The 64,763-nt window shown below is 42.4% G+C and overlaps 1 protein-coding gene across 2 annotated transcripts; it reads right to left on the minus strand.

Annotated features, from left to right (window-relative positions):
- Nucleotides 1–17,158: 17,158 nt before the first annotated feature.
- On the minus strand, nucleotides 17,159–49,738 carry LOC115153782 (homeobox protein Mohawk-like). Of its 2 annotated transcripts, XM_029699360.1 has the most exons (8): nucleotides 49,262–49,738; nucleotides 48,091–48,392; nucleotides 45,000–45,050; nucleotides 44,651–44,810; nucleotides 41,923–42,076; nucleotides 39,756–40,097; nucleotides 20,002–20,035; nucleotides 17,159–19,757 (listed from the first exon to the last, which is right to left on the minus strand). In XM_029699360.1, the coding sequence occupies exons 2-8, from the start codon at nucleotides 48,273–48,275 to the stop codon at nucleotides 19,562–19,564; spliced, it is 1,122 nt and encodes a 373-aa protein (XP_029555220.1). In that variant the 5' UTR covers nucleotides 48,276–48,392; nucleotides 49,262–49,738; the 3' UTR covers nucleotides 17,159–19,561. The 2 variants fall into 2 exon arrangements, with proteins under 2 accessions (XP_029555220.1, XP_029555228.1); XM_029699368.1 differs by lacking the exon at nucleotides 45,000–45,050.
- Between the last annotated feature and the right edge of the window lie 15,025 nt (nucleotides 49,739–64,763).

The raw sequence follows: 64,763 nt of genomic DNA on the forward strand, positions 1-64,763 counted from the left end.
CACTCCAAAGTTTCTGAAACTGTTTGAATGGTGTCTGTGAGTATAACAGAACTCCTATGGCAGGCAAAAACCTGAGATGCTTCTGTTCAGGAAGTACCCTGTCTGAACATTTCTTGCCCTTCTTGATTATCTCTGTCGTTTACAAAGGATCTCTGCTCTTACGTGACACTTCTCACGTCAACAATGGAGTCTCACAGCCCGGGAAAAACAGGAATGACGTAATTCAAAGCCCTGGCTGAAGCACACGAGAGCAAAAGCTAAGTGGTCACTTGATGGACTAAGCCTTAGGCGCGTGACACGCCCCGCCCCCGGCTTTCGGTTTTTTCCTCAGTTTACAGACAGGCAGATTCCCGGTCGGAATATTATCGCTTCTCTACGAGATAAATTGCATAAATATTGGTTTTAAACAGCGGTTGACATGCTTCGAAGTACGGTAATGGAATATTTCGAAATTTTTTGTCATATTTTGCGTCATGCTCGTGGCCGAGATTTAGCGTTGGGATAGTGTCTAGAACGCACGAACAAAACGTCGCTGTTTGGATATAACGATGGATTATTTGGGACCAAACCTACATTTGTTATTGAAGTAGAAGTCCTGGCAGTGTATTCTGATGAAGAACAAGCAAGGTAAGAACATTTTTCTTATAGGAAATGTGATTTTGGTGAAGGCTAAACTTGCAGGGTGTCTAAATAGCTAGCCCTGTAACGCCGGGCTATGTACTTACATTATTGCAAAATGTGCTTCATCCGAAAAGCTATTTTAAAATCGGACATATCGAGTGCATAGAGGAGTTCTGTATCTATAATTCTTAAAATAATTGTTATGCTTTTTGTGAACGTTTATCGTGAGTAATTTAGTAAAATCACCGGAAGTGTTCGGTGGGAATGCTAGTTCTGAACGTCACATGCTAATGTAAAAAGCTGGTTTTTGATATAAATATGAACTTGATTGAACAGACATGCATGTATTGTATAACACAATGTCCTAGGTGTGTCATCTGATGAAGATCATCAAAGGTTAGTGCTGCATTTAGATATGGTTTGGGTTTATGTGACATGATATGCTAGCTTGAAAAATGGCTGTGTGATTATTCCTGGCTGGGTACTCTGCTGACATAATCTAATGTTTTGCTTTCGCTGTAAAGCCTTTTTGAAATCGGACAGTTTGGTTAGATAAAGGAGAGTCTTGTCTTTAAATAGCTGTAACATAGTCATATGTTTGAAAAGTGTAAGTTTTCGGATTTAGAGGAGTTTGAATTTCGCGCCCCGCCCATCATTGGATATTGGAGCAGACGTTCCGCTAGCGGAACGTGTAGATGTAAGATTAACATCTGCTAACCATGTGTATGTGACAAATAAGATTTGATTTGAGTTGAAAAGTTGATATTTAGCTGAAATGCTAAAGTTGTCCATGATGAGATTCAAACTTGTGTTGGTAGACGTTTGCGTTATACGCCCACCCAACCACCTCCATTTTGCCTTAAGTAACCATCTGTGTTATGTAACCATGCCAAACGTAACATATACTAATTTGAGTGTCCCAGATTTACATTTACTATGTTACCTCTAGTCTATGAAACCAGGCTATTTGTTTAGGTTATATTTATGACTGGTATTTTTGTATTCTGTCTAAGAATTTTATATAGGCGAATGGAAAAATAATAATTTCATGAATTCCTTGTCATCACATATTTAATATTTTGAAAAATATCACCATATCTGAAAGACCTCAAAGATTTATGACTAAAAAATACAAAAATGGTTGGAAAATGTTTTCATTGCACAGATGTTTATCACTTTTTAGACTAATATTGAATACAAGACGATAGATTTGGGTCCAAAAAGTACATTTTATAGATGTTGTTATACTTTTATAATATTTTGGAAATCAATATATTTTGGATGTGGAATACTTTATTGATACAGTGGTATAATTTACAATAGCGGGACAGTTTACTGTGGTACTGGAGAAAAGAGACCCTGTACTTTATAGATTTGTTCCAAATGGCACCCTATTCCATTTATAGTTCACTACTTTTGACCAGGACAAAATGGAATAATAGGGTGCTATTTGGAATGCAGACTGTTAGTTAGTGGCAGATGTAGAAGCTGGAAAACTGTGTGTGTGTGTGCATGTGTGTGTGTATGCATGTGTGTGTGTGTATGCATGTGTGCGTGTGTTGTTTGTGTGGGAGTGTGTGTGTGTTGTAATGGTAGCAGCCCCGCCCGGGCTGGGGGCCTTTAGGCTTGGCTGTTTTGTCTACTCCTCACCCACCTCAAGGTCGTAATGTGGAGGACGTTAGTAACCTGCTGGGCCTGAGCCTGGCTTAACATAGACTGGCACCGGCTCTAAAAACTCTCCACGTCTAATTTTACATCAGCTTTCACAAACAATATGTTCAGACACACACACACACACTCCTGCCCCTCCTAGGTAAGCAGATACAGTAACAATGGTGTAGGTTCCCCACAGTGCCGGGTTGGGGCTTGGGGCCCGCCTTGGCTCCTGGCTACCAACGTCAAGGTGTCTGTGTGTGTGTGTGTGTCTGTGCATTGGCTCCTGGCTCCTCACCGTACAGACCCTGAGTGGCTTCGAACTCATTTATGGTGTTGGATAGCAGCAGGCACATTTCCAAGAGTTCAAATATTTACATTCGTCCAATCAAGCGGCAGACAGTAGTGCATATATTTCAGTGAGGTCATCAGTGTGCCCACTCCCACCGCACAGCTTAGGGGATCCAGGGTACTGTAGCTCATAGTATTCTCCCGGATACAGCCGAATCACAGAGTATAACACACACACACAGTTATTGATGTTGTCCCCTCCTCCTCTGTCTGTCTCCTTCCGAGCTTCAAATATTTTGAGGTAGTTTATCTTCATCTAGGTTTTAGAACTTGATCTTATCTTTTTTGGAACATTTCAGTGGTCTCTCTGTTTTCTCCTTGATTTATTTTCTCTGTCTCTCTGTGTAAAGAACTGCAACTGAAATGACAGCCATTCAGGGGTCAGAACCAGGATACGATCATATATTTATCTGAGAACATATGACCGGATGAGGTGCTAAAACGTTCTCTGAAACCTCATTTCCCCCACAATGTTAGTTTTATTAGGTCCTTTCTAATAACAAATACCAGGCATGTATTATAACAGTATAACATATGGACTATATTCTCAAAAGGTACATAAAAGACTGTTAGAGATCATTGGTTAGATTGGTTAGATTAGGTTTGTGGGATTCTGTGTATGGGTGTCATATATAATAAACCTACCTACAGTAGAACTTTATATCTATAACTGAGGACTTCTCTGAAGGAGATGAGCCGTATATGATGATTAAATAGCAGTCATTTAAATAGGACCCAGTGACGCAAAACTCAACACTGACAAACGCCAGAGCATCTGGGTCTGGGATGACATGCAGTACATGCGATGTGATGTCCCAAATGGCACCCTATTCCCAATGTAGAGCCATACTTTTGACCAGAGCCCTACAGGCCGTGGACTAAAGTGCACTTTACAGGAAATAGAGTGACACTTGGGACGCAACCATGGCCGTCCAACCGTCTGGGCATAAGTCCTAAGTAGATCACTCTCAGGCCTTTTATAGATTTGGCCTGCAGACAGACACACAGACAGACACACAGACAGACAAAGCAGTAGCCACTGGAATACGACGAAAACTTGTAAAGAGATCAATTCAATGTTGATTCAATGAAGCGGATTAATCAATCACACTCTGTAATACAATTGAAGCCCTCGAGACTCTTATAAACTCAGCAAAAAAAGAAGCGTCCCTTTTTCAGGACCCTGTCTTTCAAAGATCATTCGTAAAAATCGAAATATCTTCACAGATCTTCATTGTAAAGGGTTTAAACACTGTTTCCCATGCTTGTTCAATGAACCATAAACAATTAATGAACATGCACCTGTGTAACGGTCGTTAAGACACTAACAGCTTACAGACGGTCGGCAATTAAGGTCACAGTTCTGAAAACTTAGGACACTAAAAAGGCCTTTCTACTGACTCTGAAAAACACCAAAAGAAAGATTCCCAGGGTCCCTGCTCATCTGCGTGAATGTGCCTTAGGCATGCTGCAAGGAAGCATGAGGACTGCAGATGTGGCCAGGGCAATAAATTGCAATGTCCGTACTGTGAGACGCCTAAGACAGCGCTACAGGGAGACAGGACGGACAGCTGATCGTCCTCGCCGTGGCAGACCACGTGTAACAACACCTGCACAGGATCGGTACATCCGAACATCACACCTGCGGGACAGGTCAACAGGATGGCAACAACAATAACCGCGGCCTGCTAGCTATCTCACCAATTTGTAAGTCGCTCTGGATAAGAGCATCTGCTAAATGACTTAAATGTAAATGTTAAATGTAGAACTACTTGGAACCCTACTAATCCATGACTGCTCTATCGACGTCACTGCACGAAGAGGCAAAAACAGACTTGCCTCCATCGCGATGTCCACCAAAGGCCCTTCTGCTAACTTGCTAGCCCCGGTCTGCTAACTGCTAGCTTGCTTGCCCCGGTCTGCTAACTGCTAGCTTGCTTGCCCCGGTCTGCTAACTGCTAGCTTGCTTGCCCCGGTCTGCTAACTGCTAGCTTGCTTGCCCCGGTCTGCTAACTGCTTGCTTGCTAACCCGGTCTGCTAACTGCTAGCTTGTTTAGCCCCGGCCTACTAACTGTTAGCTTGTTATCACCGGCCTGCTAACTGTCTGAATCGCCATGTCCCCAGCAAGCCCAACCACTCACTGGACCCATATGTTCACTTGGCTACGCATGCCTCTCTCTAATATCAATATGCCTCGTCCATTACTGTCGTGGTTAGTGATTACTAACTTATTTCACTGTAGTGCCTCTAGCCCTGCTCAATATGCCTTAACCAACCATGTTGTTCCACCTCCTACATATGCCATGACATCACCTGGTTTAAATGTCTCTAGAGACATTCAATCGAAATGGCTAATTAATTAGGGCCGATTTCAAGTTTTCATAACAATCGGTAATCGGTATTTTTGGCCACCGATTTGCCGATTTTTTTATTTTTTTATTTTTAAATGTATTATTATTTCATTTTTATATTTTTTATTTTTTTACACCTTTATTTAACTCGGCAAGTCAGATTAAGAACACATTCTTATTTTCAATGACGGCCTAGGAACGGGGGTTAACTGCCTTGTTCAGGGGGGATTCGTTTTTGCAACCTTCCGGTTACTAGTCCAACGCTCTAACCACCTGCCTTACTTTGCACTCCACGAGGAGCCTGCATGGCAGGCTGACTACCTGTTACGCGAGGGCAGCAAGAAGCCAAGGTAAGTTGCTAGCTAGCATTAAACTTATCTTATGAAAAACTATCAATCTTAACATAATCACTAGTTAACTACACATGGTTGATGATATTACTAGTTTATCTAATGTGTCCTGCGTTGCATATAATCGATGCGGTGCCTGTTAATTTTTCATCGAATCACAGCCTACTTCGACAAACGGGTGATGATTTAGCAAGCGCATTTGCGAAAAAAGCACTGTCGTTACACCAATGTACCTAACCATAAACATCAATGCCTTTCTTTAAAATCAATACACAAGTATATATTTTTAAACCTGCATATTTAGTTAATATTGCCTGCTAACATGAATTTGTGTCACTTCTCTTGCGTTCCGTGCAAGCAGTCAGGGTATATACAGCAGTTTGGGCCACCTGGCTCATTGCGAACTGTGTGAAGTCATTTATTCCTAACAAAGGCTGTAATTAATTTGCCAGAATTGTACATAATTATGACATAACATTGAAGTTTGTGCAATGTAACAGGAATATTTAAACTTAGGGATGCCACCCGTTAGATAAAATACAGAACGGTTCCGTATTTCACTGAAATAATAAACGTTTAGTTTTCGAAATGATAGTTTCCGGATTCGACCATATTAATGACCAAAGGCTCATATTTCTCTTTGTTATTATGTTATAATTAAGTCTATGATTTGATATTTGATAGTGCAGTCTGACTGAGCGATGGTAGGCAGCAGTAGGCTCGTAAGCATTCATTCAAACAGCACCTTCGTGCGTTTTGCCAGCAGCTCTTCGCAATTCTTCAAGCATTGCACTGTTTATGATTTCAAGCACAGGATCGGTACATCCGATTGTAAGGCAGGTCCTCACCAGACAACACCGGCAACATGGTGGCCTACGGGCACAAACCCACCGTGCTCTTCACTGACGCGTCACGGTTTTGCCTAACCAGGGGTGATGGTCGGATTCGCGTTTATCGTCGAAAGAATGAGCGTTACACTGAGGCCTGTACTCTGGAGCGGGATCAATTTGGAGGTGGAGGGTCCGTCATGGTCTGGGGCGGTGTGTCACAGCATCATCGGACTGAGCTTGTTGTCATTGCAGGCAAACTCATCTCTGTGCGTTACAGGGAAGAAATCCTCCTCCCTCATGTGGAACCCTTCCTGCAGGCTCATCCTGACATGACCCTCCAGCATGACAATGCCACCAGCCATACTGCTCGTTCTGTGCGTGATTTCCTGCAAGACAGGAATGTCAGTGTTCTGCCATGGCCAGCGAAGAGCCCGGATCTCAACCCCATACAAAACATCTCGGGCCTGTTGGATCAGAGGATGAGGGCTAGGGCCATTCCCCCCGGAAATGTCCAGGAACTTGCAGGTTCCTTGGTGGAAGAGTGGGGTAACATCTCACAGCAAGAACTGGCAAATCTGGCAAATCTGGTGCAGTCCATGAGGAAGAGACGCACTGCAGTACTTAATGCAGCTGGTGACCTTTGATTTTGACCCTCCCTTTGTTCAGGGACACATTATTCCATTTCTGTTAGTCACATGTCTGTGGAACTTGTTCCGTTTATGTCTCAGTTGTTGAATCTTGTTATGTTAATACAAATATTTACACATGTTAAGTTTGCTGAAAATTAACGCAGTTGACAGTGAGAGAACATTTCTTTTTTTGCTGAGTTTATATGTCCAGCTGCTCTATACAGTACTTGCTTTATTGGTTCATTTGCACATATATCCTTTATTTTCTGCTGACCCAACCTGACCTGGGTTTTCATTCAATGTCTCCATTATCAAATGAGCTTATAAAGTGGTTGATGAGCTATGAGTCTTGATAGGTAAGCTCTCTGTGAACACACTCCTAAGTTGGGTAATATTGAATATATCGTCGGCTGGATGATACATTTCAGGGCAGTAAATAAGAATGGCCGTGCAGAGTGCATCGTAACTTCCGCTTTATTAACCCGAATCTCCAGCAGTGAGACCATGAATCCAGACATCAGAATCCAGACATAATCGCGTGTGTGTGCGTACGTGCGTGCTTGTGTTTGTGTGTGTCCAGTGCCATAATAGTAGATCTACTCACTCTCAATATTGCTAATAGTATTTCATAGAAAACTACCCTGGGCGTATGGTCTGGACACATGGAAGCCTTTGTGTATAATTTGTTCATGCGCCAGTCAATGAGATGTGATACCCTGTACATGCAGATATGTGATTCAAGCAGGGAGAGTCAAACTCCGTCCATCAACAATGTATCTTTGTGTTTCCAAACACAAAGTGTTAACGTGAGAGGACCTTACATGTCCCGTCCCAAATAGCACCCTATTCCCTATATAGTGCACTACTTTGACCAGGGCTCTGGTCAAACGTAGTGCATTGTAGTGAACAGGGTGTTGTTTGGGACGGGGCCATAGTCTCCCCGGGCCATCCTCGTCCCTGCCAAGCCACATTCCTACGGCAGCTGCGATTTTTTTTTTTTACATCTGCTGCATTGACGTGGTTTCACTTGACTGTAGTCAGGAATTTATGAAACTTTTCTCTCAAGAAATATTACAGACAGAACAGAAACATAGGCCCAACCTTTCTCTTCTTTTCCTTATTTGTGATCCCACAGCTGTCATTATATTATGAGGGGTTATGCTACTGCTACTGCTGGACTGGTGTATGAGGGACATGGACAATGTTTCTGACCTAACCCGACTTTCACTGTTTGTGGACATGGAATGGAACATATTATTTGAAACTGTAGCAGAGAAGCATTATAGTGACTTCCTCTATACCATGGATACAAGGCGGAATACCTAATCCAGAATAACAGACAGAGAATATTTAATCCTGAAGAATAGACAGAACCGGGAATTCCTAATAGCACCCTATTCCCTATATAGTGCACTACTTTGACCAGGTCAGTTAAGAACAAATTCTTATTTACAATGACAGCCTAGGAACAGTGGGTTAACGGCCTTGTTCAGGAGCAGAACGACAGGTTTTTACATTGTCAGCTCAGGGATTCAATCTTGCAACCTTTTGGTTACTAGTCCAATGCTCTAACCACTAGGTTCTAACCACTAGGTTCTAACCACTAGGCTCTAACCACTAGGCTCTAACCACTAGACTCTAACCACTAGGCTCTAACCACTAGACTCTAACCACTAGGCTCTAACCACTAGGCTCTAACCACTAGACTCTAACCACTAGACTCTAACCACTAGGCTCTAACCACTAGGTTCTAACCACTAGGTTCTAACCATTAGGCTCTAACCACTAGGCTCTAACCACTAGACTCTAACCACTAGGCTCTAACCACTAGACTCTAACCACTAGGCTCTAACCACTAGGCTCTAACCACTAGGCTCTAACCACTAGACTCTAACCACTAGGTTCTAACCACTAGACTCTAACCACTAGGCTCTAACCACTAGGCTACCTGCCGCCCCATCAGCATGACGCAACAGGAACTGGGATTCATCGGACCACACAATGTTTTTCCACTCCTCAGTTGTCCAGTGTTGGTGATCGTATTCCCACTGGAGCGGCTACTTCTTGTTTTTAGCTGATAGGAGTTGAACCCGGTGTGGTCGTCTGCTATAATAGCCCATCCATGACAAGGATCGATGAGTTGTGTGTTTCTGAGATGTCGTTCTGCACCCCACTGTTGTACTGCGCTGTTATTTGTCTGTTTGTGGCCCTCCTGTTAGCTTGCATGATTCTTGCCATTCTCCTTCGACCTCTGTCATCAACGAGCTGTTTTCACCCACAGGACTGACGCTGACTTGAGGTTTTTAGTTTGTCTCACCATTCCCGGGAAACCTTATAGACACTGCCGTCCGTGAAAAGCCCAGGAGGGCAGCCATTTCTGAGATACTGCATCCGGCGTGCCTGGTACCAACAATTACACAAGGCTCAAAGTTGCTTACATCACTCATTTGCCTATTCTAACGTTCAGTTGAACAGTAACTGAATGCCTCGATGCCTGTCTACCTGCTTTATATAGCAAGTCACGTGACTCACTGTCTGTAGGAGCGATCCATTTTTGTGAAGGGGGTAGTGTACCTAATAAACTGGCCGCTTAGTATACAAAGTCTTAGGACCTTGGGCCAGCTTGGTGAGGTGAAGACAATAATTGGGCCAAAGTGATCATCTTTTATGAAAGGAGATACTGTAAGAGCAGCCAAACCATGTTGGTAAGAGTCTTAGGAAGTCAAATTATCAATAATGTGGGTTTGGCCATCTGCTGTTTGTTGGCAAGATGTGTATGTGTGTGTGTTCCTGTTTGCGTGCCTATGTGTGTGTGTGTTCATGCGTGTGTGCTTGCGTGGATAATCCCATTAGAAGTTGGGTTTGTTTGTAGCAGCTGTTTCGCCAGGTCCGTCTCAGGAGAACAACAGCAGGTTAGTTATAAAGAGGGGATTATGGAGGTTAGGAAACAGCTGAGGCGAGACAAAGCTAATCCTGCCCTTTTCTTGCAATGTTACAGACCAGTGTGTGTGTGTGTGTGTGTGTGTGTGTGTGTGTGTGTGTGTGTGTGTGTGTGTGTGTGTGACTGTGGACATGTTTATCTATACTTGTGGCGACCAGAAGTCCAGAATAGTAAACTAACAAAGGTTTGACCAACTGGGGACATATTCTTAGTCCCCACAAGACTAAATGCTATTTCTAGAGGGTTTAGGGTTAAGGTTAGAATTAGTTTTAGGGTTAGGAGCTAGGGTTAGTTTTAGGATTAGTGTTAAAACGGCTAGCTTCAGTCAGCTGATTCTAGCCATCCTTTATGGTTAGTTCTGGTCATGAGGCGTCTGTTATATAATGATCCTCTCAAAGAGTTCAGTGGGGCATTGAGGGCAAATAAAGGCCATTTGCATTACAACGCTTTATAGTCTTTATAGTGGAAAATAAACTGTCAGAGATATTATGTATTATATCTACAGTAGATGCTGATATTTAGTCATGAATGGTTTGAGGTAAAGTATGCCGTGTATGCTGGGTATGCCTGGGTGTCAAGAATGGGTAAATATGGTCCCTGTATTTAGGAATAAGGATATGAGAAACCTGTTGAGGTACAGGAGTAGAATATTGCCCGCTTCAGTTGTCCAGGTTGACAATGGTGACTATCAACAGCAATGGTTCCACCAGCTCTTGTTCCATCTCATGTGAAGGTTCTCTCTCTCGCTCTCTGTCTCTCTCTCTTATCTCTCTTCTTTCTTTCTCGTGTGACTGGTGTGTTGCTCGTTCTTGATCTCCTCACTTGTGACCATTTCCCAATTCTCATGTCGAAACAACACGCAACTCTCCACAGCATGTACTTACAAGTGCAGTCAACCTTTTTGTTTTAACTTGACATGATGTATCATTTTTACTCCTTTGTTTAAGACCAAGGCGTTCAAAAGACTCAGACATTCTAACAAAACAAAACAGTGAACAAGTCCACCTGAAAAAACATCTGAAACGCCGCTGTTTGGCCGAAAATAGCATTTTCGTGTTGTTTCTTATAAATCAAACTTTTTTTCTCAATGTTTCTCGTGGTTTTTTGAAGTTTATTATGAAAAATAAAGACAGGAAATGTTGTTACTGCCTTAGGTTAGCTTACTGAGCAGCAGATTTAGAAACTAGTTACCGCCTCACATCAGCGTTGGAACCAGGAGAAGAGTGGAACATCTGTGGCTTTAAAACAATAATAAAATGATGGAGACAAACCAATTCCAGTATTCATCCCTCATACTCAGACCAATAGAAAATACCTTAGGGAAATAATCCATTAAGCAATATAATATAACAAAATAAACCTTTTTAGTGTTTTACTCTTAACAGTCATCCCGTCCCATTAGTTTAAGAAATGATAAAAATCAATGTAACTTTTCTCATTCCTATAGATAAGTCAGGAAGTGAAGTATCACACTGAGATAACAATTCATATATTACATAATTCCTTTATGATTCTAAATTAACTCTTCATTTATTATAGAAAGGAGTGGTTCTGTGTGATTCACTTGATGTGATTCGGTAATTCTGTGATTCGGTGCGATGTGGCTCGCATACATCGCACCAAATGTGGATCTGCTGATCGTTCAGCACGCTGTGTTTTAGGGACCACCCGCTGTACGAAGCAGATATGCGAGTGTTAAAATCTCTGTGTTGAGGTTGAAAGTGATTCTAGTGGGGTTAACACCAGTGGTATTGAAATTGACGCCACCAGCGGTGAATAAATGTGTTATCCAGGTGGTGGTGTTGTTACACAACTGTGTCGAGTTCATTTCCGTTAACTCTCTCAGAGTGAAAAAGATATGGAAGGGGCTTCATTATCATATTTCCCAGCGTGCTTTGTTGCAGGTTGCTTTTTAGATTAGTTTGTTTTAATATCTATGTTTCTGCATGCGCATTGATTGATTAATTGATCTTATACTACACAAAGATAAATACATTTTTCTAAACAAATCAACTTTTTTCACCCTTTAGTGAAATGGTCGTGCCAGTTTAGATGGCTAAGGTAGTCTCTTATCTCTCTTCCCTACCGTGGCATGTCATTCTAACATCAGATTGCAGGTGATTAAAAGTTCTAATTGTTGGCCTCCAGGGTGGCGCAGTGGTCTAAGGCACTGCATCGCAGTGCTAGCTGTGCCACCAGAGATTCTGTTGCAGCCGGCCGCGACCGGGAGGCCCATGGGACGGCGCACAGTTGGCCCAGCGTCGTCTGGGTTAGGGAGGGTTTGGCCGGCAGGGATGTCCTTGTCTCATCGCGCACTAGCGCTACTCCTGTGGCGGGCCGGGCGCAGTGCATGCTGACCAGATCGCCAGGTGTACGGTGTTTCCTACAACACATTGGTGCGGCTGGCTTCCGGGTTGGATGTGCATTGTGTCAAGAAGCAGTGAGGCTTGGTTGGGTTGTGTTTTTGAGGACTCATGGCTCTCGACCTTCGCCTCTCCCGAGTCCGTACGGCAGTTGCAGCGATGAGACAAGACTGAAATTACCAATTGGATACCACAACATTGGGGAGAAAAAAGGGGTTAAAAAAAAAGTTCCAATTGTTGGATATCCTAACTCTGGCTGGATTCCAATATGAATTATGTCACACTTTGCAAGCTAGCATAATATGATTTGCCAATGTGGCCTGCAAACCAGGAGTGTCAGACTATTGTGTTAGGGTAAAACTAGCTGTCGAAGTATGGTATTGTCAAAAACAATTACATTTTTAGGATAAAATCTTCACTTCTGCACTCACTTGGTGAGCTACAGGACTGAAAGCCTTCGAATGTGAACACAGTCATGCGTGGTATTGGTACATCTAAAATTCACTTGAAAGGCACCCTGGGAAATAAATATGCAAATAAGACTTTACAGCAGATAGAAAACAACACCCTACAATGAGTTACTGTAACACCGCAGGTGTTAATTCCCTAACAGTGAGAAAGTGTAACAACAGCTTTAATAGTGTTAATTTAAGTTGGAATTTGCAACACTCTTGGGGTGTTAGTTTATCAATACTTTGAAAAGTGTTAGTTTAACACTTATAATTATATAATTGCAAATAAAGTATTACATTTAGCACTTTGGGTGTTAAAATTCCGATCGTAAATTTGTTGTGTAAACATCTGACTGCCGACGGTACACAACTCGGTATGCAAATTATGCTTGGAGGTGCAAGTACTCTCGGCTAGCAAACGCTTTGGTGTGTCTGAGCCCTTATCATTAGTCTTTAGGTAAGTGCATATCAGTCTGTTTCAACAGTTTAAAGACTTTGCTATGTCCCAATTTGACTCCCTATTCCCTATTTAGTGCACTACTTTTGATCAGGGCCATAGGACTCTGGTAAAAAGCAGTGCTCTATATAGAAAATAGAATCATTTGGGACACATCCTTGAAATGTCATCACCCTTTTTGACCCATTGACTCCTGTGTGTCTTGTTGACACTCCTTATCAGGAGAGCTGAGACTCCTACAACAGTATCTGTGTGACCTTACATGGCTTTGTTAGCTTCCTCATCTTTATATGATGTAAAAATGCTTAAAAAGGCACATAAAAAAATGGCAAAACACACATGCAGCAGAGGAGGCTGCTGAGGGGAGGACGGCTCATAATAATGGCTGGAACGGCGCAAATGGAACGGCATCAAACACCTACATCATTTGTTTGATGTATTTGATACCATTCCACTAATTCCGCTCCAGCCATTACCATGAGCCCATCCTCCCCAGTTAAGGTGCCACCAACCTCCTGTGATATGCACCTGCAGTTGATCAGTACCGGTCCCATTGCTGAGAAGATTGCAAAGCCGGACAGTTTTAATCAATAAATTAGTTGAGGAATTTCTGAATAACAAGCTGAATGCTTTTTTTCTTCAGATTTGTCTCCAAGCGTACTGTGTATGGGTGGAAACACAACAAGGTTTGCGTCCCAAATGGCACTCTATTTCCTTTATAGTGAATTTCTTTTGACCAGAGCCCTATATAGGCAATACAGTGCCATTTGGGATGCAGAGAAGGACTGACTCTATTGAACGTACTGTTGGAGCATCCTCTCCTCTGAAAGGCAACTAATTACTTCAGTGTGGTGAAGGTTAGAGTCCCTCATCAAATAAGACATACTTTACAATTTGTTTTGTTCATTTAAATGATTTTCAGGAATAAAGTATTTGGTTCTTGGATTCCATCCCGTGTGGTTTTCCTCTGAGTTCCATTCCTTTGCTGGCTGGGTAAAAACAAGGTGATCTGGAGTCTGTCAAGTAAAGTTGTCCGCCAAGCGCCTAACATCTCTCCACTTGTCCGTCTCTCGATCGTGCGCTCCGAGATAACAGCTTTTAGTTCCGCAACGCTTTTCAAATCTTTCAGCAAATGCGAGTCTTCAACTTCAAATCCTCCAGACAAACACCAAATTTGAGTCCCAAATGGCACCCGATTCCCCACATAGTGCACTACTTTTGACCAGAGCCCTATGGACCCTGGTCAAAAGTAGTGCACTATATAGGGAATAGGGTGCCATTTGGGACATAACATAAAAAAGAAAACATGATGGAATATCGCTTAATATTTTAGATGGAAACTATTGCTCAGATGTGGATGTTTGCCAGGCCACTTAATGAGAGATGAGAACAGAGAGACGGGTCAAAACACCTGATAGAATTATTTTGGGACGTGTCCGGGATAGCTGCCTGAGAGACAAGAGAGAAAGGGATGGCGGGAGGGAGGGAGGGGGAGAGAGAGAGAGAGAGAGCTGCGCTCCAGTTGGCTCAGGGATCCAGTACATCCCCAGTGGTCCCTTGCTGAGCCGCTGGCCCCTCAAAGAGCCCTCGCCTGATTGGTCCTGACTGATAGATGGACCGTGCGGCGAAGGGCTTTCCAGGGCCAGGCAGCGTCGTGCAGTTTGTGGTGTTGTGTTCACTGCCATTGGCTTGGGAAGGACTACTTTGGACTCTCTGTTTCTGTATACTCTCTCTCTCTGCCTCTGTATGTTTCTCTGTGTCTCTCTCTCTCTCTGCCTCTGTATGTTTCTCTGTGTCTCTCTCTCTCTCTGCCTCTGTATGTTTCTCTGTGTCTCTCTCTCTCTCTGCCTCTGTATGTTTCTCTGTGTCTCTCTCTCTCTCTGCCTCTGTATGTTTCTCTGTGTCTCTCTCTCTCTCTGCCTCTGTATGTTTCTCTGTGTCTCTCTCTCTCTGCCTCTGTATGTTTCTCTGTGTCTCTCTCTCTCTCTGCCTCTGTATGTTTCTCTGTGTCTCTCTCTCTGCCTCTGTATGTTTCTCTGTGTCTCTCTCTCTGCCTCTGTATGTTTCTCTGTCTCTCTCTCTCTCTGCCTCTGTATGTTTCTCTGTGTCTCTCTCTCTCTGCCTCTGTATGTTTCTCTTTGTCTCTCTCTCTCTGCCTCTGTATGTTTCTCTGTGTCTCTCTCTCTCTGCCTCTGTATGTTTCTCTGTGTCTCTCTCTCTCTCTGCCTCTGTATGTTTCTGTGTCTCTCTCTCTCTGCCTCTGTATGTTTCTCTGTGTCTCTCTCTCTCTGCCTCTGTATGTTTCTCTGTGTCTCTCTCTCTGCCTCTGTATGTTTCTCTGTGTCTCTCTCTCTCTCTGCCTCTGTATGTTTCTCTGTGTCTCTCTCTCTGCCTCTGTATGTTTCTCTGTGTCTCTCTCTCTCTGCCTCTGTATGTTTCTCTGTGTCTCTCTCTCTCTCTGCCTCTGTATGTTTCTCTGTGTCTCTCTCTCTCTCTGCCTCTGTATGTTTCTCTGTGTCTCTCTCTCTCTCTGCCTCTGTATGTTTCTCTGTGTCTCTCTCTCTCTCTGCCTCTGTATGTTTCTCTGTGTCTCTCTCTCTGCCTCTGTATGTTTCTCTGTGTCTCTCTCCCTACCTCCCCTCTCTTCCCCTCTCTCTCGCGCGCCGTCCCTGGAGTGAAAGGGCCTTGGCCCCGCGGCAGTGCTCAGGAAAGGGTGGCAAGCAGAGCGATGGCATGGTAGAGCCATTAATAGAAGCTAAAGAGGAGAGGCGAGGAGAGGGTGTAGGCCCCGCCGCCAACACCAAACCCCGAGGACAAGGACACACCTAGCGTCTCTTGCCACGAATTCACGCTTCCTCCAACTTCACTGTGGAGGGGAGACAAACTTTACTGCATGATCCCTGCACAAATGCTTGGTTGTGCACACTGTATCAAACGCATTGTACAAATACAACGCCACAGTTAGTCACTGTGATCTGTATAGAGAAACCATATCTCCATTAGTCCATATTGTAATAAGTCGATTTGCAGAATGCACAAAGAACACACAACTGTTTTAAGGCACTGTTTGAGAATCCCAATGAAGTCAAAAAAATACCAGTGATACCAAACACAGGGGCCCAGTTTAACTGCGAATCTGCGGCGACAGAGACATCCCACTGATGTATACAGTGAGCTGTAAAAGAGGGGTTGTCTGATTTGTTGGTTTAGCTCTGAAAATGCTCTTTAGAAAACCACACCCCTCCTGTATTGTAAATAAACATGTCTCACATTGGGAGCTGTTTGTGTTTCTTCTGTTGAATCATGGTTTGCATCCCAAATGGCACTCTATTCCTTATATACTGCACTACTTCTGGGGCCCTGGTCAAAAGTAGTGCACTATATAGGGAAAAGCATGCCATTTGTGACATAATCATCAGAATTAAGACCTTTAGAACAGCGGGCGGGTGACGTGTTTTCACTAAGGAAATTACATTACATTATTCCTGCTCTAGTCCCTTAAATCTATTTCTATTTCGGGGCTTGTATGCCTTTTGGGTTTCAGTATGTACTAAACAGAAACCAAAGACAATTGCATTTAGCTTAATTAATGGGGTGGCCTATTCAGAATAATTCTGAGAAGAAAGCAAAAGACGTCAACATTCTGTTTTAACAGAGGCCCAATCAGAGATGAATTGCTACTTTATATTTTTGCGAGGCTTTATGTTGTGGGAATTATCCAATCAAACAAACATGGCTGGGAAGGACCTCTTTAACCCAGAATGCCAAAAGTGCAGGTTTAATTGTGTTTTTAGCAGATAACGGTGAGGAGTTAATGTTGTAAAACCAAACTGTGGTGAATTCAGATTTATTTTCAAGTGCAGTTTAAAAAATATATATTTTAATGTAAAGTTTTGGTAGAGTGATGCAAGAGTTTCATATTTTTGATCAGAGTAAAAGCGAAATGAATTTTTTTCTCATGTGTAAAAGTTGATTAAAAAAAAAGTTGATTAAAAAAAAATAACTCAATGGTTCAAAAGAAATTCATAAAAGTTTATATAATTCCCATGAATATATATATATATATATATATATATATATATATATATATATATATATATATATATATATATATATACTGTATGTTTTATAGTCCCAAATTGAGCAAAAAGTCAATATCATACAATTTCTTCAAAGGTTTATTCATTGTTTTGTGGAAGTAACCATAGACTAACAAAATAAATGTTTACATAAAAGCAAAATCAGACAATACAATGAGATATTATGCATTTGGTCATTGGATAACAATCCAGTCTCTATCAAAATGTTTTAACTCATAACTTAACAATAAAAAAAGACTATTCTCACCAACTTATTTTTTTACAATCCTTAATAATTTATAGATTTTCTAAAATATGACAAAAGTGAATTGCTTTCCGTTTGTCAGCATCTGTTTGAAAGCATGAGTTTTTGCACAGAAAAAAAAGTACAGTACCGGACCGAAGCCATGGGGTACATTTAGTTTGCTGACTGATTCTGTGTCCCTACAGGGTATACAGGTAAAACAATGGCTGTTCTGTGCCTCTGAAGCCTCAACACATTGTTTTCCCCTTCAAATCAATCCCATAAATTCTCAATGACGCCTTTTCTTCTGTTTCTTTCTATTGGAGAACAGAGAGTTTAAAGTGCAGCTTTTAACGGTTTGCACATTCAAGAATAAGAGTCATTGCTAAAAGTAACTTTGTGCAGCTTTTCTAAATCACCCCTTGACCACAAGCACAGTCTAGGTTGTCAAACAATGGGCCCAAACAGCACAGAGAATTTAAAAAAGTGTAGATTCTGACACATAAACAGTACCTTGAAGATATACATACAATTAGTGAGTCGGCAGAAAATGGCTGACTAGTTACTATAACAGTCCAACTTGATTTCTCTCAGTTGTGTACTTGGCATTGGGTTGCTACAATGTAAATAACATACTTTCTAAGTATTTAAGGAGGATTCTTTCCATTCGGTCAAAAAAGGAACACGACGCGTTAAGTAAAACTTTGATACAGCAGAACAACCACTGCGATAAACAAACTCACAATAACAAATACTTGAACAATTGCTTTGCTGGCTGACAAAGAGATAATACTGAAAAGGCTATTTATTTGTCATTTTTTGAGCAAGTCTCTCTTGCTCTCTCTCTCTCTGGCTTCTTGTAAACAGACATTTGAATGTGATTCTGAACAGCTAAGCAGGAGTGTAGGATTAAACGGCATGGTGAGCTAGGCTGGGATTCAATCAAACCCGCCTTAGCAATGTTTACTCAGTGTCTTTATGTACAATATTCATCACATGCCCACGCACTTCTAATTCTGAAAAGCAGACCTGTGTGTGTGGGGGGGGGGGCTGGTAGTAGTTTTAGGTTTTTATACAGTACCCAAGACCAGTCTGTGAATTCATTTGACCATTGGAAAAATAACAACTGCGTAAATACTGCAATCCGGGTTGGATTAAATTGACCTCCTAGTCTTTTTTCTTTTTTCCACTGTTGACGTACCTTGTTCTAAACGAAAACATATAAGGGAGCAACACTGTACTTCATATAATACTACACTGATAACAGAAAGAAAAACATCCCTTTAGTTCATGGCCCTCTTTGATTAAACAGATACAGCACAGTGCCGACTAAACCTCCGACCCGAGTGTGTGTGTGTGTGTGTGTGCACGTGAGCATGCCTGTATGCTGGTGCTAGTTCAACATTTGCTTGCGCTTTCCAGTTTAAAAGCCTCGATAAGGATCCATCCCCTCTCAGAAATAAAACCCCAAGGCCGAGCTGTGGAAAACATGATGGTGGTTGTGACTAACAGCAGCACAATGGATCTGCTGGTATCCTATCCATTCTGACCCTCAAGTGCTAGGTGTTAGTGTGTTTGGCTGGAGTGAAGTTTATCTATGTATTCACAGTTATTGTCTGTTTAGTTTAATTTCATTTAGCCACACACTGCTTTGTCTGTGTGTGTGTGTGTGTGTGTGTGTGTGTGTCTTTTGATAAATTAGAACAGTACACATGTTATTTAAGGTCAGCTAAATTCATTCACGTTGTAAGGCACATATCATGGAGGGAGGGAGTCCTTCAGAAGAAGCTTATAAGACCATATTATTTTGCCTCTTCAGATAGTCCTTTATGTTCCCAGAGGCACTCTGTACATTATTAACCACAAAGGGTGTGTTGCTTTGCTTCCAAAAAGGCACTTTGGCAAAAGTACAATACAAATTTCGGAGTATAAAAAAAAAAATGAAATTCAGATACATCAAATAAGTTAACATAACAAAAGTGTCTCGTTCAGAACTGAACAATGCAGTTAACGATGATCATGTCAACACCTGTCTAAATCATGTGATGCAGGTCAAAACACAACCCACACACCAAAATAGGATGTCTTCAGTTCTGCTGCATTTTTACAGACAGAAAAAAGAGAGTACTTGTTTCTTGTTTTTGACTGTCTCTTCCGAGTGAGTTTTCAGAGGGAAGGTTGGTGTTGCATAGAGAGTAGAAGGGAAGATAAGTTGGAGACAGATGACTCCGTGATAGGTGCTAGTACTTCTGCACCAGAGGCACTTTGACAGTCTTTACTTCTGATATATGAGAGGACTTCTGGATGATGCAGCTGGTCGTCCCTGATCCGCTGCTGTCCTTTCCCTGCGCCAGGTTAGTCAAGGCCATGGCTGCGTTGATCTCTTTCCAGTACGTCTCATCTTTGCCCCGTACCTTCTCCTTCTGAACACCACCGCTGAACATAACACACAGAGAGACAACGAACGCAGAGTTAGAGAGAGATGAACGAACGCAGAGAAGAGAGAGATGAACGAACAGAGAGAAGAGAGAGAGATGAACGAACAGAGAGGAGAGAGAGAGAACAAACGCAGAGTTGGAGGAGAGGGAGCTCTACAAGTAGTTAATAATCATAAAAAGAGAAAAATCGATGTCCGAGAGAGCATGAAAACATACAGAAGGAATCTGTAAAATACACTCACTTGTCACATTTACTGGATCCATGGTCCATGGTTTCTGAAAGCACAACAGAAAAAGAGGTTAATTTAACGACGTACACCTTGGGGTCAATGAGGATTAATTAAGGACCGAGTTTGAGGGCTGGTGAGGAGTGCATGTGCGTGTGGGGTCAAATCTGTGCTGCAGTAACATGTGTTTTTGTTTCCACTTTTGATTCAGATGCAAAACAAATAGTAGCCATGTAATAATGGCCAAATCTTAACTAAAAAGGCACCGTTAACACTCGTATTTTGACATGAATAACAACTGTACTTTCTTAAATATTTTTGATCCCAAACTGCATATACTTGTATTTTCATTTGGAAACAAATTAGACAGAAAATATGATAGAAATGAGAAAATAGGAATAAAAACGAGACAGAAAGGGGGAATAGAGAAAAAGCAAAGTAACTAAGAAAGAGATTTAACTTCCCATGCTGTTGGGACACATTCAGACACAGGAGCTGTTTATATCTCATAGAAAAAGCATTGGTCAGGAATTAAACAGTGAAGTCAGTAAACAATGAAAGCTATCAGTTCAACCAGTGTTTAAAACCAGGTCCATCTAATGTTCTGTGTTCTCACCAGCCAGACCCTTAGGTAGAAGGGCAGTTATGGTGGTGTGTGTATGTGCGTTGAGGTAATGGTGGCACAGCCGCAGAAGGCCTCCTGTACTCTTACTACCTGCCAAGCTGCAGAGAGCTTCGAGAGGGGGTGGTGATGGAAGGGGGGCAGGTTTGGGCCCAGGGCTCCAGCAGCCTCTGCCTAGCGGTGAATTCTACCCAGTGATGATGATGACTGGCTTGGCACCCTCCAATAAAAGAGATCTGGATTTCCTGCTCATAAAGCCTCCAGGCACACCCTTCGAAAAACATACAGCCAGGGCCAATTAACTGCTTTTAAGGAGGGAGCGTGCAAGAAGACAAAACTAAGAGGCAACCTGTGAGTGTCTGTCTGTCATTGTAAAAAAGAATTTGTTCTTAACTGACTTGCCTAGTTAAATAAAGGTACAAAAAAAATAATATATATATATATATATATATAATTGAGCTTAGCATTAGGCAAGACCAGGCGACTGATTGGAGGTGAGATAAGGCTCTCTCTCTCAATTTCAATTTAAGGGGCTTTATTGGCATGTGAAACAAATGTTTACATAGCCAAAGCAAGTGAAATAGATAATAAACAAAAGTGAAATAAACAATTTAAAAAATGTACAGTAAATATTACACTCACAAAAGGTCCAAAAGATTACAGACATTTAAAATGTAATATTCTCTCTCTCTCTGTGTGTGTCTCGCTCTCTGACGCCAGCTGCTTTCATTTAGGATGATTGCCCTCCCAGATCGCCCTATAGACACAGAGGCAGGGAGGAGAGACAGACGCTTGCCTCGCACCACATTCCCGCAAAGAAAATGTTCGTAACATGTACGAGTCCCTTTAACAAGCAGCCACTTGTACCGCCACCACTGCAAATCATCGCCGACTGGGTGTTTTGACCATTTTTTACACTAATGAAAATTCAGTCGCACATTTACGCTGGAATTTGTTCCCACGCTTCTTATAGGTGGTGAGGGAAGGAGGGTCGGGTGGGGACAGAGTTATTAGGTTACTTAGAGAAAGTCAATTCTCCTACACAGCTGAGGAGCTGGAAAACCATGTCCTTGCTTCTTCCTGCAAGGGTCTCAGAACCTCATTGACCGACACCGGAGAAAGGGCAGGCGGTGCGCTCTGCGGTCTTTCACCTCACCCATTCAGTTTTCCAAAGACCTTAATCCGGAGTCTAGACCGGGAATACAGTGCAGGGCCACAGTATTCCTCCCCACACGAAAAAAAACTGTAGTAAATACTACAGTAATGTCCACAAAAACACTACAGTCCACAAAAAAACATTCTTTAACTATAGTAATACTACAGTATTTAATGTGCATATACCCTGCCCATTCCCCTCCCACATATCCCAATTTGTGCCACCCATAAGTGAGAAACCGACATACCAAGTATAGACTACATTGTGCTAGTTCAGACCCCAGGCCTATCTACCTTCCTATAAGTCATGGAACATTTGCTCTTTCGGTATTTGTCTGTCAGGTAGGTTTCCTCAAGGAGAAAGCCCCCACTTCATGTCAAAGATAATAAAACAGAAATACTATAGTAAATACTTCCATAATGTCCACAAAACCACTACAGTAAATGCTACAGTTTTCTTGCTGAAGGAACCCCCTCCCAGGCAAACCGGCAACCCAGGAACCCCCATCATACTTTGGCAAAAAAGTTACATTTTCACATCTTTTCTTGCCATCAAGTGAATGATAATGGCAAGGAGAAGTGATCAATATTTTTTAAATGCATAGATTTGGTAGATAGTTTTTCATTATTTTGACCTGCCCACATTATAGTTGGAAGAGGAAGTGTAAACTCTAACATAGCCTATTAGCTAGAAAGGTAACTCTAAACACATTTTCGCTAAGAGCAGCTGTTTAGCAGGTTAAACAAAGGTTAGCCATGTGTTGGCAAAAATGTACGTCCAAGTCAATAAAACTTATCAGCAGCCAGCGGCACTTGCCACACGAGTAGCCTATTCATGGCTGCTTTTTCAAAGCCTGTCAGATACTACAGTGAGTGTAATTGGCTCCAGTGACTGTAATTTACTCAATGTTAGGAGTTGAGAAATAAAGTTGACATTATTATTAGAAAGAAGATATTCTCCTCTTTTCTACTGAAGGTATGTAATAAAAAAAAAATTATGTTGTTGCTAGCGATATTCATACATTTTTTGGAGGGGGGAATCAATTTTAAATACAGTATATATACTTATTTTTCTTTGCAGTTTTGGCTGGACTACCTGAGAACGGCGCCAGAGGGGATGGCTCCTAACCAATTGTGTGTTTTTTGACGTTGTTTGTAACTTATTTTGTACGCAATGTTTCTGCCACCGTCTCTTATGACCGAAAATAACTTCTGGATATCAGAACAGTGATTACTCACCTCGTACTGGACGAAGATTTTTTCTTTAACGTGTCGGACGCAAAGGATTTACTGCTGATACCGGACCGGGCCCAAATCCCCGTCATTCACATGAAGAGATGCCTATACAGGGGACGCAGGTCATGGGTGCCTTGTGAGAATTCCTTCGGCGAGTGGGTAACCCGCCTCTAACCTACGTCCTATTCGCCAATGTGCAATCACTGGAGAAAAAACTGGATGATCTCCGTTCGAGACTATCCTACCAACGGGACATTAAAAACTGTAATATCTTAAGTTTCACCGAGTCGTGGCTAAATGACGACATGGATAATATACAGATGACTGGGTTTTCCGTGCATCGGCAAGACAGAACAGCTACCTCCGGTAAGACAAGGGATGGTGGTCTGTGTCTATTTGTCAATAACAGCTGGTGCGCGAAATCTAATATTAAAGAAGTCCCAAGGTTTTGCTCACCTGAGGTAGAGTATCTCATGATAAGCTGTAGACCACACTATTTAACAAGAGAGTTTTCATCTATATTTTTCGGAGCTGTCTATTTACCACCACAAAGTGATGCTGGCACTAAGACCGCACTCAACAACAAGTATCAGGCCATATGCAAATAAGAAAATGCTAATCCAGAGGTGGCGCTCCTTGTGGCTGGGGACTTTAATGCAGGAAAACCTAAATCCGTTTTAACAAATTTCTATCAGCATGTCACGTGCAATCAGAGGGGAACAAAACTAGACCACCAGTTCTCAACACACACAGAGACGCTTACAAAGCTCTCCCTCGCCCTCCATTTGGCAAATCTGACCATAATTCTATCCTCCTGATTCCTGCTTACAAGCAAAAACTAAAGCAGGAAGTACCAGTGACTCGCTCAATACGGAAGCTACAGGACTTTTTTGCTAGCACAGACTGGAATATGTTCCGGTATTCATCCGATGGCATTGAGGAGTATTCCACATCAGTCACCATCAATAAGTGCATCAATGACGTCGACCCCACAGTGACTGTACGTACATACCCCAACCAGAAGCCATGGATTACAGGCAACATCCGCACTGAGCTAAAGGGACTATAATCCGGATGCTTATAAGAAATCCTGCTATGCCCTCTGACAAACCATCAAACAAGCAAAGCTTCAACACAGGACTAAGATTGAATCCTACTACACCGGCTCTGATGCTCGTTGGATGCGGCAGGGCTTGCAAACTATTACGGACTGCAAAGGGAAGCCCAGCCGCGAGCTGCTCCGTGACACGAGCCTACCAGACGAGCTAAATGACTTCTATGCGCTCTTCGAGGCAAGCAACACTAAAGCATGCATGAGAACACCAGCTGTTCCAGACAACTGTGTGATCACGCTCTCCGTAGCCAATGTGAGTAACATTCACAAGGCCACAGGGCCAGAAGGACTACCAGGACATGTACTCAGAGCATGCGCTGACCAACTGGCAAGGGTCTTCACTGACATTTTCAAACTGTCCCTGACGGAGTCTGTAATACCTGCATGTTTCAAGCAGACCACCATAGTCCCTATGTCCAAGAACACCAAGGTAACCTGCCTAATTGACTCCTGACCCATAGCACTCACGTTCGTAGCCATGAAGTGCTTTGAAAGGCTGGTAATGGCTCACATCAACACCATCATCTTAGAAACCCTAGACCCACTCCAATTCGCATACCGCCCCAACAGATCCACAGATGACGCCAGCTCTATTGCACATCACACTGCCCTTTTCTACCTGGACAAAAGGAACACCTACGTGAAATGTTGTTCATTGACTACAGCTTAGAGTTCAACACCATAGTGCTCTCAAAGCTCATCATTAAGCTAAGGACCCTGGGACTAAACACCTCCCTCTGCAACTGGATCCTGGACTTCCTGTCGGGCCGCCCCCAGGTGGTAAGGGTAGGCAACAACACATCTGCCACACTGATCCTCAACACCGGGGCCCCTCAGGGGTGCGTGCTTACTCCCCTCCTGTACTCTCTGTTCACACACGACTTCCCCAGGAGACTGAAAAGATTTGTCATGGGTCCTCTGATTCTCACCCCTTGGTATGACAACTGCTCTGCATCCGACCGCAAGGCGCTACATAGGGTATTGAGTACGGCCCAGTGCATCACTGAGGCCAAAGCTTACAGACATCCAGGACCTCTATACCAGACGGTGTCAGAGGAAGGCCCTACAAATGGCCAAAGACTCCAGCTACCCAAGTCATAGACTGTTCTCTCTGCTACCGCACGGCAAGCGGTACCAGAGTGCCAAGTCTAGGTCCAAAAGGCTCCTTAACAGCTTCTACCCCCAAGCCATAAGACTGCTGAACAATTAATCAAATGCCCACATGGACTATTTACATTGAACCCCCCTCTTTTTTTTACGCTGCTGCTACTCGCTGTTTATTATCGCTGCATAGTCACTTTACCCCTACCTACATGTACAAATGACCTCAATTACCTCATCTAACCTGTACCCCGCACATTGACTAAGCTCCGGTACCCCCTGTATATAGCCTCGCTACTGTTATTTTATTGTGTAACTTTTAAAACTTTTTCTTAACTCTTATTTTTCTTAACTGCACTGTTGGTTAAGGGCTTGTAAGTAAGCATTTCAAGGTAAGGTCTGCACCTGTTGTATTCAGCGCATGTCAGAAATATAATTTGATTTGATTTGAGATGGAGATAGAGAGGGAGATGAAAATCTAGAAATAGAGAGATTAGAAATAGAACAAACCACAGCTTGGATTTCAGGTTTCAACTCTTTAGCACATTCCAGAAAAATCCTCAAATACTTGTCAGACCAAATCTCTCTCTCCTTTTCCTTTCTCTCTTTTGGTTCTTATCTCTCGCTTCATCTTGAGTCTCTCCTCCTCTCTCTCACGCTCCCTCATTCCTTCTCTTTATCAGTCTCAACTGTGTTTTTTCTTTCTCTCTTTACTTCTCTCTGTCTTTCCTCTGACTGAAGTGACTAACAGTAACACGCTAGATTTAAGGTGCTTCAGATTGACCGTTCTCAAGCAGTCCAGCCAAAACAAATGCAATTATGTTTCTCCCTTTGATTTCACAAGGAAAAACTATATCTGTTATATGTCAAGAACTAGCATTTATTCCACGGCGTCACAGGCCATTTAAAAGCCTTGAAATTATAACAGTGTTTTTTTCCTCTTCTCCTTCCTCTCCCTTTCCAGCTCTCTGAATTCTGACCAGATTGACTTTTGCTGACTCTATCTGACAATATTAGAGGAAATATTAGGCCTCATTCTGTTACTTTGATAGACTGGTGTAATACATGACAAGACTTTGCAGTGGTCTACTCTACATTACTAACTAGTGGAAATTATCCAATGGATTATGATCATTTCCTGGTTAGAAAAAGTGAAGGCACAATAACATAAGCTTGCTTTCCCTATTTTGATAGTGGGCGAGCAGGCACTTGGTTTGCTCTATTGCTCAGGTGTCAATTGTTTAAGCTAATGTACGTACATATTTGCTATCGTGTCAGACAGTCAGGGAAGGCCTATTGATAGGTTGCCAATGACGACAAGCCATACAGCAGACAACAAAAAGACAACAAAAACAATACTAGGGTATCATAGTGATAAAAAAAAAGATATCTTTACAGTTTCTTTAATCTGACTTTTCTGTTGTTTCCATTGCAACAGGCACACTCAATCAAGCAGATACAGAACATGTTTTTTATGATTTTAAGAGTATTTGGACCCAGGTCTGGTCTGCAGAGCTCTCTGAGCAGCGAGGCTGTGAAGCGGCTGTGGGTTCCAGTTCAGTATGTTTCAGAGCAGGGCAGCCAGTGTCCAGATGCTATTCAATCCCCCCAATGTCCCATAAAAAACATGTTTGTGTGAGGCCTCCTGCAGCCTCGGAGCAGAGCGGAGGGTGTGGTCGCACGCGTCGTCTACCCAGAATCCCCCCTGAGACCCCGACCCGGCCAGAATACAATAGAGTAGAGTACATCCAATCGGAGCAGGCACACTTCCAACCTCCTTTGCCTAAAACATCTAAAACTCAGATTTTTTAAAACAAAAACGGTGCCAAAGAAACTATAAATTGTCAATAAATCATAGTGGAACCTTTAATTATTTGTATTTTCTTTTGGGGCTTTTTTCTCCTGCTTTGCTAAGGAACCGAAAGTCATGCAGTCTACTTTGCTGCTACCTTTCTGTTATACTGAAGTGATGGTTTCTGGTGTTGTGCTGAAAGTCCAAAAACACTAGCTCACTTAACATCACGGTGGGTAATAGAGGTTGAACACAGTGAAAAAAAACCTGAAACAAAACAAGCAAAAACGAACTGACAAATGAGACAGAGAATAGAGTCCACCTGCTTAGAGAGGATGGGTATGTTTTATCACAACCAGCTGCTGCTGTTGTTAGCAACACACAACAATAAACACACCACACCGGCCCCTGGTGCACAAACCAAAGGCTGCGCTAGATTAGTAGACAAAAAAAACACACACTCACGCACACGCAGTCAATGAGCTCAGCCTATTCCCCCTTCGGCTCCTCACATCTCAGATGGGACGGACACAATCACAGACACCCCACTGATGCCAGAGGTCAACTGACCAATAGAGAGCTGGACAGCCCAATGATCACCCAATTATGTGACCCTGGTGACTGGAGAATGCCAATCAGTGAGCTATGACTCAGGTGTTACAGTATTAGCTTCTGTCCCAAATGGCACACTATTCTCTACATAGTGCACTACTTTCGACCAAAGCCCTTTGGGCTCTGGTCAAAAGTAGTGTACTACATATGGAAAAGGGTGCTATTTGGGAAGCATCCATATAGATGAGTAACTCTGACTGTTCCCGTCTCGAAGAGGGAAGAAACCGTTCAGACCACAACCAATCTTTCAGCACAACTTACTGGATAGGAAACATTATGGGACAACTTAACTCTCGGTTACTTTACAAAAAGGTGAATGTGCAGACAATAGGAGTTCTTGCACAGATAACAATTTACCAAATACTTTATCAAGTCATGATTGTTGCAACCGAGCTGGAAAAATATCTTCCTCTACCCATACATAAAAAAAATATATATGGACCCTACCTTTCTTCTCAAACAACAAACACACAACGGAGAGGAAAGAGAGTAAGGCAGACAAACACACAGACAAACTGTACAGACATACTGTATAGACTGTCACTAGTGACACGGTGGAGGGCTTGGATTTTTCCTTTTCTTTTCCTGGTGGTTTTAAATGGTCTGTTCTTTTTTTATAATGTCAAGGGGAGTCTGTGAATGAAGTTAGGGATGTCTTGGCACTCCTCTCGCCATCCCTCCTTCCTTCCTTCTCTCCCTGCCTCTCTCTGGGGCAACGATCCACTCAGAGGCTGGGGATCCATGGGCCCTTACTGGCACTGGGCTGGCCTGCCAGGACCCAGGGGCACACTGAGCCAGTTACACTCCGACATAGAGAAAAAGAGACCGAACTTATGGAAAATTAGCCGTCACTGCCTACTTTGCTTACAATGCCCTGGCTTTAAGTTCATAACTTTAACATTGTAAAAAGGAAGTTCAATGGCAGAGTCATGTCTTAAGTGTAGAACTAATAATGACTCAATAATCCATGCTTTCTGGGAATCCTATGAAGTCCACAAGTTGTGGGTGGAGCTAGAAAGTTGGCTGTCAGAAGTATTACAATGTAAACGCACGTTTAATCCGTCTGTCTGCATATTTCAAGATATGGCATATGGGGGTGTAATGGGATACCCGATGGGTTGGAGGATTCTCTTATCACTCATCTTGAAAAAACGTAAACTAAAAACCTTGGAAATCAAGTTTCATTAACACAATGGAAAATATTGAAAGTGCGTCGGCAACGGAGAGAAACAAAATGGTGCAGTTTCAGGCCATATGGCAGAAAGGGATGCAGGCGCTGGAGATGGGGGTGACTGCCTGTGGGTCTGGGTAAGTTTGATGTAGTAGATGTTTCTATAATGTTGTCCTTTGTATGTGTATGTTTTTTATTGTTTATAAAAGATACAATTAAATCTTTTAAAAAAATTCATTATTAAGGAAGTTCACAAAACCAGTGAGTAAGGCCAAAAGAAGTATTCAAAAAATATGGCATCCTATTGTTTTATATTTTGCATAAACTTTTATACTCCAGTGAGGTACAGTACATTAATCCAAACTAGCAGGCAATATTACAGAGTATTAGCATTCAAACCAGACCGTTTCACCTTTCAAGGGACCCATCCTAAATAGCACCCAATTCCCTACATAGTGCACTACTTTTGACCAGAGCCCTGTGGGCCCTGATCAAAAGTACACCCTAGGGTTCCTCAAGGGTTCTTTGGGAAGGGTGATGGTTCCAAGTTCAACCACACTGACCCAAAGCCCTTTAATGGCTCTTTGCAGTTCAGAAAAGGGTTCTTTCCTCTTTTAGTGATAATTCAAATGTAGAGACGGCTCAATATAATATTTTGGGGTGTGGTTTTCTCACAGCTCTTTTTGTGTAACAGTAAGTGAGTGTGTCATTCCAGTTGATCTAATCTGTCGGGTTCTGCTATTATAGGACTATGGCCAGTGATGATGTTTTGTGAAAAACTTCTGTATGGCCTTTGGTCAATTGAGAACGGTTGACTAAGTCAATCGTTGCTGTTGCAGCGCTAGCACACCCGTTGTAGCACTAGCACACCCGTTGCAGCGTTAGCACACCTGTTGCAGCGTTAGCACACCCGTTGCAGCGCTAGCACACCCGTTGCAGCACTAGCACACCCGTTGCAGCGTTAGCACACCCGTTGCAGCGTTAGCACACCCGTTGCAGCGCTAGCACACCCGTTGCAGCGCTAGCACACCCGTTGCAGCGTTAGCACACCCGTTGCAGCGCTAGCACACCGTTGCAGCGTTAGCACACCCGTTGCAGCGCTAGCACACCTGATTCAACTTGTTAATAAACACAATAATAAAACCAATGGAATTTTTACAGTATAATATGGCTATTCAAATCAGAATTTAAAAAACTGTTTGGTTCTACAAAGAACCATAAAAAAACAATTCAATATAGCACCAAAAAGGGTGGTAAACATAGCGGAACCATTTTTTGGTGCAAAATACAACCCTTTTTAATGGTTCTTTAGAGCATACAGGTTCATTTGGAACCTTATGAAGATGATTTTTTATAGAACCTTCAAAAAAAGGTTCCATATACAGTGAGGGAAAAAAGTTTTTGATCCCCTGCTGATTTTGTACGTTTGCCCACTGACAAAGAAATGATCAGTCTATAATTTTAATGGTAGGTTTATTTGAACAGTGAGAGACAGAATAACAACAACAAAAAATCCAGAAAAACGCATGTCAAAAATGTTATAAATTGATTTGCATTTTAATGAGGGAAATAAGTATTTGACCCCTCTGCAAAACATGACTTAGTACTTTGCTTAGTACTTAGTACTTGGCAATCACAGAGGTCAGACATTTCTTGTAGTTGGCCACCAGGTTTGCACACATCTCAGGAGGGATTTCGTCCCACTCCTCTTTGCAGATCTTCTCCAAGTCATTAAGGTTTCGAGGCTGACGTTTGGCAACTCGAACCTTCAGCTCCCTCCACAGATTTTCTATGGGATTAAGGTCTGGAGACTGGCTAGGCCACTCCAGGACCTTAATGTGCTTCTTCTTGAGCGACTCCTTTGTTGCCTTGGCCATGTGTTTTGGGTCATTGTCATGCTGGAATACCCATCCACGACCCATTTTCAATGCCCTGGCTGAGGGAAGGAGGTTCTCACCCAAGATCCATCGTCCCTTTGATGCGGTGAAGTTGTCCTGTCCCCTTAGCAGAAAAACACCCCCAAAGCATAATGTTTCCACCTCCATGTTTGATGGTGGGGATGGTGTTCTTGGGGTCATAGGCAGCATTCCTCCTCCTCCAAACACGGCAAGTTGAGTTGATGCCAAAGAGCTCCATTTTGGTCTCATCTGACCACAACACTTTCACCCAGTTGTCCTCTGAATCATTCAGATGTTCATTGGCAAACTTCAGACGGGCATGTATATGTGCTTTCTTGAGCAGGGGGACCTTGCGGGCACTGCAGGATTTCAGTCCTTCACGGCGTAGTGTGTTACCAATTGTTTTCTTGGTGACTATGGTCCCAGCTGCCTTGAGATCATTGACAAGGTCCTCCCGTGTAGTTCTGGGCTGATTCCTCACCGTTCTCATGATCATTGCAACTCCACGAGGTGAGATCTTGCATGGAGCCCCAGGCCGAGGGAGATTGACAGTTCTTTTGTTTTTCTTCCATTTCTGAAGAATCGCACCAACTGTTGTCACCTTCTCACCAAGCTGCTTGGCGATGGTCTTGTAGCCCATTCCAGCTTTGTGTAGGTCTACAATCTTGTCCCTGACATCCTTGGAGAGCTCTTTGGTCTTGGCCATGGTGAAGAGTTTGGAATCTGATTGATTGATTGCTTCTGTGGACAGGTGTCTTTTATAGAGGTAACAAACTGAGATTAGGAGCACTCCCTTTAAGAGTGTGCTCTTAATCTCAGCTCGTTACCTGTATAAAAACACCTGGGAGCTAGAAATCTTTCTAATTGAGAGGGGGTCAAATACTTATTTCCCTCATTATAATGCAAATCAATTTATAACATTTTTGACATGCGTTTTTCTGGTCTTTTTTGTTGTTATTCTGTCTCTCACTGTTCAAATAAACCTACCATTAAAATTATAGACTGATCATTTCTTTGTCAGTGGGCAAATGTACAAAATCAGCAGGGGATCAAATACTTTTTTCCCTCACTGTAGCACCAAAAAGGGTTACATTATGGTTACAAGCCAAATAAACCTTATTTGGCACAATTTAGAACCATTTGTTTTTAGTATGTAGTGCACTATATAGGGAATAAGCTGCTGCATGGGATGCACTCTAGGTTTCAGATTTTCAGCCCATAAATCTATCACGGCTGCAGCATGTCGCTGAGTTGAATAATCCTCTGGTAAGTCGTAACTTTATGGCCACAGAGGAGCCATTGTACTGGGGGGAATGGTATGTGTCCCAAAATTCACCCAATTTTCTATGTTACGAACTACTTTTGACCAGAGCCCATAGGACTTTGGTCAAAAGTTGTGCACTACATAGGGAATAGGATTCCATTTGGGGCACATGCCTGGATTCAGGTCAGAAGTCACTGTAAACAATTCCTGCTAGTTTGTAAATGTTACATTATTGTCCTCTTTCTGGTAAGAACCACAGATCTTGCTGTAGGTAGGTGCATGCAATAACAGGTACCTATTAATAACCTAGTAGTAGTAATAACATCCAGGCTATCTGAGTTTAGATAGATCCAGCTAGATACATCAACTATAATACCAGAAATATGCTCCCTGTAGAACTGTTTTAAAACGGCTTGGTCTGTCCTTTTTCGTATAGCTTGGTCTGTCCTTTTTCCACGACGTCTGCGAAGCAGATGACACGGACCACGACATTCTCAGACCACGATGCATCATTCAGTGATGGGGGGAGATAAAAACATTCCCAAAATAGGAATCACACTTTGTCTTTGGAGATGAAGAAATAAAGTGATTGGTGTGTTTAAACATGGCTGTGTCTCAGAGCGTCTGAGTGTTTACCAGTGGCTTAAACACTAGCTAATCAGAGTCACATCGCCAGCCAAATGAGAGGGTTAGAGAGAAGCGCCTTTCAATCAGAAAGTAAATACATTGTTAACTAAAGTGCTCCTTTTGTGTGGTGTGTGTGTGTGTGTGTGTGTGTGTGTGTGTGTGTGTGTGTGTGCTGCCAGGCAATGTGAACTAAAAGAGAAACGTCAACCATCATCATCAGAACCTTGGAAGATCAGAACCTCGGCAGGGATGAGCGTGACAGAGATTCATACATGTCTGCCTGCCGCAGATGGTTGGCACGGAAACGGTCATCACGACAGCGAGCTCCGCTCTTCCTGCTGTTAGAGATTGAGGTTAGATTTGTACACGAGCTCTATCCGAGCCATGTCTGATATCTGTGGATCAGTACGTGCATACTTCAAAAACACTGACCGAACAACCACAGAGGAGTATGGGTCGCTGGGGACGTATGAATATGGTAACGATATCCCCCGATGACGTTGAACGAGCGGTTGAGGTGAGTCTCAGAACGGGCCTCATGGTTAAACTATCCAACAGATGCCTTATCATTATCCTCTATTGGATTGAACAGGTACAGGCAAAACAACATGGTGCTCTGAACCACAGAGCTGGAGTTATTTCCGCTCCAAGTCTTTCTCAATAATCCTGGTCCTTTAAGACAAATAGAAGTTGTTTGCAGTACACAAAAAGCACAGAAAAAAAAGAATATACACCAAACTCTTGTGTAAACACAATTTGCTTTGGATTTTTAAGTGTTTTCTTGGACTAAAATAGCCCATTCTGGAGTTAGAACACAAATGATATGTTTGCTGTGCACTCTCAGCATCATTACGTTGCAATTTCCTCACAGTGGGTTGAAACTCAAGGCCCTTACATAGTGTTTGTGTGTGTGTGTGTGGTACATCCATGAGAGAGCCTTGACCGTTCAGACCACTCCTGGTCACACCTTCTCCTCTGTCATTAAAAAGATTCCGCAGCCGTCCCATGAGAACACTATTGTGGACAATTGTTTGAGGCATGAGGCTGTTTTTTTAATTTTTTTAAATAGAACCAATTTGTGTTTTGTGTGGACTCGGGGTGAGTGAGTCAGCTAACCCAGCTGTATTTTGTGATCTGCTGATTGTTGGGTTCTGCTGCCTGCGTGTATTTGGGCGCTCCTCAAACCTTGACGCTGATGACTTAAAAACGATCATTTTGAGAAATGCCTCACATTAATCTCCACTCCTGACGTCTATGTTAGGAGTTTCACTATAAACAGAGCCTGGGTGATGGTTGTCAGTTCACACTTTACTTCTCTATGCAACCGATTGTTCCAGTCTGAATGAACCAGGCTCGTTCTGTTCTCTTCTGTTCTGTTAGCATCACATCCAGTTTCTGTCTGGTTGGTGGCGGCTAACATTTATCTCATAAATATAAAACCAGCCCAACCGAACCGAACCCAGCCCTCCTTTTCTTTCCATGTACTTATCCACACACACACCCTTCTTACACCCACAACATCAAGCCAAGATAAAGATCGGCATCTAGCCAGGATTCCACTTCTGTCTGTCACCATGAGCACTACCCACCACGCCCACAGAGATACAATGATGCTAACACCTACATCACAGTAGATTCTCTTCTCTACACTACAGCAGGCCCTGCTTTTTGGAAAGGACCTGATTTACTTCACTTCTTAACATCGCATTATGAATGTTCTAGAAGAGATGGTTTAGTCTGTGTGGAAAAGGCTGTATTCTACCGGACACATCAGCACTTACTCACTCATTCCAGCCTTTCAACTGAAAACCACTGACTGATGGACAGAGATAAAGAGAGAAAGGTCAGTGCCAGGGATGGGATCCCCCCTTTTCTACTTATTCTAAAAGTTAAGATCTTTCACGCACACACACAAGACCTTAGTGAGTCTTGGCTGCTGGGTTGTTCTTTTGGAACAGCCTCTGTCCTCCCTCCCTCCCTCCCTCCCTCCTCATCCCTCCTTTATTATTACGAAAGGGTGGAAAGAAGGATCCGTGGCCAGTCCTCCCGTCCCTGCCTGCACTAGCTGGATTCCTAAGATGAGTCTCATCTACTGCAAGTGGAATCCACATCCATCAATGTCACACAGAGGCTTATTGTCCCCCTACAGACCCAGTAAAGTATTGTATTCTCAGCTCGCTGTGGCCGCCTAACGCTAGTGTCATCTAAATGACATATTCTCCCATCACTCCACGAATGCTACGTTCCGTGACATTTCTCTTTTTTAAAATCCAATGTTTCCCACTTTCCACCCGTTCAACGGAATTGTACTGCTGCTGTATAAAGCATTACAGTACTTTGCTTATTTTATAAACGAGCTGAGAGGAATGGAGGATTCAAACTGCATATACAGTACTATAGCTCATTAGACTAGATGAAAAGCTGACCACCTCCACTGATAATGTTCAAGACCTTTTCTTTTTCTTTCCTGATATAACCGAAACCGTGTGAAACAGTAAACATTACAGATGGTGGACACACTCTCTCTGTCATCATTCTAAAGCACCTCCCGTGTCGGCTGGTAGCTAAGCTACTAAACTACTAACCCTTTCCATTTAGGGAGATGGGATTTATAAGTGCCTTTTAAACAGATTTTTAAACAGCGTACACACATAGACTACAGTACAATTCTCCTGGATTGAATAACTGTCTTGCATTGCTGTGACCTAATTCAACAAACCTCTATGAGTCCCCGGGGTCCTGTCAAACACTACTGTTTTCATTTAACATATTTCGTAATCGTTAAATGTTGCCTGCTAGCATTTGTAACAAGTCACTTTAATGCTATAAAATACAGGTGAGCTTGAATCTTAACGCGTTGGGTGTCCTGGAAACGTCTTGAGCAACCTATCTGTCTGAGAAAATGGGAGAATGGAAAAAGTGTGTTCTTCTCCAAATTACTGCGACGTTTTGGCCCTCTGAAATATCGCAAACACATAAAACATATTTATCACTATTTAGTAGTTAAATGCTGTCATGGTATTAAAATAGACAGTAATTTCCCATTTTATTCTTCTTGATCGATCCACTTATCTAATCTAAAACAGAACCTATAAAAGCTCATTTTTAGGAAACTTGGCTAAACAAACCAAGTGTTTAGTAAATAACAAAAAAAGGCCACCATTACCTTAATGTGACCAACGAGTGAAAAAAAGTAAGTAAGCACAAATGAAGTAAAATGTTGGGGATTTATCATATGTGCTTAGTTGTACAGTACATTAGACTGAAGCAGAACAGAACCTGAGAAAATGTACCACTGTCAAACCTCTGAAAAATCTCTACCCCAGATCTCTCACTCTCCCCTTTCACAGAAACGTTGAGAATTATTTGCCATATAATGATCTATATCATACCGGACAGGGCAAAATCTGGTAGTGAGCAAAAAGAAAAACATTCAGCTAGATTCATGCCATTTAATATGCCATTAAAGGGTAATTTGGCATGAAACCCCTGGCATGTGCATTGGAATTCTACTGCTCCTTGTTTTCAATAATATTACCAACAGGGTTTTACAGAGATCTTTTATTTTGTATCGTCAAGCAAAAAAAAAAAAAAGGCTATTGGTTTTTCCACTAAGTGCGGGACAAAGTAAATGTGCGTCCCAAATGGCACCCTATTATCTATGGAGTGCACTACTTTTGATCAGAGCCCATAGGGAATAGGCCAGGGTGTAGGGAATAGGGTGTCATTTGGAACGCTGTCAGAGTAAATCTACACTCACCATCTCCTGCCACGTTCGGCTGCTCTCTGAAGTCATAGATAAAACCCAGGGCTGATGCCAGACATCCACCAATTGTCCCATTAATGGACATTTATCCAATGGGATCCCAATCGGTGGGCACGGCACTTTGGCTTACGCGAATCAGAAGTGAAGCAGAGGTAGGGGCTTATAAGGAATGTGCCAGTGCCAGTGCCAAGAACTCAAGAGAGTTCATTCTCTCCATCTCCTACAGCCTAGGTTTGACGCACAAACACACCTACGGCCCGGGAAGCTCAGCTCGGGCCTGAAATTTCAGACACTGTAATTGTCAAAAAGTTGAGGAATTCTTTCACTACAAAAATATCTGGAATATTCAGACAGGGGAGAAAATCTCCAGAGGAAATTATGCAAACTGGAGCTTAACTTGAGGAGTTGTTTTGAATCCAAACAATAACAGCTATTTCTCTCTCTCTCTCACTCTCACTCACTCACTCACTAATGAAGAGGGGCTAGCAGGTGTTCGCGTGAAAATTCCCCTGAGACCAAGCCTCCGGGAACTTTCCGTGTGTCAGGATTCAAGTTCCCTTCTCTTCTCGCATGTAACAAAAGAGAAACCGTTCACAATAATGTCTGGCTGGCCAGCCCAGAAACCCAAGAGGGAGACGACATTATATTTACCATGGAGATAAAATAGTTACTTTCTATTAAAACATTATGCGGGCCAGGTAAATTATTCCTTCTTACTATTTTTCTTATTAAATCGTTGGGTGGGAGGGAGGGTGGATTGGGGTGTCTGTGATGAAGCCTAAGCTAAGCCACTCTGTCTGTCGGTCCCTATCTCTCTCTCGGTCTATCTCGGTCTGCATCTGGCTGGTGACTGACGTGCTCAGCAGGTGACTTAGTGAAAGACAGAGATGTTACGGGTCAGGGAGTTAAGGATCTGATCGGGGCAGAAGATTGTAACAGAGGTGATCGGTGGACTGTTTCATTGGACAGCCTCCCTTATCCGGCTTATACATCACTTCAAACTCCTCTCCGTTCCTTCGCACAGAGATAACGCAAAACACGTTTAGCCCCCCCCCCCCCATCTCCCACTCCTCCACCTCAATCCGAATTCCCTACAGGCACTTTTTAATACTGAACTGTATACACAGAATAGTGAAAACATTATTATCAGTTATGACGTCTTCTTTGGAACAAAGGCCCAGTTGTTCTCGAACTAAAGAAGAACTGTCAGAACTCCATGCAGTGAGATTAGGTCTGATTGGTAACAGCACCTGCAAGCTGTGGCTGAAACGCCATGACACCATGAACCCTTCATAACACGCAGCACAAACAGCCGTTCTGATATCCAAGGCCAACCCACAGGCACCAAAACCAGGGGTTAAGGGACTGCACTGTGATAAATGCATATGCCAAGAGGAATACTCCCACGCACACTTGTTCGTTTATCCACCTCGCCACTGGTTTGTATTACTTCAGCTTGGGTTTTTGTTTTATTTGCACTGAGCCCCTGCTCACGATCACACGCGCTGGCACACACACACACACACACGTCTGCCCGGTTCTCTCTCTCTCATGCCAAACAGTAGTCAGTATGAGCATGTTACACATGGTCTTGTTGTGTCTCTAGTGTTAAACCCTAAAACCCAGTTAGAGGGGAGAGGGGGAGTTAGGGGGAATTCCACAGTGTACTTGACATTAGGAGGCAAACCTAAGAGAGGGCGAGGCCAGGCTATCTCTGTTGGTGTGAACAGAACACATAGAGAGCGGTATATTAGACTTAGGTAAGGTCCCAAACTAAGTAGGGAATAGGGTGCAATTTGCAACATGGACTTAAAGTAACCGTCCAGTGAAAATCTCACTTTTAAAAGTGAATATTCTGTTACCCCATACCCAACATACTAAAAGGCACTCCCACATCAGAGCTATCTGTTTGCAGGTGCATGGTGAACAGAGAGATAGCTTAGAATAAAAGGAAAATCATATCCTACAGCTACCTAGGAGGTCCATTTCAGTAGCCACAAGTACCTTATTAACTTTCCCACGTCTGAAATGAAAGAAGAGTGTGAGAACAGGGAGTGCATGTGATCTCTTGTGATTGCATGGGATCATATGTGAAGTTGTGATAACATGACAAAATGTGAAAGCAGCGTGATAACATGAAACTACACATGAAAAAATAAATGTGACATGGGGATGCAAAATTTCAACATGTGATACCATGAAACCACAAAATTGAGCATGTGAAAACCTGATCTCATGTGAAGTAAATGTGACAACATGGGGATGCAAAAGTTTTTCACTTGTGAAAATGCAACCCAACACGTGAGAGTTCGATTTTCACATGTGAAAGTTTTAGCACAACATGTGAAAACAGCTATTTCACATGTAAAAATACCACAAATGGTTTATGGGTTTTCTTAATCAATGACAATATGATATTATCACTTAGTATTAGCTTTTCAATATGACCCCACCTTGGATTTGAACTCACACCCTCTGGATTTGGGGAACACTGATCTTTCTGCTGCGTCACAAAGTCTGTAGAGGTCCTCTAAACATTCATTACCTATAATACATCTCTGCTCTTAGCAAAATAGTACCATCTGCACTGCTGTTTTATTAACAGTTAATCTGACTATTCTCTCATTATTGATTTAATTGACTTATTTCAACAATTTGAAGGTTTTCTGTATAGTTGTTTAATGTTGACGAGGCATATTAATATGTTTTAATGTTACTCCTGAATCACCGTGATAAATGGAATCGTTTTTCTTGAGTGTATTTTTTAACAAAGCTGAGATTTACTTTATTTAAGTCTAAAGTGTAGGAATACAGGTGAAATCGGTCATGGTGGCGTAGCAGGAAGATCGGAATGCCGTGAACCAAGAGGTTGTGAGTTCAAATCCCAGATGAGAACATGTTGAATAATACTTACTGTATAAATAAACATACACAATGTAATCATGTACGTTAAAAACGCTGTGACTGCGTGATGTTCCAGGGACATCTGTATGTTTGTGTGTGCATACTAATGACTCATTTTTGTTTTGCAGGGCATCACCTGGGAAATCTCAAGTGTGAAAAATATTCACGTGTGAAAAATGTAACCCACGTGAAAGGTTATATGACATCATCACGTGGAGTGTTCCCCAAAACACATAGTTTCACATGTGCAAAAAATGAAATCATATTGTTTTTCTATAAGGGGAAAACCATAACCAGGCTGTTGAAACAAGACAACAGGGAGTGGAACAGCAATGGAACACCGTCCCGGCGCCCAAGAACGTCTTCCTCACAACGAACGGGCCAGATGGGCCTGAGGGCAGGGGAATTAAAACCAAAATGTGCGGATGGGGACAGAAAAAGAGAAAAAGAGAGAGGCAGCAGCTAAATATTAAGGAAAGAATGTGAGAAGGAATGTAGGATTCTTACCAGCTCGATAAACAAAGTTTGCCTCGGTTTCTGAGGACGACGGGGAGAGGAGATCGTCGTCATACTCGTTGGAGCTGAAGGATCCCGAGTGGTTCCTCTTCCTGGCGTCCATGACGCCGTTGGCCACCATCACGTGTCTCAGCGAGTCGTTAAGGTACCGGTGAAGCAAGCTGCTCTTGTACTTAGGAGGCGGAGTCACGTAGTCCTCGGCCAATGAGGCGGCGTCAGCGGCTCGGAGCCCCGTCCCCATCATGGTGGCACCCTCTTTCTTGATGACGCTCTGGTACATGGGCTTGCTGAACTCGCCACCGCTCGTCTGCATACGCTGAGGGTTGTCCCCGTCTGCAACACCAGGGAGCGCCACCAGGGAGAATCCAGACAACGAAGAGCGAAATCAATGAAAAACACATTTAGTTCCTCTGTCTGTACGCCCTCCAGTTGGCAGGGCTTCAACCAGCTACAGTGAAGACCTCAGCCGTCAGCTTAAGACCAAGGCATTACCAAACCATGACGGATGGTAGACCATTTCCTCTCTATCAAAAGCACATTGCTGTTATCCTTTTCAGAAATAAATAATTTCCAGGGAGCTCTTTGCAGCCGAGATTGAATTAAAATATTGGCCCCCACCTGATGAAAAAAAATACAGAAATATAACATGGTGCTGAAAAACAGATCCCCTCTCGGGATGGGGGAAATCAAGAGAGCGCCACTGAAAATGATTTGGGCAGGTCTGAGTTTTGATTCAGTCTGGGTAAAATTATAATTATAGCTTATATCAGAAACACATGAACATATTTGCTTTCCTTCCCCTGCTTCCCGAGGTAGATGTTTCAGGTGTATATTCGAGGTGTACATCGTACATCTGAAAATGATGTTGAAATCCTCAGGTTCCTTTTTTTAAGCCTGAGACATCTCTTTCATGGACATAAACCTGAGCTACAGATGACCTTTAACCTCCCTCAGTCTGACCCCTTCCTGTTGAGGCGTTGCCACGGCAACCCCGCTGACACTGAGGTGACGTGTCTAACAGTGAGATCCTGACAGTGAGACTGAGTGGTTACAGGGTCACTGTAACGTCTCCTCAGTCACATCACTAACTCCTGGAGCAACAGTACGTGCATCCCAAATGGCTATATAGTGCACTACTTTTGACCAGAGCCCTATATAAACAATTTATTACAACGCCATGCAAACTGAAGACTGCAAAATAAAGACATTCCACCCTGCCCACACTGTGTCTCTCCTCCTCAACAAACCTAATTAGGGCTTAAAAGACTGAGTGACACCACAGTACATGGGTGTTCTTCTGTGTCACAGAAAAGAGCTGAGAGAGAGAGAGAGAGAGAGAGAGAGAGAGAGAGAGAGAGAGAGAGAGAGAGAGAGAGAGAGAGAGAGAGAGAGAGAGAGAGAGAGAGAGAGAGAGAGAGAGAGAGAGAGAGAGAGAGAGAGAGAGAGAGAGAGAGAGAGAGAGAGAGAGAGAGAGAGGAGAGAGAGAGAGAGAGAGAGAGAGAGAGAGGAGAGAGAGAGGAGAGGAGAGAGAGAGAGAGAGAGAGAGAGAGAGAGAGAGGAGAGAGAGAGAGAGAGAGAGAGAGGAGAGAGAGAGAGAGAGAGAGAGAGAGAGAGAGAGAGAGAGAGAGAGAGAGAGAGAGAGAGAGAGAGAGAGAGAGAGAGAGAGAGAGATAAATAAATACACGTATGACAGAGCCTCTCATTACCAATTGCAGGCTGGGATCTGAAGGGGAAGCTAGTCTTCAGCCCTGCTAGTCCCGTAGGGTGTCTTAATGACAGTGTGTCACAGCTTCTGAGCGTCAGCGTCTTTCTACCAGGACACGCGGTGTGCGTCCCAAATGAGATGGGCCCTGGTCAAAAGTAGCGCACTGCATAGGGAATAGGGTGCAATTTGAGACACAGCCACAGACAGGCCATTTATAAATGGCAGTGCATGTCCCTGCATAACGGGATCCTACTTCGGTGCTGGAGCTGTCGGATACGAGGCAGTAGTAAGGAGGATGGAAATGGTTGTGTTTGGCTGAGCTCGTTTTCCCAGGTAGAGAGATGATATGAGATATGTGATAAGTGGGCACTGACATTGAGGGTTATATCTTCACGAGATAGACATACGATGTTGTAATACGACAGGTTGGCGGCGAGGAGAGGGTTAGCCTACCTTCTGAGCAGGTATCATCGCTGCTGACACTCAGTCTCTCTGCGTTTCCCTGGACGTATTTGTTGTAGAGTTTGATGCGCAGCGCCCAGCTCAGATCTGGCTGTCTCACTGTGTTCTTCAGCCTCCGCCTGGCGTTGGCAAACCAGTTAGACACCTGAGGGAGGGAGGGAGGGAGGGAGGGAGGGAGGGAAAGCAAGCGAGAGTGCAAAAGTAAGTAAGAGAGAGAAAGTGAGAGAAAAAACAGAGAGAGAGAGAGAGGGAGAGAGGAGAAAGAGAGGAACCGAGACAGACAGAGAATCAAAGAGAGAGAGCAAAGTACAAGGAGAGTTAGAGAGAGCGCGCGCGAGAGAGAGAGAGAGAAGAACAGGGAAGAGAAAAGGGAAGAAAAATAGAAATCGATGTTATTGTTTGGATTCAAAACACCTCCACATCCATGACAAAACAAAGACTATCCTGTAGGAAAATGTCTGCTGTCCCTCCCTCCCTCCGGCAGGCCTTACCCCGGGTACGAGAGAGGCGGAGAGACAGAGTCGGGTTGCAACACGGCAGACCCCGATACCCATAATACCGCAGAAGCAGAAGTCTCTGAGACATCCCAGACACGCAGGGGAAATGGATCGAGAAAATCAGCAAGAAAACACTGCAACATTCATCTAGTCTAGTCCTCTATAGCCCTGTAGTCCATATCAAAGGCTTTCAAAATGCCATTCACAACCATTTAACACCCCTAAACGCTAGACAGGCCCAGCAAATGTAACGATTCATTAAGTTATTTCCAACCCAACATACCCAGTCCTATGTGCTTATTCTGGATTCCACCAAACTCTTTCTAATAAGACTTTTTTGAATGCAATAAAATGATACTCAACCCTGCCTTCTTCATTCCACAAGAACCAGAGACCATTACAAGTTCTACTGGAATAACTTTTCATGCTCAATACACTTCAAGCGACTTATGAAAGAGTTAGACCGGCAGTATGCTAGAGTACTTATTTTCTGATCTTTCCTATGTTTCAGTATCATGTTTCTCGTTAACGAATAAAGTCCCACGTCCCTTTGTCTCTGGCCGAGGACACGTCACACCAGGGGCCTAAGCTGAAGCATCCACATGTGGCTTGGAGAGGGCTGAGAGAGACTGAGAGAGCACTTAGAGAGTAGAGAGGTCTGAGGCGGCTTGATAATGAGCCTGCAAGAAAAGATGTCTGTCACTAAGACTGAGACTGGGGGAGGATGGATGGGTGGATCGCTTGGGCTTATATCCCAAATAGCACCCTATTCCCCTATATAGTGCACTACGTTTGGCCAGGGCCCATTAGGCTCTGGTCAGAAGTAATGCAGTATGTAGGGATAAGGTGGCCTTTTTGGACGCACCCACAGTCACAGTGCCGGGGTTCCACCACAGACATCAAACACAGTGTTATGCCACCACATGGTTCATCACCTTGTTCCTGGTTCCTGCCCTGTGGCATACAGACAGGTCACAGACAGAGTGAAAATAGCATGACCTTTCACCCCCCCCCCCCCCATATGGGGTGTGTGGTGAGGTGGGCCTGTGTGTGTGTGTGTGTGTGTGTGTGTGTGTGTGTGTGTGTGTGTGTGTGTGTGTGTGTGTGTGTGTTCCATGCAAAGCATTCTTCTGTGATGTGCTCACACTCCGAAAACAAATGGCTTCATTAGAACCAAAATTAAAAACAGATTAGGCAACTGACGCAGAGACAGACCTCTCTCTCTACCTTCCCATCTCTCTCTCTCTCTCTCTCTACCTTCCCATCTCTCTCTCTCTCTCTTTCTCTCTCTCTCTCTCTCTCTCTCTCATATTAATGACATTGTGTTGTGTCCAGATGACATAGCAGCATAGTCCCATGTCAGACAGAACATACTGTAGGGAGGAGCTCAGCTCAACGTCTGACAGTTGTAGCCTACTGTTGCTGCTCTCTCTTTTTGTATCTCTGTCTGTCTGTCTGTCTGTCTGTCTGTCTGTCTGTCTGTCTGTCTGTCTGTCTTTCTGTCTCACTGTCTGTCTGTCTGTCTGTCTCACTGTCTGTCTCACTGTCTGTCTCACTGTCTGTCTCACTGTCTGTCTGTCTCACTGTCTATCTGTCTCGCTGTCTGTCTGTCTCATTGTCTGTCTCACTGTCTGTCTCAATGTCTGTCTGTCTCTCTCTGTCGCTCTCTCTCGGTCTCTCTCTCTCTCGGTCTCTCTCTCTCTGTCGCTCTCTCTCGGTCTCTCTCTCTCGGTCTCTCTCTCTCGGTCTCTCTCTCTCGGTCTCTCTCTCTCTCTGTCTCTCTCTGTCGCTCTCTCTGGGGTTTGTCACTTTATGATGAAAACCCAGTAATCTAGAGGAACACCATGCTCTATGACTCACAAAACTAAAAGGCCACCTAAGTACAAGCTGGCTATTTACAAAGACAAGTAGGCTATAACATGGAGGAGATGATGCCAAGGTCAATGTTGTCCATAATGAAAACCAGAAGGTTAAATAGAGATGGAGAATTCATACAGAATGAATTCTGTGACAAATTAAAATGTAGGTACACTAGAATGATGTAGGCTTCATTGTAATGAGGCCTTTTCACTATTATAATGATTTATCTATATACGTATTTTAATTTCAATGCAATATCATCTCAACAACAATCAGATTATAAATGACATTGTGGTTAAACGGTTGTTCTAATGGAACTTTCCTGAAATCCTGAAATATTTTAAATAAGAGAAAAGAAATACCTGGACCAAGGTCATTTGAGAGCTGAGGGCTAGCAGGATTTTCTCTGTCTTAGTGGGGTATGGGTTGTCCCTGTGTTTGTAGAGCCACTGCTTCAGAGGCCGAGCCATGTCCTGTAGAGCCTGGCGCTTGTGTCGCACCTTTCCACCGTTCTGACGACCCCTGCACGAGAGAGAGAGAGAGAGAGAGAGAGAGAGAGAGAGCAACAACTGTGTCACTCATTGCTCTAGAGAAAATAAGCCTAAAAATTGAATTGAGGCCCATGCACATACAAAAATGTAATTCTAAAACAAACCTACATAGAAAAAAATATATTCTTGATGTGAATTTATGGGGAATAGTAGTACATACTTTTCAGATTTTGTTTTCATAACGTAGTTGTCAAGGTTGCAGACTGTAGGCCTATAAGAAATTGACATAATGAAACAATAGTGAATTTAGAGAAAATATTAAAACATTGCTATAATGAAAAATGTTGGTAACATGTGGAAATCATTTTTTCTCTTTCCATTTGTACAAAGTATTTTCCATTTGTACAAAACTGTTGACCAAGACCTGATCAGTGACGCACAACTTTTACACTTGTTATTATTCAAGACTAATTCCACAATATGATTACATTTAGTCTAGATCTAATTAAGGGCTTCATTCATTGTGCATACATGGACTACTTGAGGGATAATAGTTTTAGAGAATATAACGTGTTTTGGAAGGCAATGGGACACTGATGCTATTGGTCAACACAAATGAATAACATTGAGCTTAGCTAAGCGGCCTGCACTTTAACGATGCCTATAGGTTGTTGAGAAGATATGCACCCTGTGAAGACAAGATGGACATGCATATGAGCAATATCAACATCCGTCAATGGCTGACAATGTACTGAAGGTCTTTATTGATTTATTGACTGCATATTTATTTTGACTTCAGATGTAAAGTTAATAAATAAATAAAAATTAAACGTGTGAAGTGTGACTTTACAAGTTTGCCACTCAATGTTGTTTTTATTATTATTGTTAATAGCATTTTTGTTATTAATACTATTATTAATCATAATGAATATATGAAACATAAAAAGTTCCTCCAGTTTGTCATTTTTAGGTTCCTAGGATAACCTTCTTTTTTTTTAAATATAGGCCAAAATACTATTTGACTAATCAATTAAAGACATATCATTCAACTTTATTTGAAAAACAATGATAAAGGAAGAGGCTATCATTAGCAACAATTTAATTTCATATACATCTTAATGCATTTGGGTGCAAAAAATACCTTTGGGGGAAGAAAACCCTAAAAACAAGTGACGTGATCGAGTTCAGGGAAGAGTGGTGGTGCACTTCATCCCAGAAAATGGACAGAGAATATAGTTGTTTATTTACACACGACCAAATGTAATGGTATCTAACTAAAGTGGATGTTCTAAGTGTGACTAAAGTGGATGTTCCGTTCATTTTATAACCTTACTTGAAGAAGAATGGCTATCCTGAGTCATGACACGTAAAATGACCGTTGGAAAGTAGACCTATGTAATTTTGTCACCAAAGTGTGCTATAATTAAGCTGGGGGCAGAGAAGCGTTTTATTGGTTGCTTGTTTTCTCCTCAACGCACGAAAACGTCGCAATGAAACAAATAATAACATTCAATTTTACACCCACGGGAGATGTGCCTCAAAGTAGGACTAACTTTTATGCTCGGTGTGGTGCAGTAGTGCTGTCAAGTCTACTCACCAACACGCAATGGCGTGTTTCAACCCAGCACATTGAGCAATATGTATTTTGGTAACAGCAAATTCTCAGACATTGATCATTAAAGGAATTCCAAATGAGATCAATTTGTTCCTGATACTTGTAATGTCCTGCCTATGTCTTTTAAACCTGTAGATGTCACTATGGCGCTGCGATATTCCTGCTTTGTCTTATTTCTCCGAAGCTTCACTGCAGATGTAACATATTTTCTCCTAACCTCAAGTCTGCCTAAAGTAAGGTTCATGTTCTACAAATATTTTCCTTGTAATCTAGATCTGTATGAACAACCTAAAGAACATTTTACTCCCCTCTACTGAATTTTTGGCGACACACACCTCGTATTTATTTGAATATTGTTAATTAGTAATGCTATTCCTCTGGAAGCGGCACCTCACAGTCATTGTGTTATCCTCTCCTTACACACAGAGGTACTGTAGTTCAATAACCCCAGCGCAGATGGACACCGTCGGTGTGTAAGATGTTTGCTTGAATGGATTCGTGTTTGCTTGAATGGTGTTTGCTTGAATGGATTTTTTATTGAAAAAAAAACATGTTATTTATTTAGGCAAATCCTTATTTACAACGACGGCCAATAAACAGCCTTGTTCAGGATGGACAGATTTTTAACTTGTCAGCTCGGGGATTCGATCTCCCAACCTGTCGGTTACTGGCCCAACGCTCTGACCACTAGGTTACCTGCCGTTCCATCCGATGCCGGTGCCCATCCACCCATATATGAGACTACTGTACTGTCTGTACAAAATGCGCGTTGATTCCATTGTAACAGTACACGGGTCAATCAGGGGTTCTGACATGATTCCTTTTTTACTCGCCGTCTTAAAACATGTAAATGCCAATATTGACTACTAGACCACAGAGTTGAAGCAAGTGCACATTTATATAGGCTATTAGAAACAGAATAAGACGTGTTTTAAACATGCCACTGAACACGGACGGCCTAGATATTCTTAATTCCATTCCTTACTTAGATGTGTGTGTATTGGGTATATGTTGTGAAACTGTTAGATATTACTTGCTAGATATTACTGCACTGTCGGAGCTAGATGCGCAAGCATTTCGCTACACCCGTGATAACATGCAAACGTGTATGTGACCAATACAATTTCAGTTGATTGATTCATCTGTAGATTTTATGTGAATATCAACACTAAAATGCAAACCAGGTTGCAATAGTAAATATACATTTCCTGCAATTTCCCTAAAACAATAAGATCATATTGCACTGCTGGAAAAATGAAATATGCATGTAAAACCTCCTAATTTGGTTAATATTTTGGCTGCATTCGGTGCAATGATATTGTCATATTTTCCTTAGATTTTTTAGACAACCTTTTGTCTGAATTTATAATTGAGATTATTGCTTTAGAACATATCCAAAATATTATCAAATGACATTGCTTTCAAAAAGCCTACGACTTGCATTATAAATGCATACTTACGCACCATGCACACTTGGTCACCATAATCTAAGAAACTCATATGCACAATTTCAATTTGCAGCATCAACTTTTTACACCTTTTACACAGTCTGTATCACTCCGTCTTCAGTTGCGCCCCTTACCCAGATAGGACTATACAATGCAAACCAAATTGCAATAATTGAAAACTGGAAACACTGTTGCAAGTTTTGTTGTCTGGTTCGTTTTTTTAGGTTTGAATGAGTGACATAGCCTACCTCCTGTGTCTGATGCCGTTGTTGTCTTTGATAACTTGATGATTGCTTGATAGCAGGTCTGGATGAAGGTCCGGATGCTGTCCATCTATTACCTCTAAATAATTTCTACTGCTCCTCTCGGCCTCCTTCGCCTTCTCATCGAAGAGGACCTGGTTACTCAATTTGTTAAACACAATCGTATTCATCTTTGGTTCGGTATTCCTCCGTATGATCTGTTGCGTAAAAGTCTGTCTGTCTTCTCGAAAGTGTTGCACTTGACTTCTTATTGAAGCTGCTGCTGCCCCCGTGTCCCGGTGAGTCTCCTGTAAAACGAGTAGAAAACGGAGATTAGAAAGTCATGCAGCTGGGGTTAACAGATTCAGATATACATCATTTGCTAAAGTCGAGTTTATGATTTTGTAATTATGATGATGCGCCAAAATCAAAGGTGCATTCATTGTATTTTATACTAATTCCTCATATGGTGGATCAATTTACGCACCAAGCGAAAGCCTGATTGAAACCACAAAGGCAGAAGGGTGATTTCTACCAAGTGCTCTTGACTATACTCAAAGATCACTATGAAGTTCATGCAATCTGAATAAAACACATCCCAGTCTGCAGCGCGGTGCGGTACCATGCATCCCTGTGAGTGATATTTTCATATTTTACTCACTAGGCTACTACTGTAGATTGACAACAATGACATTGAGACAAAATACGGTCCATCAGATTAGCTACATGGGTTCACAGTCGCACGGGCTCATTCGTGCATAATGTGATTTCAACACCATTATTCCCCCGATTCAAAAATATATATCATGCATTCCACACCACTGCATGTTGCCATGAAATCTCTAGAGCTTCGACAGAAATGTCAGAGGTGCAATTGAGCGCACTTTCTGACAGACAAAATATTTCGTCTATAGTTGTTTTTTTTCTTCTTCTATTTGATTCAAAACGGTAATGTTTATGATTTAGCTATAGTTACAGTAGCCTACTGTCATACCGCAAAATATGTCATAACATGATCATAACTCCAGTCACGGGATATACTGTGCCATCAGCGTGGAACAATGTTGACAGATATATCCCATGTGAGGCATTATGCGCTTTAAAGTTAAGGCAGTAGTTTTGCCATTGTAGTCACACATCAGAAACCCCCATCAAACGCTGTCTCATTCTCAGTTACCTGTACGGCAGCCCGCCTGCTTCTCTGTGTAGTTTGTAATCCTGCTTCCAGTTGTCCATTCCCTGCTCACATGTTCCCGTTCTAAGTTCCTGAGCTAAAACCACACGAACCGCGGTCGCCTTTCTGCTTTATTCAGTGGCCTCCGATTCTCAGCCCGAGAAACTGAATATGTCACCCTTCTCATGTTTCCTAGCACAGAGCCCCAGCCTGCGAACATAAAGTTAATACTCTATGCCTGTTCCGCGGCACGCATCAGGGATACAGCGCTGCAGCGTTTCACTGCTCGTTTGCGTCTGGACTTTTTCCATCTGTCTGCTATTGCACGATACCACTTTTCGGTGCTTTACTTTGTATGTCAGTTAGATGCTTGCTTCATTGTGTGCGCGTTTTTCTTGAGAAAGTAGCGCGGAGTAGTCTGACCTGATGCAACACATTCTCACCGAAAAACGTTTCCCTGGCTTGGTCAATTGACTCTGTGCAGGTGCTCGTGTGTTTAGTCATAGATTGCACTCATCTGGAGCTTGTAAAACACATTGGCGTGTATTCCTGGATGCCAAGGGATGCTAGGCTTCCCCCCAAAAATTACCAAGAAAAATAGAAAAAAAACCTACATAATTTAACTTTCTCTGTGTTTCATCATTTCCCTTCAATTCGCAATAGGCTGAAGTATCTCACAAGAGAAAGGATCCGAGCAAGCGAAACAGCGCCCCTCTGTCTCTGTATGTGTAGGCCATCTATCTGATGCTGTCTGGTTCAAAAGAGTATGACATTGTTGCCGCCCATAGCATTGAATGCAAGGGATGTGGCGAGCATTTGGCCTCCCTACCTTGATGAAAAAACGTATAAAATAATAGGCAATCAGCGTTGAGCTAAACTGAGTGAGCTCAACTGTGAATGGTCCTGACGCACCCAAAAAAAAGGGTTAAGGGAAGCCAGTTTGGATTTGGCATCACTCCTATCAAATCGAGAGCATACCTCAATGACAGAAACACATTGAATTGTTGCATCTCATTGTGTTGTTGTCCTCCGGTGGCTAGCTAGCTTGCTAAAATTGACCCTTTCCTAAATTAGCCATGGATGGAGATAGAGATTTGGACTTAATCATCCGTACTGGCCAATGATTATAATGGTGAGTCTGATCCAACCATTAATTACTACATTATGCCCCTGGCCTGACAGGATGGAAGTTCAATATGTAGCTACAGTAGATGTAGAAGGCTAATGTTAACTAGCTAATGTTGCCCATGAAAGGAAGTTAGGCTAGCGAGCAAGCATTTTAGACATGTAGCCTAGGACAACAAAAAATAAAAGTGTACTGTATGACAGAGTGATAGACGTTTCAGCAACATGAAAGAGAGGAGGATGGTATTGGCGTTTCTTTACAAGTAGGGTGAGCCAACATCTTTTTCCTACTTGCGCGAACGCGCAAGCACGTACACACACAAACACAGAAATCAAAACCATGGACAGCCACATCATATTTAGCTTACGTTGATTGGAATAAATAATTTTTTTGGTACACTACATGGCCAAAAGTATGTGGACACCCTTTCAAATGATTGGATTTGGCTATTTCAGCCACACCCATTGCTGACAGGTGTATAACATTAAGCACACAGCCATGCAATCTCCATGGACAAAGATTGTCAGTAGAATGGCCCGCACTGAAGAGCTCAGTGACTTTCCAACAAGTCAGTTTGTAAAATGTCTGCCCTGCTAGAGCTGCCCCGGTCAACTGTGAGTGCTGTTATTATGAAGTGGAAACGTCTAGGAGCAACAATGGCTCAGCCGCGAAGTGGTAGGCCACACAAGCTCACAGAACGGGACCGCCGAGTGCTGAAGCGCGTAAAAATCGTCTGTCCTCGGTTGCAACACTCACTACCAAGTTCCAAACTGCCTCTGGAAGCAATGTCAGCACAATAACTGTTCATCGGGAGCTTCATGAAATGGGTTTCCATGGCCGAGCAGCTGCACATAAGCCTAAGATCACCATGCGCAATGCCAAGCTTTGGCTCGAGTGGTGTAAAGCTTGCCACAATTGTACTCTGGTGTAGTGGAAATGTGTTCTCTGGATTGATGAATCACGCTTCATCTGGCAGTCTGACGGACAAATCTGGGTTTGGCGGATGCCAGGAGAATGCTAACTGCCCCAGTTCATAGTGGCAATTGTAAAGTTTGGTGGAAGAGGAATAATGGTCTGGGGCTGTTTTTCATGGTTTGGGCTAGGCCCCTTAGATTCTGTGCTTCTAACTTTTTGGTAACAGTTCGGGGAAACCCCTTTCCTGTTTTACCATGACAATGCACCGTGCTCAAAGCGAGGTCCATACAGAAATGATTTGTCGAGGTTGGTGTGGAATAACTTGACTGGCCTGCACAGAGCCCTGACCTCAACCCCATCGAACACCTTCGGGATGAATTGGAATGCCGACTGCGAGCCAGGCCTAATTGCCCAACATCAGTGCCCGACCTCTCTAATGCTCTTGTGGCTGAATGGAAGCAAGGCCTGCAGCAATGTTCCAACATCTAGTGGAAAGCCTTCCCAGAAGAGTGGAGGCTGTTATAGCAGCAAAGAGGGGACCAACTCCATATTAATGCCCATGCTTTTGGAATGAGATGTTCGACGAGCAGATGTCCACATACTTTTGGTCATGTAGTGTATATTTTTGTTGTCATTGTATTAGACTAAGCAGAGGTGATTTGAGGATATTGAAATGTTGAAGTTGAAATGGTGCTGGAATAGTGGAGCAGCTCCTGTTATCTTTGTGACTTGCGGGAACTCTCTGTGGTTCTAAATCAATAGTTGTTCAGTGTTCTGAAAATGTCGGAAACATTAACTTGCTCGACCATGCTGTAGGTCATGTTTGTTACATGCAATAAGGCCTATGCTTTGTGGACTTCACCGGACAGATGTTGCTCTCTGGTTTTGTAATGAAACAAAGTTGTGGTTGAATTTATTCTGCCACTGTGTCTTCTTATTGTCGCTGTCTTTAGGCCTCTGTATCACGGTCACAAGGCATATGAACTAACAGATTATAGAGCAAACAACGTAATTATCACAACACATAGGTTGTAATATGCCTTTTTTTCCTGGCTTCCCCAGTGATTTTACCCACGTAAAACGCTAGGTTATTTACAATCATGGCCTTGACATGGATTGTTCCAGACATCACCTCTTGTTGAGCATTTTCCATTTTACTCACAATCCTCCAGATGAGTGCTTATGTTTTGAGTATAGTTTAGGACTAGGCTTAACCAAGTTTAAAAGTACTTTTAAGTACTTTTTTGGTCCTTTTAAGAAAAAAAAAGAAATATGCTGAAATATAACTTAAACCTTTATCACTTTTGGAAACACTATTTTTAGGTGACCTAAGATGCTCCTTTCTTTTTTACAAGGTCACCATTGCAGCCCTGCTGAAGAAAAACAGATCAATTAATTGAAATAGCATATCTAAAGAGTTCTCTGTTAGGCCTAATTTGCGGTGAGGCGTTCAGGAAAAATGTGCTTTTATAGATAGCCTACCACTGATTACCACTGATGAACCCTTTCATTTACTGTAATTGCACAAGTTGTCGCTTTTTAAAGGGGCAATCTGTAATTGGTACCTACATTTTTTGAAATTGAAACCAGGAGACCACTTTGCTGTTGTTTGAATCCCAGATTTCCCCTTTAAGGCCATTCTGCCTGAGTCAGAACTGCTGAGCTCTTGAGCTGTGTGTGTCCTTTTCGGGTTTATCCAAGGTAGTGATTCCCTGTACATGACTAAGCAGCAAAACCTATATGCAGGTTTAGAGACCCATGTAATTATCGTTTATTTGTGTTTATTTTCATTTAATGGGGGTGAAGAACTTTTGCAAATCGTTTGTGCAAACACGCTATGAATGAGTCTCTCTCATATAATAACTTTAATTAAGGTTTTGGTCAGTTTATTTGCTTAAGAAGCAATGCCCCTTCTGAAAGTAACTCACTTTACCTGCTTCTGGTATGACCTATGACCTTTAAGACTCACCTTTAAAGGTCAACATATCCCCCCTGACATTAACATGTATAGTGGTTCCTCCTTTCAACACTATTTCTAAACCTACAAGATACCCAATAAAGCCCCTGTTTTTTTGGCCCAGTTGAATATTTTTAGATTTTCACATTCATGCAATTGAACTCCAATGGTCCATACATAAGGTTGGGGTCTCACCTTACTCTAAGCCAATGTCACTGACACTTCTACATTATCTTACACAGACAATGGACTCAGAAAAGAAAAGTCACTTGAGTTTAGCTGCAACAAGGCCAAGGCAAGCAGATAAGGGAAAGCAATGAATGCCCTGCATGTGAAAGACGCAAGAATCCAACCTGGTCTCAGAGCATTTCGTATTATTCTGTACATAAATCCGGAATACATCATTTAATATGATATGTTACGTTTCGTATGATATGTATTAATTTGTGGATGTCCATCACACTATATATACACAAAAGTATGTGGACACCCTTTCAAATGAATGAATGTGTCTATTTCAGCCACACCCATTGCTGATAGGTATAGAAAAATCGATCACACCGCCATGCAATCTCCATAGACAAATAATGGCAGTAGAATGGCCCGTACTGAAGAGCTTAGTGGCTTTCAACGTTACACTGTTTCACTTTCCTCTAAGCCAATGCCACTGACAGTTCTGCATTATTTTGCACAGACAAAATAAATATCACTTGAAGTGTTCACTTGAGTTTAGCTGCACCAAGGCCAAGACAAGCAGATAAGGGAAAGCAATGGGTGAGAGATGTAACACTTTGGTTGAAAGCCCTTTCTCTAAGATGGAGGTTTCCTGTAGCTACATAGAGAGCAACAGTAATGGCACATTTTTGTAGGCACTAACGGAGGCTAACTCTGCCATGGCTCGTTGGCCAAAGCCTATAGGGAAATTAATAGGGTTTTTGGATAAACGCCGAAAACAAGGTCTGTGGTAAACACAGGCTTAGGAGATCTTACACATTTTGTTCGAGGAGATAATCTTGAAGCATTTATGTAATCAAAACAAGCACATAAATGTTTCATAATTCTGATATGTCCTCATAGAACAGAATATATAATATATCCTAAGCCTGTGTTAACCTCAGACCTTATTCTCGCATGTTTATTCCAAAGCCCCATTCTTTCCCTCATTGGAATAGTCAACCAATAAGAGGTAGAAAATGCAAACTAATTTCCGTGTTTTTAGGACTACAAGCTGGCGAGCTCTATAGGCTGTGTCCCGTCATGGAGGGGTGAATCACGATGCACACTAGAACATTCTGGGACTTGGCTCATTGAAACAAAGGCCTCTGTTCCGTGGTCCTCTGACTGGCTTGTTGATCCATCAATCATTCACTCAAATGAATGTGACTGGCTGTGGTTTTGGCACAGCCGGGAACTGAGAAGTGTTTGTCATTAGGTTTTTATGTCTCTTGTGTTCATTACGTTTATGTTTTCCTCCCAGGAACACAAGAGCTCAGCTTTAATGCCAACTGTTGCTCTTACAGCATATGTCTGCTTAAAGAGACAATTAAGTGTTTATGCGTTATAAATAAAACACCACTTAACTAACAGAACAGACATAGAGTGAGTCCCATTTGGCACCCCATTCACAATATAGTGCACTACCCTATAGGCTCTGGTCAAAAGTAGTGCACTATAAAGGAAATAGGGTGCCATTTCGGACACACACAGACAAACACACAAGGCCTGGGAGGAGTTTGATGAAGACACAATGTTCAAACTATTCCACTGAGAAACAGTGAAACGGGTAAACTGACTTGTGAGGATGACGTCTGTACCTTATTTGAGGGTACTTATTGCCAATGTTAAAAACAGACATGTATTTGACATCACAAAATCAGCCAGAGACACTCTTATTGCTGGGGATATAATCATGGCATCCATTGTTCAGTGTGTATCAAGGCTTTGGTTAGAAAGGTAGCCATTAGTTGAAATTACTGTCAACACCTTATACCATTAAACTCTAAATTCCTTTTTAACCCCAAGTCTACAGCCCTCTGGAAAATCCTAATCAGTCCCTCATTTAAACTGACATTTTCACACCAAGGATTGGCTTTAATTTAATCCATTCAAACTGAGTAAGAGTTACATAGCTAGGTCTCCACTTTAAAACCCACAGACATATTTGTTAAAATCATTGCCCCTTTTTCGTGGAAAATAGGAAAGTCCTATGGTTGTGGAACAAGGACTTCTTATTGGATTGTCTAAAACGATTCAATCAGGGTTTTCTACATGACTTTAAACATTTGGGACAGTAATCAGAACATACGGACATGGACAATCTTTCCACACGTACTTAAACCAATTACAGTGCCCTCCATTGTTAGGGTATGCGTCCCAAATGAGACCCCTATGGGCCCTGGTCAAAAGTAGCGCACACTGTATAGGGAATACAGGGCAATTTGGGACTCATCCTAGATGTCATTAGTGGCCGTGAGGCTTGCTTTTCTATTACACTGTCTTAAGGAATAATTGTTTGGGCACCCTAGCCCTCCTCTCCTGTGCTTTTCCTTTACAGTTTCCTAAGACATCAATGCCTCCTGAATCACCTGAATATGCAGGTTTTATGCATTGCCCGTGTGTCTTTTATTGTTTCAGTCACATCTTTGTTGTTGACTCTAAACCTTTAGTGCTGCTTTGTCTTTGGTTGCTCATGCTCTTTGTACGTGCGTTTTTCTTTTTGAGTAGACAGTTGAGAATCTCTGCAGTATTTGGGAGTGCTTTGGCTTAGGCTTGGCCCTGGGCAGACTAAAAGCAGAAGACTGAACTGTGCTTTGGCGTGATGCATGGCGCTGAGCGGAAGGACATTCATTAATGTCAGAATCATAGCTGGAAAAGAACAGCGATCAATTTGAGGGTCAGAGAGAGAAAAACACCAGAGACAAGTGATGTAACAGAATGCCAGGGACATGATTGGTGGAATATAGACAGGAAGGTTGATTGACAGGTCAATCAAACTAATGTCCTCAGATAGTTTTTGAGTAGACAGACCTCTGAAGCACATGGTGCAGAGAGACTCATTTCAGGATGGAAATGTGTCTTTAAAAGTACAGAAACAACAGCGTGTCACAGATACTCGGTAAGAAGTTCTGTTATACCTCACCGATGACATGTTGACTGGGTATCATTCCTCTGTGATTCATGTTTCTACCTCTGGAACCCAGAGAAGAGCTGTGGCTTGAAAATCATTTTTTGGTGGGGAGCCACAAGGACCTCAGTTCTCAGGTTGGTTCTGAACAACGAGGAAAACCTGGATGGCTGTTGGCTTACAGCTGTGTGGGTGTGTTTCTACACCGATTGATATCCGTCTCTCTCCCTGTGTGTGGTTGTATGTGTGGTTGTGTGTGTGGTTGTGTGTGTGTCTGAGCATATTTACAAGGTAGGTGTACAGTATGTGTAGTAGCAGCCTACGGTATATCAGTGTTTCCAAAACGCTAGGTCACAGCTAGATCCTTCCAGGTTGTGGTGTAAGACTGGGTTTATCATAGTTTATTCTGGGTTTATGCTACTAAAACTATTACTGATGGGGCAAAAGTTCAATTTCTCGAACACAATGATTATGTCAGTTTTTATTGATAATCTGGCACAGGTAACGGCTGAGTATTATTTGTCTATAAATCCTGTTGCACATTCTGAAAATATTTCCTAATGCCCTCGCCATCACTGCTCTGCTGTCAGAGCCACAGGTAAGTTTCCTCTTCGAGCAAACCTCGAAGCCATATAAAGTACATAACCATAAGCCTGGGCTGTCAATACCAATGTAGGTATTATTCATGTTGTTGAGATTTTTATGGAGAAGTTACTCTGCTAGCCCTGAAACATGACCCAGACTCCGCGGTATTTGCCCACTCATTTCTCTGTTTATTTATTGTCAGGCCAGCTAGTTATTTACACTTTATGGATGGGAACGTCAGGATTCATTAGGGCAATGAAACCCTTTTAAAAGCCACCCGGTAATGCAAGCGGATTACAAGACGCATTTAACCTTTTAAGGAATATTGAATTCTGAGGGCACATGACCCGCAGGAAAGGAAACTGACACACTGCCTACAGCCCGCTGTGCAAACAGCAGGAGAGCACTAGGACACGCTACCAACAGGCCTGGCTGGCTGGCCGCTAGCTGTGTGTGTGAGAGAGCTGTAATGATATAAAACCCAATTTACAGATTGAGAACAGAGGCTGTGTTGAGTCCTACTCCAAACCCCTGCTCCTGCTGCTACCGTGGGCTTTAGGTTTTTCTCCCTGTTTGGACGTGACACTGAGAGGCCCTTGTGTATGCTGCTGCATGTTATTAATGGCTGAATTGCAAGCAATGCTGTGCTACGGTTGGGATTTTATATTAAAATGGCACTTGTGCTCTCTAAAGGAAAGAGAAAAAAACCACTTTGATATTTGGAAAGGACTTTTACTGTTCATTAGTTTCTTTATGAAATATTTCAACCGGTGCCTGGATAGATGTGGGAAGTTTTCAGAACTTCCCTTCTGAAGCACTTGAGCAGCTAGTATCACAATGTTTCAGTACCAGTTCCTTCAAAATGTATTCCCTTGTATTGTACACTGAGTGTACAAAACATTAAGAACACCTTTCTTATATTGAGCTGCAACCTGGCACCTACTACCATACCCTGTTCAAAAGGCATTTCAATTGTATGTCTTGCCCATTCACCCTCTGAATGGCACACATACACAATCTGTCTCTCAATTGTCACAAGGCTTAAAAATCCTTCTTTAACCTGTCTCCTACCCTTCATCTACACTGATTGAAGTGGATTTAACAAGTGACATCAATAAGGCATCATAGCTTTCACCTGGATCCACCTGGTCAGTCTTTGTCGTGGAAAGAGCAGGTGTTTATAATGTTTTGTACACTCAGTGTATATTAAACAGTCAATATGAACTTTGACCCATGGTTAAGCCCATCACCTGACCTATAGAAAAGGACAGAAGTCTGGACTGTGCGTGAAGTGTACAGTAGGGTCATGCCATCGGTCAGAGGTACCAGTCAGTCTAGCGGGTGTGGCAGCCAGGCCTTCACATTTCTCTGAACCTGGGGACAACGGTCCGGTCAACAATGGTCAGGGATATTCCTTCACTATTTCTGTTCCCTTTAATGAAGCCATGAGAAGTACGGGACGGAATCTCCAGTGATGGCGACTAAAGGGAAGGGACCGACCGGACGTAATTGCTACCTCTGCCAAGGCGTGGAGACGCAACCTCTAATTTCCCATGAATAATGTCCCTGTGCCGGTCGACAGGCCACAGAAAGTGGCAGTTTCCTTTCTCAGAGGGATTGTGGCTCCGCTAATACACTCAACTGTACTGTGGGTTTATGACCAGTGGGCCAGAGGACCAGACCAGAGCACAGACAAACCATCTTACTAGTTACTTTCCCTGATGCTCTTCAAAGCACAACACAGGGCTCAGAAACATAGTCAAGACGAGAAAATCAGTATTTCTTTACGATAACAAGGAGGCTTTAAAATGGTAAAACAAGGGTCATCCTGTCTGAGCACACATTGGGAAGACATAGTGGACAAGAGGAACATATCTTTTTATTTTTAAGCTCTGTGGATAATGCTAAGCACCTTGAACTCCCAGGCAGCAGTCTCTGCCCCTACCCACCGATGGTTAAAACATGTAGTGGAGTTGTGTCTCATAAATTCCTTTCCTTCAGCGGAATATGCAACATTTGTTTAATGATGTTAGTTATGCATATCCTTTTCAGTCAGCAACCTCCAAATCAAAACATTTAACAGAAAGAGAGAGAGAGAGAGAGAGAGAGAGAGAGTAAAGAGTGCGAGACATAGAGAGTGAGAGTGTGTGTGTGTGTTACAGAAACAGCGAAACAGCATCTGCTTGTTTAGATTACCAAATGCTTCTCATTTAAACGTTTCCTAAAAATCTGTTTTCATATACGGTATGCTTTTTGAAAGATCGTAAAGTATGTCTGCATGAGCAATAAAAGTGCCATTAATCACCGGGTATTTATTTGTTTTGAATCGTTTCGATACTATGTCTCAGCCTTGGCCCAGCTCCTCGTTGTTGGAATATTTGGAAGGAGTTCCCTCTTCAGAGTAATCAAGTCAAAGTTCACTCTCTCTCTCTCTCTCTCTGTCTGTCCGTACTCCCACAGTAACCCTCAGTCACAGCTGGTACTGCTTACATCACAGGAGTGAAGATTTCTTAACCACATATTTTTGATGTTTTGCTAATTTTTTACATTAGCTCAGCCAGGCTGATATTATTAATCACGTCCCTTGATGTTTTATGGGATTCAGGAGGAGTAAGTAGTCTCGGTGTGTGCGTCCCAAATGACACCCTATTCCTTATGTAATGCACTAGTTTTGACCAGAGCCCTAAGCACTATATAGAGAATAGGGTGCCATTTGGGACACAGCCAGTGGCTCGGTGGCTGAGTTGTGGAGTGCTACACTAAGTCTGGGAGGCTAATTAGGAGCAGGACACATGAGCAGATAAACCAGAGGAGAGGAGAGGAAAGGAGGAACAGCACTGGCCTGAATGCATCCCATTGTGCAGGCTGGTCTCATAGACTAGACGTAACATAGTAAACTAATTAGTATGATATGTTACATTTGGTATGGTTACATAAGACAAAAAGTTACTTAAAGTAAAAATGAAAGGAGGGCAGTTGGTCTGGGCGGGCAAAAAAAGGGAGGGTATGTAACACAAATGTCTAGTAGCACAAAGGTTGTGTGTTCGAATTTCATCATAGACAACTTTAGCATTTTAGCTACTTTGCAACTACATACTACTTTTTAGCTACTTTGTAACTACTTAGCATGTTAGCTAACCCATACCCTAAACGTATTTCATTTTTTTATTAACTTTTATTCCACCCCCTAGAGTCGCGGTCCCTACCCCCGAGCAAATCTAATTAGCATAATAACAAAATCATCATCAAAATCTGTGTGTTTAAGCTAGAGACATCTGTTTTTTTTTACATGGGCTGCGTCTCAATCCACCACATCCAACAATGATGGCCTTCTGCATCTGCGGTAGAAGGTGGCAGAGCTATGGAGTTGTTTGTCAGTCCATGAGACAACCCGAAAGTCAGTCTTCTCACACAAACGTCTGTAGTGTGACCACTCTATGGAAAGATGAGACTCGCACGGACACGATGGTGTCCTCCATTTTTCTCTACAACCCTCACAAACATCTCAGGACTCATCTGAAGTCGGTACGGCTGATCTCCCAACTTCTGTCTGTAGCGTCCCAACAGTTTGGACTACACACTAATAGAAAGTTGAGGCTTTCACAAACACGTACATGTCGTTTTGCATTAGGACGCCCACAAGCCTCACATGACTCGTCTGAAAGTAGCCTGGTACCAGTTTTAAAAATGAATGGAAGTATACACTGAGTATCCAAAACATTAGGAACACCTTCTTAATATTGAGTTGCACCCCTGTTTGCCCTCAGAACAGACTCAATTCGTCAGGGCATGGACTCTACAAAGTTTTCGAAAGCACTCCACAGGGAAGCTGGCTCATGTTGACTCCAATGATTCCACAGTTGTGTCAAGTTGGCTGGATGTCCTAATGGTGGTGGACCATTCCTGATACACACGTGAAACTTTTGAGCGTGAAAAACCACACAGCGTTGCAGTTCTTGACACACTCAAACCGGTGTGCCTGGCACCTACTACCATAACCCATTCAAAGGCACTTAAATCTTTTTTTCTTTCCCATTCACCCTCTGAATGGCACACAATCCATATCTCAATTGTCTCAAGGCTTAACATTCTTTCTTTAACCTGTCTTCTCCCTTCATCTAAACTGATTGAAGTGGATTTAACAGGTGACATCAAAAAGGGATCATAGATTTCACCTGGTCAGTCTGTCATGGAAGGAGCAGGTGTTTTGTACACTAAGTGTATATACATATACATACATATATATATACATATACATACATACATATACATACATATATATATACATATATATATATATATATATATATATATATATATATATATATGAACAAAAACGCAACATGTAAAGTTTTGGTTCCATGTTTCATGAGCTGAAATAAAAGATCCCAGAAATGTTCCATATGCACAAAAAGCTTATTTCTCTCAGATTTTGTGGACAGATTTGTTTGCATCCCTGTTAGTGAGCATATCTCCTTTGCCAAAATAATCCATCCACCTGACAGGTGTGGCATATCAATAAACTGATTAAACAGCATGATCATTGCACAGGTGCACCTTGTGCTGGGGAAAATAAAAGGCCACTCTAAAATGTGCAGTTTAGTCACACAAAGCAATGCCACAGATGTCTCAAGTTTAGAGAGAGCATACAATTAGCATACTGACTGTAGGAATGTCCACCAGAGCTGTTGTCAGAGAATGGAATATTCATTTTTTTTGTTCATTGTAGTTTATAGATTTTTGTTGTTGTGGTTAAATATGGTTCCAAAAAATGAAAATAATTTCCTGATCTTTGTTATATCTCTCATACATATATAGGTCAGACACTTAATTTTTAAAAAGTCATTTTTATTTATTTTCTGACTGTTTTTCCATGTACAGTATGAATCTGTTATTTAATGCGTTTTTATGGGCTAATAGGATTTAGACTCTAAAGGATCAGGGGAGCCCAATTGAGAACAGGGTCTCATTTTCAATGGTGCCCTGAGGACATGAAGTAAAACTACAAGATAAAAAAACAAGTACATTACAGGCATCATAAACAAATTATTAAAGTCAATCAATCAAAACAATTGCACACCTCGCTGAACTAATTTATCATCAGGGTTTTAAACTGCCCTAGTGGCACCAGGGAATCCAAAGGTAGTGGCTGCTGCATTCCCATAAATGGTGTCACCGTAGAGAAGAACTGGCAGGAAAGTTGACTGTACATATCATACAAATTTGAGTGTCCCAGATTTTTGTTTACTATACTACGTCTACCCCTGAGTCCAGGTTGGAGGGTGAAACAATGGAAACTGACATGTTTGTTTTTTCTAAGGACACTAGACACAAGACGGGGGTGGTATGGGAGAAAGAAGACACACTCACTCATCAAGTTTCCTACTACAGTGGTAGGGATGTCTGAGCTTAAGCAGCAATCCATTCTCATCCAATCCCTTCTCTTTTGTTATGTTTTGTATTCTCTTCAATAAAAAGCAATCTATTCTCTCTTTTTTTAAGTTCATGTCATTATTTGTATGAAAAAGCAGCACAGCAGTTATTGTCTTTAATGTAAGAAAAATTCCAGTTGTTTATGAGTCATTTAAAGGGTATTGTCGAGCAGAAGCCACACTAGTGTTTTGGTTCTGAGGTGTGTGTATATACACTACCGGTCAAAAGTTAGAATACCTACTCATTCAAGGGTTTTTCTTTATTTGAACTATTTTCTACATTGTAGAATAATAGTGAAGACATCACAACTATGAAATACCACATATGGAATCATGTAGTAACCAAACAATTGTTAAACAAATGAAAATATATTTTATATATGAGATTCTTCAAATATCCATCCTTTGCCTTGATGACAGCTTTGCACACTCTTGGCATTCTCTCAACCAGCTTCATGAGGTAGTAACCTGGAATGCATTTCAATTAACAGGTGTGCCTTCTTAAAAGTTAATTTGTGGAATTTCTTTCCTTCTTAATGCGTTTGAGCCAATCAGTTGTGTTGTGACAAGGTAGGGGTCCATTATATGGCAAGGACAGCTCAAATAAGCAAAGAGAAACGACAGGCCATCATTACTTTAAGACATGAAGGTCAGTCAATACAGAAAATGTCAAGAACTTTGAAAGTTTCTTCAAGTGCAGTAGCAAAAACCATCAAGCGCTATGATGAAACTGTCTCTCATGAGGACCGCCTGTAATGGGTTGGCAGTCGTGGTGAAGGAATGAGGCACAGGAAGCAGCGAGCACAGGGTAGTGGCGTATTTAATTTACACTCACACATAAAACAAATACTCCCAAACACAGGGGAGAAAATACACACGGTGTAAAATAGCGCCGACACGAACATGAGCCGTCACTATCGAAATAATCCCGCACAACACGGAAGCGGACCAGCTAACATAAATACTACTACTAAAGGACACCAATGAGACTTGCTTGGGCCAAGAAACACGAGCAATGGACGTTAGACCGGTGGAAATTTGTCCTTTGGTCTGGAGTCAAAATTTGAGATTTTTGGTTCCAACCTCTGTGTCTTTGTGAGACGCAGAGTACGTGAAAGGATGATCTCCATATGTGTGGTTCCCACCATGAAGCATGGAGGAGGAGGTGTTATGGTGTGGGGGTGCTTTGCTGGTGACACTGTCTGTGATTTATTTAGAATTCAAGGCACACTTAACCAGCATGGCTACAACAGCATTCTGCAGCGATACGCCATCCCATCTGGTTTGGGCTTAGTGGGAATTCGTTTTTCAACAGGACAATGACCCAAAACACTTCCAGGCTGTGTAAGGGCTATTTGACGAAGAAGGAGATCACCCGACCTCAACCCAATTTTGGTATTTGGTATTTTATTAGGAGCCCCATTAGCTGTTGCAAAAGCAGCAGCTACTCTTCCTGGGGTCCACACAAAACATGAAGGATAATACAGAATGACATAATACAGAACATCAAGACAAGAACAGAACTACATAAAACATTTTGAAAGACACACGTAGCCTACATATCGATGCATACACACAAACTATCTAGGTCAAGTAGGGGAGAGGCGTTGTCCAGTGAGGTGTTGCTTTATCAGTTTTTTGAAACCAGGTTTGCTGTTTATTTGAGCAATATGAGATGGAAGGATGTTCCATGCAATAAGTGCTCTATATAATACTGTACGTTTTCTTGAATTTGTTCTGGATGTGGGGACTGTGAAAAGACATGTCTGGTGGGAGAAGTGTGTGTGTCAGAGCTGTGTGTAAGTTGACTATACAAACAATTTGGGATTTTCAACACATTAATGTTTGTTATAAAAAGAAGCAGTGATGCAGTCAGTCTCTCCTCAACTCTTAGACAAGAGAGACTGGCATGCAGAGTATTTATATCAACTCTGATTACAATTAAGAGCAAAACGTGCCGGTCTGTTCTGGGCCAGCTGCAGCTTAACTAGGTCTTTCCTTGCAGCACTGGACCACACAACTGGACAATAATCAAGATTAGACAAAACTAGAGCCTGCAGAACTTGCTTTTCGGAGTGTGGTGTCAAAAAAGCAGAGCATCTCTTTATTACGGACAGACCTCTCCCCATCTTTACAACCATTGAATCTATATGTTTTGACCATGACAGTTTAAATTACTTGCTGTTACTTTAGACTGTAGTCTCCTCAACTTGTTCAACAGCCACACCATTCATTACCAGATACAGCTGAGGTCTAGAATAACTTGAGATGGTTTGGGATGAGTTGGACCGCAGAATGAAGGAAAAGCAGCCGACAAGTGCTCAGCATATGTAGGAACTCCTTCAAGACTGTTGGAAAAGCATTCC

The sequence above is a fragment of the Salmo trutta genome, chromosome 2, assembly GCF_901001165.1.
Source record: "Salmo trutta chromosome 2, fSalTru1.1, whole genome shotgun sequence".
NCBI lineage: Eukaryota > Metazoa > Chordata > Actinopteri > Salmoniformes > Salmonidae > Salmo > Salmo trutta.

Bases quoted from the DNA above. Each gene is read 5' to 3' on its own strand.
- LOC115153782 (XM_029699360.1), bottom strand. From the start codon at position 48,275: ATGAATACGATTGTGTTTAACAAATTGAGTAACCAGGTCCTCTTCGAT. The intron at 44,811-44,999 runs GTATGTACTACT...TCTCTCGTGCAG, and splicing joins ATGAAAACAAAATCTGAAAA to GGGTCGTCAGAACGGTGGAA. The intron at 20,036-39,755 runs GTAAGAATCCTA...TTGTGCTTTCAG, and splicing joins AAACTTTGTTTATCGAGCTG to AAACCATGGACCATGGATCC.